Source organism: Zea mays, chromosome 7, assembly GCF_902167145.1.
Source record: "Zea mays cultivar B73 chromosome 7, Zm-B73-REFERENCE-NAM-5.0, whole genome shotgun sequence".
Taxonomy (NCBI): Eukaryota; Viridiplantae; Streptophyta; class Magnoliopsida; order Poales; family Poaceae; genus Zea; species Zea mays.
The window spans coordinates 162518161-162590249 of record NC_050102.1 but is presented as its reverse complement, the minus strand read 5'-3'; the positions used below and the strand labels follow the sequence as shown (position 1 = coordinate 162590249).

General features: G+C 50.7%; 1 protein-coding gene and 1 long non-coding RNA gene across 7 annotated transcripts; both read left to right on the top strand.

Annotated features, from left to right (window-relative positions):
* Positions 1–38638: 38638 nt before the first annotated feature.
* LOC103633238 (TORTIFOLIA1-like protein 1) lies at positions 38639–46161 on the top strand. Of its 6 annotated transcripts, none has more exons than XR_002263402.3 (7): positions 38639–39814; positions 41153–41344; positions 41472–41544; positions 41630–42258; positions 43712–44584; positions 45248–45331; positions 45737–46160. XR_002263402.3 is itself a non-coding variant. In XM_020540903.2 (6 exons), the coding sequence occupies exons 1-6, from the start codon at positions 38996–38998 to the stop codon at positions 45929–45931; spliced, it is 2781 nt and encodes a 926-aa protein (XP_020396492.1). In that variant the 5' UTR covers positions 38639–38995; the 3' UTR covers positions 45932–46160. The 6 variants fall into 6 exon arrangements, 2 of the variants coding, with proteins under 2 accessions (XP_020396492.1, XP_020396491.1); XR_002263403.3 differs by having other exon boundaries at positions 45248–45456; XR_002263400.3 differs by having other exon boundaries at positions 38661–39814; positions 41627–42258.
* A 22256-nt stretch (positions 46162–68417) lies between these two features.
* On the top strand, positions 68418–70896 carry LOC118472990 (uncharacterized). Its single transcript, XR_004851568.1, has 3 exons — positions 68418–68819; positions 68917–69026; positions 70683–70896. It is a non-coding gene; the product is annotated as an uncharacterized lncRNA (long non-coding RNA).
* The last annotated feature ends 1193 nt before the right edge of the window (positions 70897–72089 follow it).

Below are 72089 nucleotides of genomic sequence, written 5' to 3'. Positions count from 1 at the left end.
AGTATTTCTTAGGATTTCAAGTGAAGCAACTCCAAGAGGGCACCTTCATTAGCCAAACAAAGTATACTCAAGACATTCTAAACAAATTTGGGATGAAGGATGCCAAGCCCATCAAGACACCCATGGGAACCAATGGGCATCTCGACCTCGACACGGAAGGTAAATCCGTCGATCAAAAGGTATACCGGTCGATGATAGGCTCTTTACTCTATTTATGTGCATCTCGACCGGATATTATGCTTTCTGTATGCATGTGTGCAAGATTCCAAGCCGACCCTAAGGAAGCTCACCTTACGGCCATAAAACGAATCTTGAGATATTTAGTTTATACTCCTAAGTTTGGGCTTTGGTATCCTAGGGGATCCACTTTTGATTTAATTGGTTATTCGGATGCCGATTGGGCGGGGTGTAAAATTAATCGAAAGAGCACATCGGGGACTTGCCAGTTCTTGGGAAGATCCTTGGTGTCTTGGGCTTCAAAGAAGCAAAATTCCGTAGCTCTTTCTACCACCGAAGCCGAGTACATTGCCACAGGTCATTGTTGCGCGCAATTGCTTTGGATGAGGCAAACCCTTAGGGACTACGGTTACAAATTAACCAAAGTTCCTCTTCTATGTGATAATGAGAGTGCAATCTGCATGGCGGATAATCCCGTTGAGCATAGCCGCACTAAACACATAGCCATTCGGTATCATTTTCTAAGGGATCACCAACAAAAGGGAGATATCGAGATTGCATATATTAACACTAAGGATCAATTAGCCGATATCTTTACCAAGCCGCTTGATGAACAAACCTTTAACAAACTTAGGCATGAGCTAAATATTCTTGATTCTAGGAATTTCTTTTGATGTCTTGCATACATAGCTCATTAATATACCTTTGATCATATCTCTTTCATGTGCTATGACTAATGTGTTTTCAAGTGAATTTCAATACAAGTCATAAGTGCATTGAAAGGGAATTGGAGTCTTTGGCGAAGACAAAGGCTTCCACTCCACTCCATGACTCATCCTTCGCCGTCGCTCCGAGCATCTCTCCGGCTTTGGTATAATCTTCACTCATATGTTTTATTTGCCAAAGGGGAGAAAGTAGTTATCAAGGGCTCTAATGATTTCGTTTTTGGCGATTCATGCCAAAGGGGGAGAAAGTATGAGCCACCACCACCAATTTTGAAAATTTTAGTCTTTCAATTGGTTTTAAAGAAGTATTTTCAAAATCGATATCTTATGTGTGATATAATTTCAAATTAGTATACCCTCTTCAAAATTAACATCAAAACCCTCTTGAACACTAAGAGGAGGATGTCACTAAGGGGGAGTTTTGTTTGGTCAAAGGAAAAGCATTTGAAACAGGGGGAGAAAATTTCAAATCTTGTAAATGCTTCTCAAGAATCTTATTCATTTACCTTTGACTAGTTGCAAAAGAACTTTGAAAAGAATTTACAAATGAATTTGCAAAAACAAAACATGTGGTGCAAGCGTGGTCCAAAATGTTAAAAATGAAGAAACAATCCATGCATATCCTATGAGTAGTTATATTGGCTCAATTCTAAGTAACCTTTGCACTCACACTTATGCAAATTAGTTCAATTATGCACTTCTATATTTGCTTTGGTTTGTGTTGGCATCAATCACCAAAAAGGGGGAGATTGAAAGGGAATTAGGCTTACACCTATTTCCTAATTGATTTTGGTGGTTGAATTGCCCAACACAAATAATTGGACTAACTGGTTTGCTCTAGTCTATAAGTTACACAGGTGCCAAAGGTTCACAAAAGGCCAATAAAAAGACCAAGAAAAGGGTTCAACAAAAAGAGCAAGGGATAACCGAAGTGTGCCCTGGTCTGGCGCACCGGACTGTCCGGTGTGCCACCGGACAGTGTCCGGTGCACCAGGGGACTCCAAGCCAAACTCTTCACCTTCGGGAATTCTTAAAGACGCTTCGCTATAATTCACCGGACTGTCCGGTGCACCACTGAACAGTGTTCAGTGCCCCAAGAAAGAGCGGCTCTGAACTCGCCAGCTTCGGGAATCCGCTCCGCTATAATTCACCGGACATGTCCGGTGCACACCGGACTGTCCGGTGAGCCAGCGGAGCAATGGCTACTTCGCGCCAACGGTCGACTGCAACGCATTAAATGCACGCCTGCGCGCGTAGAGGAGCAGTGCATGCGCAGGTGGCACACCGGACAGTCTACAGGACTTGTCCGGTGCACCACCGGACAGCCAGGCAGCCCACAAGACAGAGCTCCAACGGTCGGAACCCAATGGCCTGGTGACGTGGCTGGCGCATCGGACAGAGTCCGGTGGCGCACCGGACTGTCCGGTGCGCCATGCGACAGCAGCCTCCACCAAACGGCTAGTTTGGTGGTTGGGGCTATAAATACCCCAACCACCCCCACATTCAAGTCATCCAAGTTTTCCACCTTCCAACTACTTACAAGAGCTCTAGCATTCATTTCTAGACACATCCAAGTGATCAAATCCTCTCCCAATTCCACACAAAGCTTTAGTGATAAGTGAGAGAGATTTGTTGTGTTCTTTTGAGCTCTTGCGCTTGGATTGCTTCTTTTCTTTCTCAATCTTTCTTGAGATCAAACTCACTTGTAATTGAGGCAAGAGACACCAATTGTGTGGTGGTCCTTGCGGGAACTTTGTGTTCCATTTGTTTGAGAATAAGAAGCTCACTCGGTCCGAGGGACCGTTTGAGAGAGGGAAAGGGTTGAAAGAGACCCAGTCTTTGTGACCACCTCAACAGGGAGTAGGTTTGCGAGAACCGAACCTCGGTAAAACAAATCCGTGTGTCACACTCTTTATTCGCTTGCGAGTTGTTTTGCACCCTCTCTCTCGGACTCGATTAAATTTCTAACGCTAACCCGGCTTGTAGTTGTGATTAAGTTTGTAAATTTCAGATTCGCCCTATTCACCCCCCTCTAGGCGACTTTCAAATTATTTGTGTGCCAAATATATGTCCATGACATTATATTTGGTAGTACTAATAATGAATTTTGTGAGGAATTTAGTAGAGTAATGACAAATAGGTTTGAGATGTCCATGTTGGGTGAGCTCAAATACTTCCTGGGATTTCAAGTGAAGTAGTTAAAGGAAGGAACTTTTAGATGTCAAACCAAGTACATCCAAGGCATGTTGAAGAAGTTTGACATGGAGAAGGCAAAACCCATCAAGACACTGATAGCATCCAACGGGCATATCGACCTTAATGAAGAAGGTAAACCTGTCGATCAAAAGCTTAATAGGTCCATAATAGGTTCATTGCTCTATCTATGTGCATCTAGACTTCATATTATGCTTAGTGTGTGCATGTGTGCTCGTTTTCAAGCTAACCCAAAAAATTGTCACTTCGTGGTCATTAAGAGGATCTTGAGATACTAATTTCACACCCAAAACCCAAGACTTTGGTTTCTCCAAGGGCTCCACTTTCGATTTGCTTGACTATTCTGACCCAGATTATTACGATTATGAAGTAGATCGAAAGATTATTACCGGGACTTGCCAATTCCTTGGCTGGTCTTTGGTGTCTTAGAGTTCTAAAAAACAAAACTATGTTGCATTATCCACCGTTGAAGCCGAGTACATAGTTGTTGGCGCTTGTTGTGCCCAAGTGTTGTGGACGAAGCTAACCTTGAGAGACTTCGGTTGTGAGTTTAACAAAATTCCACTACATTGTGACAATGAGAATGCTATAAAACTTGCTAACAATCTAGTGCAACACTCTAGAACCAAAAACATAGATATTAGACACAATTTCCCGAGAGACCATGAAGCCAAAGGAGATATCAAAATTTGTCATGTGAGCACCAAAAAATCAACTAGTTGATATCTTCACTAAACCTTTTGATGAATCTAGGTTTTGCTTTCTAAGTAGTGAACTAAATATTTTGGAATCTCGTAACTTTTTTGAAAACTTGCACACACAATTGTGTGAAAAAATTGTGTGTTTGATTGGATTGCAAAACTATCTAAAACATATTTTACTTACATATAATCTTCTATCCTTGGTTGAGAAAGGCATAAGTATAGCCATGTTTTAAATCTCAATCATCTTGAGCTCACTGGTGATCTTTTAGTTCAACATGTGATCAGTCGAGTTCTTCTTTGGTCAAAAGTAGTTGAAATCGGCTGACACGTGTTAGATCTGCTCTGAGGGCTCTGCTCTGCTGTCAATTTGTCAGTCAGGCTTTGAAAGGGAAATGGGCTTCACCATTTCTTATAATAGATTTTGGTGTTTGATGTCCATCACAAACCATATGGACTAACTAGTTTGCCTAGTTGGCTAGTTGCTAATTCTCTCAGGTGCATAAAGTTCAACATAAACATACAAAGAAAAATAATTGAGGGGATTCTACAAAGTTTGGAGCATACAAGAAACGGTGCAGCCTGTGGCGCATCGGACACTGTCCAGTGCCCAGACTGAAGCACCTCGCGAACTGGCCGCTCTCGAGTTTTCTTAGAGCCACTCCGCTAAAATTCACTGGACTGTTCGGTGAGGCACCAGACTGTCCGGTGAGCCAATGAAGTAACGATCAACTTTGCCAATGGTCGATTGCAGTATAGTCTGACCGTCAGAAGTTAGAGCCAGTCTGCAAAGTTAGAATGCACCGGACTGTCCGATGTGCCACTGGACTGTCCGGTGCCGCAAGAGGACAGAAAACTTCAACGGTCAACAACTTCAAACCCCAACGGTAGGATGACGTGGCACTCACCGAACACTGAACAATGTCATGTCCGGTGCACCACCGGACTATCCGGTGTGCCCATCGACAACAAAGTTAGCCAACAACTAGGAAGTGGATGGAGGCTATAAATACCCCCAACCACCTCCATTAAAGTCATCCAAGCTTCTCACTCTTCACATTCAATACTAGAGAAAAGACATACACTCTAAAGACACAATCAAAGCATTCAATCCTCTCCAAGCCCCAAAATCAAATCAAGTGCTTAGTGACTTGAGAGAGGGTGATTTGTGTTTCTTTTGTTGCTCTTGTTGCTTGGATTGCTTTCTTATTCTCACTCTAATTCTTCTAAGTGCTTTGTAAAGCTAGCAAGAGACACCTAATCGTGTGGTGATCCTTGCAGGTTCTTAGTGACCCGTGTGATTAAGAAGAAACACTCGACCGGTCTAAATAATCGATTGAGAGAGGGAAGGGTTGAAATAGACCTGACCTTTGCGGCCTCCTCAATGGGGAGTAGGTTCTTTGAAATTGAACCTCGAGAAACAAATCACCGTGTTCATTGCGTTGATCTTCATCACTTGATTTGCTTCTCCCTTCTCTCTCTGTAAAGTTCTCTTGCTTATATTGTTTTGAGTTGGCTCCCAAAGTTATCTGAATTGATTGAGCAACTCATAGCAAGAAGAACTATCTTCCGCACTCCGAATTCAACATTATTTATTTCTAACCCTAACCCCGGGTGAAGTGTGTTAAGTTTATAATTTTTAGGTTTCGTGTATTCACCCCTCTCTAGGCGACTTTCAATTGGTATCAGAGCCTGATGCTTCATTAGAGTTTAACAACTCGAAGTAATATCGGGAGAACACGCCAAGAGGGAGATGGTCACCAAGTTATTAACCCAAATTACCATTTCCAAACGGAAAGAATACCACTTACCATTACCATAGTCATAAACAAAATCATCATCCTCATCACCACCTGTAAACCATACATCTCTGATCAAGTATCTCTAATCAATGGAGCTCCCTTGGCCGCTCATAACCGCGAGCACGACTGATATATCAGTTTCATAACACTCTGCAGAGGTTGCGCACTTTACCCACAAGCCGTGATTCCCTCTTGCCTCGGGCCGATCAAACCCTTGAACACTACCAAGGTGAATAGGCAGGGTCTCACTATGTAGCCTTTACAAAGATTCCCTGGGGCTGTAGCCGCCCGTTAGGTTTCCTAAATGCACCGCACTCCTCCAGAAGGGGCGAACCAACCTTGGTAGAGCGAGCCGCATACACCAAGCCCCATTAACGGCATGACGGCGAAGCGAACTACACCCCAGTTCCTCTAATTACTCAGCTAAGGGCGTCCCACTCCACCCTCATGGTTGCACTGTTTTCCCGGGCGGTCATCCAACGAACAGGTCCTTACGGAGAGGCACTCGAGAAACAGCTCGAGTCCCCTTAAGGGCCACAAGTACCATCATCATAATCAAAAGGGAAAACATCGTATCATAGATAATCTTATCATGTTCATTGATTAATGTGAAGCGCTAGCATAAAGCTAAACTGAAATAACCCAACCAAAATAGGTAAACAAGGACAAGATAGACAAAATCTAGTCAATCCTTAGGTATAAACTGTGTAAATGCGGGGAATGAATTATAAGGATGAGTAGAACATAGATAGGTCAAGAGAAACTTGCCTTCACCAACCGACTGCTGCTCAGGGTCTTCACCTGCAACTCCTTCGGACTCCAACTGACCGTTATCTATACGAGTTCAAACATACATCCCACATATTTAATACAAAAGAATAGTACACCATACAATGGAATACAATAAATAAACAGACGTTCGACACAGGGCTCACACTTACAACTAAGCGAGAAAGAGAAAGTAACGGTCGAGGCTACGGTCGAAGAGCGATCATGTCACACGATTATAAATTAAATTACTCGTCTAAAGAGATGGTATTAATTTAGCCATCGCGTTTAGCATAAGATAAAGTCATGTTCCATATTTAATTATTATGAACAAATTAAGATAGATTAAAAGGATTGTCGTGCGGCGGGACGCGCGACACAACATTTAAATTGAATTAAGAAATAAACGACTCGTCGCGCGATAGAGTGCGCAACGAGACACTGGCAGTAATTATAAAAAGACGTTAAGCGTCGCGCGACGAAACGCACGACGGCATACGTCAACTGAACTGAATTTTAAACGAAACATCGCGTGACGAAGCGCGTGACACAGATCATTAACAAAGATGAATTTAAAATGAATTGTCGCGCGACGAAGCGCGCGACATAGCACATCGACTAAACTACAATTGAAAAGGGATTAAGCTGAAAGTTGAACACCGCGCAAATACAGTTGCGCGCGCGAACACGCCACGCGTGCCGGGGACACGCGAGCGCGGGGTCGCGGGGCACGTAGGTGCGCGGGGCGCGGACACGGGGCCACGGGGCCGAGCCACCGTCGGGGCACGGGGCGCGCGGGGCCACCCGCCGCGGGGCGAGCCGCCAGGACGTCGAGGCGCGGGGCCGCACGGGGGCGAGCCGCCGGGGGCGCAGGGCGCGGCGCGCGGGCACAGGTGCCGCACGGGGCGAGCCGCTGGCGGGGGCGCGCGATGGGGGCAGGGGGTGCGCAGGGAAGAAGAAAGGGGAGGGGAGGGGAAGAGAGAGAGAGGGAGAGGGGAGCTCACCTCGGGGTCCAAATTCCGACGATCACCATCTCCAAGACCTAGGGCACCATGGGGAGCGAGAGAGATGGGAGAGAGAGAGAGAGGTTGTTGCACGGGCGAATTGTAATAAGGGAAAGAGACCAGGGAGGGGGGCGCAGGGGAGGGCACGGGCGCCAGGGGCGCGCGGGCCGAGCTGGGCCGGGCTGGGCTGGGCTGGGCCGGGCCGCACCGTGGGTCAAAATCCTGTGGCACGCGCAACCACCGATTAGAATTCAATTCGCGAAGCAAAAACCGAAACGAGACTAAGCAACACATGCGATTAAACACGACATCAGACAAAAGGAATATGATTCGGCATGATGCAACACTCATGTCAACTTAGGTTTTGTTTACACACGATATGGATGCCAGTCGCTACACTGCTTTGAAATTAGGAAGAAGGAGCGAAACAGGAAAAGAAAAGAGAGTAACGCCTGAATTTGGTGAGTAAAAAGAAGAAGAAAAATTCTACCTCCAAATTCAGGGCGTTACAAACCTATCCCCCTTAAAAGAATCTCGCCCTCGAGATTCAAGGTTGGTCAGCAAAGAGTTCAGGATACTTGGCCATCAGATCATCTTCACGCTCCTAGGTTGCTTCTTCCTCAGAGTGGTGATTCCATCTGACTTTGCACATTCTGATAGTTTTCCTCCGGGTGACTCTGTCTGCAATCTCAAGAATCTGCGTTGGCTTCTCTATATAGGTCAGGTCCTCCTGAACCTCCAGACCTTCCACTGGCAACTGCTCTTCTAGCACATGTAGACACTTCTTCAACTGAGACACATGAAAGACATCATGCACTGCGGACAAACCTTCTAGCAAACTGAGCTGATAGGCCACTTCTCCACGCCTTGCGAGAATCTGGTACGGACCGACATAGCGGGGTGCTAGCTTGCCTTTGACTCCGAATCTTCTGACTCCACTGATCGGTGACACTTTCAAATAGATGAAGTCTCCGACTTCGAAACTCAGCTCTCTCCTTCTTGTGTCTGCATAGCTTCGCTGCCTTGATTGCGCTATCTTCAGGTTCTCCCAAACCATCTTAATGTTCTCTTCGGCTTCAAGCAGAATGTTTGGCCCAAACACTTGCTTTTCCCCAGGCTGATCCCATTGCAACGGAGTTCTACAACTCCTTCCATAAAGCGCCTGAAATGGTGACATCTTCAAGCTGGCCTGGTAACTGTTGTTATAGGAGAACTCTGCATAAGGTAACCTCTTGTACCATCCTGACTGATCTTGCAATGCACAAGCTCTCAACATATCTTCAAGGATTTGATTAGTTATTTCAGTCTGGCCGTCTGTCTGCGGATGATAAGCTAAACTGAAATTCAGATGTGTACCCAAAGCTTCATGCAACTGCTGCCAGAAATGAGAGGTGAATTGCGTTCCTCTGTCTGACACTATCTTCTTTGGCACACCATGAAGACAAACGATCTAGGACATGTACAACTCTGCCAATACTGCACTGTTGTAGTTGGTCTTGACAGATATGAAGTGGGCTGACTTGGTTAAGTGATCCACCACTACCCAAATGGAATCGTAGCCGACTCGAGTGCGAGGCAATCCGACTATGAAATCCATCCCGATTTCATCCCATTTCCACTGAGGAATTCGCAACGGTTGCAACAACCCAGCTGGTCTCTGATGCTCTGCCTTGATCCTTTAACAACTGTCACATATAGCCACATGCTCTGTGATCTCCCTTTTCATTCCGTACCACCAGAGCTTCTTCTTCAGATCCTGATACATCTTCTCACTTCTAGGGTGTATATAATAAGCTGACTCATGAGCTTCCTTGAGGATCAACTCCCGAATGGGCTGGACATTGGGAACACACAAGTGGTCCTTGAACCATATCACACCTTCTGCATCTTCCCGAAAATCTTTGCCTCTTCCTTCCAGAATCAGCTACCAGATTTCACTGATCTTCTCATCATTCTTCTGTGCTTCTTTGATTTCCCGCTCTAGGGTAGGCTCTAACTCAACTGTCACTCCTCGCATATTGTTCAGAAATCCGAGGCTCAACCTGTCAAACTCTTTGGCCAACTCATAAGGCATCGGATGAGCGACCATCAGGTTGACTTGACTCTTCCTGCTCAATGCATCTGCCACTACGTTCGCCTTGCCTGGATGGTAATGAATCTCCAATTCATAGTCTTTGATCAACTCTAACCATCTTCATTGCCTCATATTCAGCTCTGACTGAGTGAATATGTACTTCAGACTCTTGTGATCTATGTAAACATCACATTTCTGCCCATACAGATAGTGTCTCCATGTCTTTAGCGCGTGAACCACTGCTGCCAATTCTAGGTCATGGATTGGGTAATTCTTCTCATGAACCTTCAGCTGTTGGGACGAGTAAGCCACAACTCTTCCCTCTTGCATCAACACGCATCCCAAACCAGTGTAACAAGCATCGCAATACACCGAGAAGGGCTTGTGCACATCAGGCAAGACTAAGACAGGTGATGTAGTCAACTTCTCTTTCAGTGCTTCGAAGGCCTCTTGACATTTCTGGGTCCACTTGAACTCAACCTTGTTGCCTAGCAAAGATGTCATTGGTTTTGCAATCTTCGAAAACCCTTCAATGAATCGCCGATAATATCCAGCCATTCCAATAAAACTCTTGATTCCTCGAGCATCTGTTGGCGCTTTCCAGTTCATAATGTCTCCTACTTTCTTTGAATCCACAGCCAATCCTTCTTTGTTTATTATGTGACCCAAGAATAGGACTTCATCAATCCAGAACTCACACTTGCTCAGCTTTGCATACAACTGGTGCTCTCGCAATCTCTGCAATACCATCCTCAAATGATCTGCATGCTCCTCCTCACTTTGAGAATATATAAGAATGTCATCAATAAATACCACCACAAACTTGTCAAGATAATCCATGAATACACTGTTCATCAGATTCATGAAGAAGGCTGGTGCATTTGTTAGGCCAAAAGACATCACAGTGAACTCATACAACCTATACTTGGTAATGAATGTCGTCTTCGGAATGTCTGAGGGTCGGATCCTGAGCTGATGATAACCTGACCTCAGATCTATCTTTGAGAACACGCTGGCTCCTCTTAACTGGTCAAACAGATCTTCTATTCTGGGCAAGGGGTACTTGTTCTTGATCGTGACCTCATTCAGAGCTCGATTATCGATACACATCCTTCTGGTGCCATCTTTCTTCTCCACGAACAAGACAGGGGCGGCTCAAGGCGAGGTGCTTGGCCGGATGTAACCTTTCTCTGACAGCTCATCAATCTACTTCTTGAGTTCAACCAACTCTGGTCTAGATACTTTGTAGGCTCTTTTAGAAATGGGGGCGGTGCCAGGAAGAAGCTCTATGGCAAACTCAACTTTCTGCTCAGGTGGCAAGCCTGGTAAATCTTCCGGGAACACATCTGGAAATTCTGACACAACCTTGATAATCTCGAGTGAATCTGGCTCCTTGCTATCAACAGCCATCTGATAACAACTTCCTTTCTTTGGCTCAGGCGGGACTAACTCGGTCACCACTTCCTCTCCTCGTGGAGACATCAACTTGATTGTCCTCTTATCAGAACTGATAACTGTCTGATACTTATCTAGCCAGTTCATCCCTAGGATAACATCTATTCCCTGAGTACCCATTACTATCAGATTAGCAGGAAACGCTATCCCCCTTATTTCCGCACTTACATTTAAGCAAATGCTATTAGCTCGAATTCTACCACCGGCTGAGTCAATTTGGATGGGTATTGACATGGTAGTTATTGGAAGGTTATGTGCTTCTACCCATGATGCAGTAATAAATGAATGCGTTGCTCTAGTATCAAATAACACTTCTGCAATATGGGAGTCGACTGAAAACATACCTACTGTCATGTCGGGGGTTTCCTGAACTGCTTCAGCCTACAAGTGATTCAGTCTTCCATGGTTATAGCGTGGCTGAGAGCGGTTGCCTGCTCCAGGCTGAGGCACATTCTGCTTTACTGGGGCACTGGGGCCTGACTTCTGCTGGGCTGCCTTCTTCGGGCATTGCATCACCCAATGGCCTTGCTTTCCACAGTGGAAACATGCTCTGCTTCCGCCTTGAACTAGTGCTGCTTGACTGTTCTGGTTGGTTGCTAGGGCGGGAAGACAAGGTGCCTGCTGATTCTGCCTCTGGAACTGGCCTCCTCCTGACTGGTTGTTCTGGCAATTCTACTGCTGGTGCTGAGGATACTGCCTTTGAAACTGCTGTTGCTGAGGTGGGCGCTGGTTCTGCCTGAACTGCTGAGGTGGGTTGCCTCAGAAACGAGGGCGATTGCTGCTTCTAGGCCGAGGTCCACCAATCTTGCGCTTGCGATCCTCCATCTCTTTACGCTTCCTCTCTGTCATGATTGCTCTATCAATCAGGTGCTGGAATGTGGGAAAGGTATGATTCATCAGCTGATACTGCAGAGGGTCGACCAAGCCTCTCAAGAATCAATACTGCCTCTTAGCGTCGGTGTTGACATCTTCAGGAGCATAGCGGGACAACTGCAGAAACTTGTCTCGGTATTCACTGACAGACATAGGTCCTTGCTTGAGCGCTAGGAACTCCTCCTTCTTTACTGTCATCAGACCTGCAGGAACATGGTACTGGCGGAAATTGTTTCTGAATTCCTCCCAGGTAATAGTGTCGGGGTTGGCATGGGTGGCGAGATAGGACTCCCACCATGACTGGGTTGCTCCTCTCAACAGACGGGGACCATACAGAACTTTCTCTCTGTCATCGCATTGAGCGGTGTGCAACTCTCGCTCCACAGTGCGCAGCCAATCTTCAGCATCCATGGGGTCAGAAGAATGAGCGAACGTTGGGGGATGACCTCTCATGAATTCAGCACGCTTGTCCCTGGGCATCTCTGAGGCATCTGAGGCTGAGGTGGTGGTGGCTACTGCTGCTGCTGAATGGCGGCCAGAGTCTGACCGATGGCTTGAACTGCCTGAGTCTGCATTAGAAACATCTGCTCGATGGTCATCGGGGGCGGTGGTGGCAGTTGTTGTTGCTGGGGTGCCTCATCCTGCTGAGCTGGCCGCTCCTGCTGAGCACGCCTTCCTCCTCTGCGCCTCTTTTCTGACATCTGCATAATGCAATCACACATCAGAACTGATCTTGCAAATCTTACAGCATAAGAAAAGAGTACAGAATTCTTCTACAATACTGAACAGATGAATATCTTGCATGGCGGCCTCAGCTGAGTCCCGCTCAAAGATGGAATAGTGCTCTGAGCAGATCTCTGCACCCCGGAGACTGTTCTCCGGACGGCGCACCAAGCAGGTCGCCTCCCAACGGTCCGGGTAAACCCCGCGACTGTGCTGGAAGACCACACAGCGATACTCGATGGACCAAGTACGCCGGTCGAGTGCTTGGTGTAGCAGGGTGTCGAGCGCGTCCTGGAAGTGACACCCGCGAGCGGCGTCACGGGTGATGGGTCGGGCAACCCATCCTTCCAACTCCTGCTCCTCTGAAAGGTCGGTGTTGTGGCTCGAGCTGCTGTCACCACCTCCGTCATCTGGGTCTCCTCCAGCGGCTACTCCAGTGGCTGGGGCGCTCAGTGGTGGTGCAGGGGGCGCCTCCAGCAGGAGCACAGGGGAACAGCTCCTCACAGACTCTATCTCCTGCTGAAGCGAGAAAGAAGAGTCCTGCTGCTCCAGCTCCTGTCGTCAACGCTCCTGCTCCTCGTGCAGGCGGTGGTGCAGCCTCTCCAAGTGGCTAGACTGACCAGTCACTGGACAGCGAAGCGGATGCTCCGCGAGACGAGAGGGTAAGAAGGGGATGACAGACTTCCATGCAGTGTGTCTAAGATGAGCCATCTACAAAAGACACCGTAAGCATAAGAGTGAGAACAGAACTAATATGACCAGCAAGTAGACCATAAATAAATAAATAAGGAATGAGGATAAACAAAAACTTTAGCAAGGTATAATATATATAGTAAAACATAGGTTTGGTCGATATGACCAACTTTTGAAGGGATACCAAAGTCAAGGTGAGAATAGGGGTCTATAATCCTTAGAATGACCATTCTACTCTAGGTTAGCGGTCCTATAGTCAACACGACTTTGATACCACCTATGTCACACCCGGTTTTAGAAGGCAAACTGAATGCAAACCATGTACGTGCCAGGATCAGCAATTCATGTACACAGCAGTTACATAACTGGACATCATCACATAGTGCTCAAATAATGACATAAAAGAAGGTATAATAGTCGATTACATCATGATGTCCGAAACATCCACATAGTCTTTAACAATAATCAAAGTGCGAAAAAGAAACGTAGATACACACGGCCTACACAGGCAGCCGACTGGGGGGTTGCCGCTAACCCACGCCTAGAACTCATCGTACTCTTGAAACTCCTGGAAGTCCTCCTCCACGACTTCATCTTCACCTGAGCAGTGGTTGCAACGCGGACAACCTGGGGGGGTTGGTGTGTAAAGCAAGGGTGAGTACACATCAACATACTCAACAAATGTCCTGCTTTGGCTGCAGTGGACTAGCTTTATGTGGAGTTAAGTCAAGCAATTGCTTTTAGTTGGTGAGGTTATTATTTACTAGTAGAAAGCCAGGTTTTAGCATTAACCCAAGTTATTAACCCAAAGTACCCTGTCCAAATGGAAAGAATACCACTTACCATTATCATAGTCATAAACAAAATCATCATCCTCATCACCACCTGTAAACCATACATCTCTGATCAAGTATCTCTAATCAATGGAGCTCCCTGGCCACTCATAACCGCGAGCACGGCTGATATATCAGTTTCATAACACTCTGCAGAGGTTGCACACTTTACCCACAAGCCGTGATTCCCTCTTGCCTCGGGCCGATCAAACCCTTGAACACTACCAAGGTGAATAGGCAGGGTCTCACTATGTAGCCTTTACAAAGATTCTCTGGGGCTGTAGCCGCCCGTTAGGTTTCCTAAATGCACCGCACTCCTCCCCAAGGGGCGAACCAACCTTGGCAAAGCGAGCCGCATACACCGAGCCCCATTAGCGGCACGACAGCGAAGCGAACTACACCCCAGTTCCTCTAATTACTCAGCTAAGGGCGTCCCACTCCACCCTCATGGTTGCACTGTTTTCCCGAGCGGTCATCCAACGAACAGGTCCTTACGGAGAGGCACTCGAGAAACAGCTCGAGTCCCCTTAAGGGCCACAAGTACCATCATCATAATAAAAAGGGAAAACATCGTATCATAGATAATCTTATCATGTTCATTGATTAATGTGAAGCGCTAGCATAAAGCTAAACTGAAATAACCCAACCAAAATAGGTAAACAAGGACAAGATAGACAAAAGCTAGTCAATCCTTAGGTATAAACTGTGTAAATGCGGGGAACGAATTATAAGGATGAGTAGGACATAGATAGGTCAAGGGACACTTGCCTTCAATAACCGACTGCTGCTCAGGGTCTTCACCTGCAACTCCTTAGGACTCCACCATCTGACCGTTATCTATACGAGTTCAAACATACATCCCACACATTTAATACAAAAGAACAGTACACCATATAATGGAATGCAATAAATAAACAGACGTTCGACGCAGGGCTCACACTTACGACTAGGCGAGAAAGAGAAAGTAACGGTCGAGGCTACGGTCAATGCAATGCAGTCTGACCGTCAGAAGTCAGAGCCAGTCTGCAAAGTCAAAACGCACCGGACTGTCCAGTGCCGCAAGAGGACAGAAGACTTCAACGGTCAACAGCTCCAAACCCCAACGGTAGGCTGACGTGGCACTCACCGGACACTAAACAATGCCATGTCCGGTGCACCACCGGACTGTCCGGTGTGTCCATCGACAAGAAAGTCAGCCAACAGCTAGTAAGTGGTTGGAGGCTATAAATACCCCCAACCACCTCTATTCAAGCCATCCAAGCTTCTCACTCTTCACATTCAATACTAGAGCAAAGACATACACTCCAAAGACACAACTAAAGCATTCAATCCTATCCAAGCCCCAAAATCAAATCAAGTGCTTAGTGACTTGAGAGAGGGTGATTTGTGTTTATTTTGTTGCTTGGATTGCTTTCTTCTTATCACTCTAATTCTTCTAAGTGCTTTATAAAGCTAGCAAGAGACACCTAATTGTGTGGTGATCCTTGCAGGGTCTTAGTGACCCGTGTGATTAAGAAGAAGCACTCGACCGATCTAAGTGACCGATTGAGAGAGGGAAAGGTTGGAATAGACCCAGCATTTGTGGCCTCCTCAACGGGGAGTGGGTTCGAACCTTAGGAAACAAATCACCGTGTTCATTTGTGTTGATCTTAATCACTCGATTTGTTTCTCCCTTCTCCTCTCTCTCTAAAGTTCTCTTCCTTATATTGTTTTGAGTTGGCTCCCAAAGTTATCTGAATTGCTTGAGCAACTCATAGCAAGAAGAACTATCTTCCGCGCTCTGAATTCAACATTATTTATTTCTAACCATAACTCTGGGTGAAGTGCGTGTTCAAAGTTTATAATTTTCAGGTTTCGCCTATTCACTCCCCCTCTAGGCGAATTTCAAGCTTTCTGACCTACACGCGGTTGAACCAGCCCTAGCCCCCAGTTCAACCCATTTTGACCAGATGTGTCAGGGTTAAGTACCTCTTAGGCTTATTTTCTCTTCCCCTCTTCAGAGTTCAACCTCTTCTCTCCTATCTCCAGCCACCGCCACTTCCTCTCTCTTCCTATTATTTCCCCACTTCAAATCCACCCAAAAACTTATTGAAATCTATATAAAGTTGGAGGATTTCATCCCTTTGAGTTCCTCCATGCATTCCATCCTTTGGTTCCAAGTTTCATTGGTTGAGTCTCTAGATCGAGGTAATTTCTTATTTTTCATTCTTTTGCCCCGATCTACGATTCTATCAATATCTTGCAAATCCCTTTGAAGAGAAGGATTGTGTGTATGTATGGATCACTCTCTTGAAGTGATTTCATCTAGTCTGTAGGTATTTGTGAAGAAAAGATAGAGTGAACCGTTCATGTACGGTTGAACATTTCATATGAATGGTTGAACTGCACACATTACATTCATTCCCTCTTCTTCCCATTTCTTGTATCATTCCTTGTTTATCTATTTAATCTCATTACTTGTATTATTTTTTTCAAGATGGTCGCCACCGGAACCTCTCCATTATTGAAAGCAGTGATAGTGATGAACCAGAAATCCAAGAATAAGAAGAATCTCTAGTCCTTTCTCCTCCCCCTCGTCGATATCTCTCTAAGAGAGGTCGTGGGTCGGTGTCACGCCCAGTTTTGGAAGGTAAACCGAATGCGAACCATGTGTATGCTAGGATAAGAAATTCACGTACACAACGATTACATAATTGGACATCATCACACAATGCTCAAATAAATGCGAAAAGAAGTATTACTTTATTACATCATGATGTCCGAAACATCGACAGAGTCATTAACTTAAACATATATCAAAGTACTGCATGAAACACAGTAAGATAAGGCCTTCATAGGCAGCTGACTAAGGGTTTGCCGCTAATCTAGTTTAGAACTCCTCAAAGTCATGAAACTCCTGAAAATCCTCTGCGTTGCCTTCATCTTATCCTGAGCAATGGTTGCAATAGGGACAAACTAGTGTTTGGTGTTTAAGCAAGGGTGAGTACACATCAACATACTTAATAAATGTCCCGTTTGGCTGTAGTGGACTAGTTGTATACTTGTATGTGAGGTTAAGCTCAAAGCAGTTGCTTTTAGTTGGTCTGATATTTATCATTAGTATAAGCCAAGTTTTATCATAGAACCTTAGTTGATATTCCTAAAATAAAGCACCTCCTCAAAGAGGAAAGTACCAGATATCATAAGTATAGCCATCATCATTAAACCATCAACATAAATGTATCTAGAGTATCTCTAATCAAAGAGGATCCCAAGGCTACTCTTAACCGTGAGCACGACTGATATACCAGTTTCTAACCCTCTACAGAGGTTGCACACTTTACCCACGAGTCATGATTCCTGTTCTGCCCGGGGATCATGTCTCCCCATTGATCACTTCCCAGGTAATCCGGTAGGGTATCACTATGTAGCCTTTACAAAGATTCTCCTAGTGTGTAGCCGCCTGTTAGGTTTTGCCAGTCGTACAAACACAATACTCCTCCCTAAGGTGGGTGACTAATAAAACCAAATCAAATGAACATCGGCACCCACCCTTAGCAGAGCAAGCACTATGCACTATCCTCCATTGATGGCACAACGACGAAGTAAACTACACCCCAGGTTCCTCCAATTAATCAGCTAAGAGCATCCCCTACCACCCTCATGGTTGTACTGTTGTTTCGGGTGGTCTCTCAACGAACAGGTCCTTACGGAGAGGTACTCGGGAAACAGTCCGAGCCCCCTAAAATGCCATAAGCTCGTAATCATAATCAGAATGAATCATCGTATCATAAAGTATTTCTCATCATGTTCGTTGATTAGGGTAAAGCACTAGCATATAGCTGATCACAATAACCCAACCCAAAAAGGTAATCAAGGACATGATAAACAGAAAGCTAGTTGATCTTTAGGTTAACCATATTATGCAGGACAGTGAATTATAAAGTAAATATGACATAATAGGTCAGATGACACTTGCCTTCACCAAATTGCTGCTGCTCAGGGGCTTCTCCCGCAACTTCCTCGGACTCCACGGATGGAACGTTATCTAAGTGAGTGCGAACATAAATTCAACATTTTTGGAATAGAAAGGAACAGTACACCATACAAGGGAAAACATTATAAACATGTGCAATACAAAATAAAGCTCGCTTCTACGATCACACGAGAAAAAGAAATGCTGAGATCGAAGCTACGATTGAGAAGTTATTGTGTTTACGTTATACAAATATGAAGTAGAACATTTAATTCGACATACTTGCATTAATCGATATTTATTAAATATAACTAGAGTTATTACCTAGTTTTAATTAATTTGTTACACTAACAACTCTTAGTTAAATAAGTAATTTAAATAATAGTAGCGACTCTAAGCGAGACGAATTAACGGTGAAAGACGAAGTGCGCAATATGCGAAACAGCACGACGACACGCGAACAGCACGCGCACGCCGCGCAGACTATTATATAGTTAACATGTTTATACTAAACAATTATTAATAAAAATATTTCAGTTAATATCAACCACGTTGATGTTTATTTATAAACGTGCAAATCGAAACCCTAAATTAGATTTAATTAGAATGCTACTTTAATTATCATCGATCAAACAAATATTTAAATAATTAAATGAAATATGTAATAGCAGAGAACAATACTTCTAACATGTAGCCAATTTTAATACGAATCTAACACGACTTGAACGAAGTGAATCAGATTTAAAATGCAAAAGATGTTGGAATTTTAAATTAGAACACATCTTCGTGCATAGTTTTAAAATACTCCAGAGGCCTTTTCGCAAAAACACCATCTCCTTCCTCCCTCCATCTCCTTCCTCTCACCATGGCAAGGCAGGAGGAGGGGGAAGGGGAGGTCGCCGCCGTAGCTAGCCGAGCGCGGGGGGGGGGGGGGGTGGAGGACGACTGCGCGGGGGAAGAGCGCTGCCGTCGTGGGGGAAGAGGCTGCCAGGGAGGGAGAGGAAGGGGCTACACGTATTGGAAAAAAATGGAGAAACTCCATGGACAACGATGGAAGGAAGCTCACCAGAGAAGAGGACCCTCGCTGGAACCGAGGAGAATTCCATCGATTGATGCGAAACGGAGGTCGGATTGATGAATCGAAAGCACCGACACGAAGCTCTCGACGAGACGAACGCAACGGTACTCTCGGATTTTTGCCAACGACACACAGATTGAAAGTAATTGCTCACTGGAGTTGGGACCACCCCCGAACTTCGCTGGAGTTGTCGTCGGATTGAAAGTAATTGCCCCTAACTTTTGAGAATGTTTTTAAGTACCTCAAATAAATATATTTTGAATTTCAGAAAATAGAAAATATGAAAATTTACCGGAAACTTCTATAAGGCATATTAACATGTTTCAAACATTTATTGCACTTAGAAACACTATGTAACAGCGTGAATGCAACAACCAAGGCACTTCTAGGGCTCACGCCAACATAGAACAAAATAACTCTATTGTTTTAATAAAGAGAAAATAAAAGTGAAGAAAGGAAACAGTAACACTTGAATTTTGAGTATAGAGCAAAGAAAGTTTTATACCCTGAAAATCAGGGTGTTACAGTCGGAATAATAGAGGGTGAGGGTCTTTCTCAACCCTCCCCTAGTGAAATACGGAAGGTGTCATCATCGTAGTCGCGTCGAGGTCAGCCTCTTGCTGCCACTCGATCGATCCAAGAAGAGGACGAGTCGCTTGATGACATAGTCGACCTCCCACCTCCGCATGCTCCAATCATTAGAGGACTCCATCTCCATCGAGTTGAAGTTTCAAGGGTTCCTTATGAAGAAGTAACTGATTTCAGTGCTAAGTCGGTTTCAATGCTTTAAGAGGTCATATTCTTAGATCCCACCACTGTTCCTAAGCACCCAGGCATCCAGGATACCATGTTATAGAATCTATTTCAGTTGGATTTCTACAACCCTGTGATTTCGTCCAAGAAACATCAACCTGTTTTGAAGCATATGGTGATTGACTGGGAAATATGTGAACAAATGAATGACTAAGACATGACTCGGGCATTCAGAGCATGCGAGGCCCAAGGTATGAAAAACATCATGACTATGAAGTACAATTGGAAGAATGAAGTTATTGGACATTTTTAAGCAACCTTGTTGATCACGCGTGCTGATGAGGAAGAAGATGGATATGGTTTTCTAGTCATGTACTTTTATCTTTAGGGGATCTGGCACAAAGTGAGCTACATGAGGTCTGCTCACATTGTGTGCTTTTGTAATGAGGACATCAGGGACAGGCATGTTCAGATTCATGATATTCGCTTGCCTAGAAGAGAGGAGCAAGAATAGATTCACATCTCTAGAGAGCAGGAGTTCTAGGTTACCTACAACATGCACATGTACTACATGTACTTGAACTCTCTTTCCAGGATGATTGTTCTTCCTAAGGGCGGGAATCAAATGAACATCCTAGCGGAGAGTAAAATCTTTTTGTTGTGCATGATTCTAAGAAGCAGAGGGAAGGTCAATGTCTTTGATATGATTTGGGAAGAAATTGTGCATGCATCCTTGTCTCCATTGAAGGCTTCTCTCCATGCACCCTACATAATGAAGATGATCGAAGTTGTCACTCAAGTCAGATGTGAGAAGGATGTCAAGCATACACGCTATACCCCCCTACTGGATTGAACCTAATAATCCAGCAGACCAATCAAAGCGATCTCCTTCTGGGTTTGGTGGTCCACCATCCTCTGATAAGCCACCTCTTCATGAGACCTCCTCCCGTGCAGCTGGCGCCTCTCGTCCGATGGACCACGACAGTCGAGGATATGGTCGTGGAAGGAGGCACAATCCCTTTATGCTCCTGGCTCAAGGTATTGCTGGTATGTTAGCCATTTGCCGCAAACACTTCTGAGCAGAGTCATGAAGCTCGCAGGCATGATGACAACATGAGACAATTTGCAGCTCATATGGGATTTAACATGCCTCCTCGGAGCACAATGCGTTCTTGCCTGCATATTCAGAGAACTTGAATGAATGGCACCAGCAAGAGTGTGGAGTGCCTTTTATCACTTTAGAGGATGAAGAAGAGTTTGTCGATGATGGTTCTTTGTAGTCTGCTCCTGCCCCTAGTGTTGTACCAGGTGATTTTCCCCTCTTCTTCACCTCCTCCTCCTCCTTCTCAGGATCCTTCTTCCTTTACCCAATCGCCTGCAGAAGATCCTCCACGTGAGTCTTCTTTTGTAAAAGAATGGGTTAAGTCTTTGTTTCCATCTTATCCTCCTCCTCCTAGTTCTTATGGCGGTCCTAGCAACTAGTGAGTTGGTTCTCGTCCCCTTTTGGTGTTTGGCGCCAAAAAGGGGGAAAGTGTGTTGAAGAAATATGATGGAAAATGATGTTTGCTTGAAGTCCCTAGAGTTGAAGCTTTGTAAGATGGTATTTCTGTGGCGCTTGAGAGTGGCCTCTCTATTATATATGCTATCTATTTATCTATTTGAACTATGGCATGTAATAATTACACTATGTGATGTTGCTAATGATGTATGTTGGTCGTGGGTCGTGAACAATTCATCATGATCTATCTATTGTAATAGTTGTTAGAACCTTTATGATACCTTACTATGTCATTTGCTATTTCAGTTGATGATATGTATGAGCTGTGGATGTATTATCATTTGCATCACAATTCTTTATATGACACTATGTTTGCACACCTCGAATAATTGTGTATTATGTGGATTATTCACCTTCTCCAAATGTGTTGCAATGTTGACATATTAAGTCAATATTGAAGTTCAAATCATATTGTCGGGGACCATAATTAGGGGTACCCTCAAGACTCCTAATTCTCAGCTGGTAACCCCCATCAGCATAAAGCTGCAAAGGCCTGATGGGTGCGACTAAGTCAGGGATCAGTCCATTCGAGCGACTCGATCACGCCTCGCCCGAGCCTAGCCTCGGACAAGGGCGGCCGACCCCGGAGGATTTCCGTCTCGCCCAAGGCCCCCCTCCAAAGGCGAACATATTTCCGACTCGCCCGAGGCCCTGCCTTCGCTAAGAAGCAACCCTGACTAAATCGCCACACTGACCGACCAAGTCGCAGGAGCATTTAATGCAAAGGTGGCCTGACACCTTTATCCTGACGCGCGCCCCCCGGCAGAGCCGAAGTGACCGCCGTCACTTCGCCGCTCCACTGACCGGCCTGACAGAAGGACAGCGCCGCCTGCGCCACTCCGACTGCGGTGCCATTTGACAGAGTGAGGCTGACAGGCAGTCAGGCCCCGTCGGAGGCACCATAGGAAGCTCCGCTTCGCCCGATCCAGGGCTCGGACTCGGGCTAAGTCCCGGAAGACGGCGAACTCCGCTCCGCCCGACCCAGGGCTTGGACTCGGGCTAAGTCCCGGAAGACGACGAACTCCGCTCCGCCCGACCCAGGGCTCGGACTCGGGCTAAGTCCCGGAAGACGGCGAACTCCGCTCCGCCCGACCCAGGGCTCGGACTCGGGCTAAGTCCTGGAAGACGGCGAACTCCGCTCCGCCCGACCCCGGGCTCGGACTCGGGCTAAGTCCCAGAAGACGACGAACTCCGCTTCGCCCGACCCCAGGGCTCGGACTCCGCCCTGGCCTCAGCCGACGACCTCCGCCTCGCCCGACCCAGGGGCTCGGACTCGGCCTCGGCCACGGAAGACAGACTCGACCTCGGCTTCGGAGGAGCCTCCGCATCGCCCAACCTAGGGCGCAGGCCAGCCACGTCAACATGAGGCGCCATCATCACCCTACCCCGAGCTAACTCGGGCCACAGGGAACCAGACCGGCGTCCCATCTGGCTAGCTCCGCCAGATAGGCAATGATGGCGCCCCGCATGCTCTGTGACGACGGTGGCTCTCAGCCCCCTTACGGAAGCAAGAAGACGTCAGCAAGGACCCAACCGCTCCGACAGCTGTCCCTCCGCCAGGCTCCATCGCTCCTCCGACGGCCACGACATCACACCAGCTGAGTGCCAAAATCTCTCCGGCTGCCACGACGGCATGTACTTAGGGCGCTAGCTCTCCCCCGCTAGACACGTAGCACTCTGCTACACCCCCCATTGTACACCTGGATCCTCTCCTTACGCCTATAAAAGGAAGGACCAGGGCCCTCTTAGAGAGGGTTGGCTGCGCGGGGACGAGGACGAGAACAGGCGCTCGCTTGGGGCCACTCGCTCCCTCTCCCGCGTGGACGCTTGTAACCCCCTACTGCAAGCGCACCCGACCTGGGCGCGGGACGAACATGAAGGCCGCGGGATTCCCACCTCTCTCACGCCGGTCTCCGGCCGCCTCGCTCTTCCCCCCTTCGTGCTCGCCCTCGCGCTCGACCCATCTGGGCTGGGGCACGCGGCGACATTCACTCGTCGGCCCAGGGACCCCCCGGTCTCGAAACGCCGACAGTTGGCGCGCCAGGTAGGGGCCTGCTGCGTGTTGACGAATAGCTTCCCGTCAAGCTCCAGATGGGCAGTCTCCAGCAACCTCTCTAACCCGGGATGGTGCTCCGTTTCGGGAGTCTTGAGTTCATGTCCCTCGACGGCAGCTACGACATGATACTCCTTCCACCGCCGCGCGACGACGACAATGGCGGCTGGCAGCCCGCCCGCCGGCGGCGGAATCGGCGACGTCTTCCCCGCATGGTGGGAGAGCAACCTTCGAGCTCACCCCGTCCCCTCCCTCGCCGACGGAGGAGGAGGCGGGGCAACCAAGGCCAAGTAGGAGACAGCGCCTCGTCGGCTGTCGAGCGAGCCGACGGCCCCGGCACCCCAACGGGGGGCGCACCGGGCGTCGACCTCGCGTTTGAGACGAAGGCGAGCGCCGTCTCCCCGCGACACGCCAATCCCGAGCAAGCGGACGACGCCAGCGCGCTCGTGGAGAGCTTGCTGGACGTCACCCTCGCACCTGAGATGACGGTGCAGTCAGTCCCCGACGTGACTTCATCGCCGCTCGTCGACCAAAAGGTACCGACCGATTCCCATCCTACGTCATTTGGATTCAGCCTCAACTCGCCTAGCGACCTCGCTTTGGCGGACGCTCTCGTAAAGGCGAGTCCAAACCCTCTGGGGTTTCGCATGCGGTCGCCTTGGGACCGGCTGACGGACGTCTCGACCTACGGGCCCTCTGGGTCCGAGGAAGACGACGGGCCCATCATCTGTTGGGATTTCTCTGGACTTGGCAACCCCAGTGCCATGCGGGACTTCATGACCGCATGTGACTACTGCCTTTCCGGCTGTTCCGACGGTAGCCGCAGCCTCGGCGACGAGGACTGCGGCCCAAGCCGCGAATGTTTCCACGTCGATCTAGGGGGTCCCTCCGAAGGCAATCATCTCGACATGCCGGAGGACGGTGATCTCCCTAGGCCAGTGCCCCGCGTCGACATCCCACGGGAGCTAGCTGTGGTCCCCGTTCAGGCGGGGGGCCATGACCCACAGCTCGAGCAAATCCGCGGGGCGTAGGCCAGGTTCGACGAGGAAGCAGGGGCGCTTGAGCCGATCCGCCGGGACGTCGGGCAGGCATGGGCGGGCCAACCCCCGGCCGGAGAAATACGTCATCTGCCCCAGGGTTTCCAGCACCGCATCGCCGACGACGCCAGGGTCAGGCCGCCACCCGCATCTAGTGGCGTCCGCCAGAACCTGGCTGCCGTAGCGATGCTTCTCCGCGTGATGCCGGAGCCATCAACCACCGAGGGCCGGCGAATCCAGGGGGAGCTCAAGAATCTCCTGGAAGGCGCCACGGTCCGACGGGCCGAGAGCTCTGCCTCCCGAAGGCAGGGATACCCCTCGGAACCTCATGTCGCGACTTCCCGATTCATGCGGGAAGCCTCGGTCTACACCGGACGCACGCGCAACACCGCGCCTGTGGCCCCGGGCTGCCTCGGCAACGAGCACCATCACCGCGACCGTCGAGCCCACCTCGACGAGAGGATGCGCCAGGCTACCACCCTAGGCGTGGGGGACGCTACGACAGCGGGGAGGATCAGAGTCCCTCGCCCGAACCGCCCGGTCCGCAGGCCTTCAGCCGGGCCATCCGACGGGCGCCGTTCCCGACCCGGTTCCGACCCTCGACTACTATCACAAAGTACTCGGGGGAGACGAGACCGGAACTGTGGCTCGTGGACTACCGTCTGGCCTGCCAACTGGGTGGAACGGACGATGACAACCTCATCATCCGCAACCTCCCCCTGTTCCTCTCCGACTCCGCTCGCGCCTGGTTGGAGCACCTGCCCCCGGGGCAGATCTCCAACTGGGACGACCTAGTCCAAGCTTTCGCCGACAATTTCCAGGGCACGTACGTGCGCCCCGAGAATTCCTGGGATCTCCGAAGCTGCCGACAGCTGCCGGGAGAGTCCCTCCGGGACTACATCCGGCGATTCTCGAAGCAGCGCACCGAGCTGCCCAACATCACCGACTCGGATGTCATTGGCGCGTTCCTCGCCGGCACCACCTGCCGTGACCTGGTGAGCAAGTTGGGTCGCAAGACCCCCACCAGGGCGAGCGAGCTGATGGACATCGCCACCAAGTTCGCCTCCGGCCAGGAGGCGGTCGAGGCCATCTTCCGAAATGACAAGCAGCCCCAGGGCCGCCCGTCAGAAGATGCTCCCGAGGCGTCAACTCAGCGCGGCGCCAAGAAGAAAGGCAAGAAGAAGTCGCAAGCGAAACGCGATGCCGCCGACGCGGACCTTGTCGCCGCCGCCGAGTACAAGAACCCTCGGAAACCCCCCGGAGGTGCCAACCTCTTCGACAAGATGCTCAAGGAGCCGTGCCCCTATCACCAGGGGCCCGTCAAGCACACCCTTGAGGAGTGCGTCATGCTTCGGCGCCACTTCCACAGGGCCGGGCCACCCGCGGAGGGTGGCAGGGCCCGCGACGATGACAAGAAGGAAGATCACCAAGCAGGAGAGTTCCCCGAGGTCCGCGACTGCTTTATGATCTACGGTGGACAAGCGGCGAATGCCTCGGCTCGGCACCGCAAGCAAGAGCGCCGGGAGGTCTGCTCGGTGAAGGTGGCGGCGCCAGTCTACCTAGACTGGTCCGACAAGCCCATCACCTTCGACCAAGCTGACCACCCCGACCACATGCCGAGCCCGGGGAAATACTCGCTCGTCGTCGACCCCGTCATCGGTGACGTCAGGCTCACCAAGGTCCTCATGGACGGAGGCAGCAGCCTCAACATCATCTATGCCGAGACCCTCGGGCTCCTGCGTGTTGATCTATCCTCTGTCCGGGCAGGCGCTGCGCCCTTCCATGGGATCATCCCCGGGAAGCGCGTCCAACCCCTCGGATAGCTCGACCTTCCCGTCTGCTTCGGAACACCCTCCAACTTCCGAAGAGAGACCCTTACGTTCGAGGTGGTCGGGTTCCGAGGAACCTACCACGCGGTACTGGGGAGGCCATGCTACGCGAAGTTCATGGTCGTCCCCAACTACACCTACCTGAAGCTCAAGATGCCGGGCCCCAACGGGGTCATCACCGTCGGCCCTACGTACAAGCACGCGTTCGAATGCGACGTGGAGTGCGTGGAGTACGCCGAGGCCCTCACCGAGTCCGAGGCCCTCATCGCCGACCTGGAGAGCCTCTCCAAGGAGGTGCCAGACGTGAAACGTCATGCCGGCAACTTCGAGCCAGTGGAGACGGTTAAGGCCGTCCCCCTCGACCCCAGCGGCGACGCCTCCAAGCAGATCCGGATCGGCTCCGGGCTCGATCCCAAATAGGAAGCAGTGCTTGTCGACTTCCTCCGCGCGAACGCCAACGTCTTCGCGTGGAGTCCCTCGGACATGCCCGGCATACCGAGGGATGCCGCCGAGCACTCGCTGGATATTCGGGCCGGAGCCCGACCCGTCAAGCAGCCTCTGCGCCGATTCGACGAGGAGAAGCGCAGAGCGATAGGCGAGGAGATCCACAAGCTAATGGCGGCAGGGTTCATCAAAGAGGTATTCCATCCCGAATGGCTGGCCAACCCTGTGCTTGTGAGAAAGAAAGGGGGGAAATGGCGGATGTGTGTAGACTACACTGGTCTCAACAAAGCATGTCCGAAGGTTCCCTACCCTCTGCCTCACATCGACCAAATTGTGGATTCCACTGCTGGGTGCGAAACCCTGTCTTTCCTCGATGCCTACTCAGGGTATCATCAAATCAAGATGAAAGAGTCCGACCAGCTCGCGACTTCTTTCATCACACCCTTCGGCATGTACTGCTATGTCACCATGTCGTTCGGTTTGAGGAATGCGGGCGCGACGTACCAGCGGTGCATGAACCATGTGTTCGGCGAACACATTGGCCGCACGGTCGAGGCCTACGTCGATGACATCGTGGTCAAGACGAGGAAGGCCTCTGACCTCCTTTCTGACCTTAAAACGACATTCCAATGTCTCAAGGCGAAAGGCGTCAAGCTCAATCCCGAAAAGTGTGTCTTCGGGGTGCCCCGAGGCATGCTCTTGGGGTTCATCGTCTCCGAGCGGGGCATCGAAGCCAACCCGGAGAAGATCGCAGCCATCACCAGCATGGGGCCCATCAAGGACTTGAAAGGCGTACAAAGGGTCATGGGATGCCTCGCGGCTCTGAGCCGTTTCATCTCACGCCTCGGTGAAAGAGGTCTACCTCTGTACCGCCTCTTAAGGAAGGCCGAGTGCTTCACTTGGACCCTTGAGGCCGAGGAAGCCCTCAGGAACCAGAAGGCGCTCCTCACAAAGGCACCTATCTTGGTGCCCCCAGCTGCCGGAGAAGCCCTCCTGGTCTACGTCGCCGCGACCACTCAGGTGGTTAGCGCCGCGATTGTGGTCGAGAGGCAAGAAGAGGGGCATGCATTGCCCGTTCAGAGGCCGGTTTACTTCGTCAGCGAGGTACCGTCCGAAACCAAGATCCGCTACCCACAAGTTCAGAAGCTGCTATATGCAGTGATCCTGACCCGGCGGAAGTTGCGACACTACTTCGAGTCTCATCCGGTAACTGTGGTGTCATCCTTCCCCCTGGGAGAGATCATCCAGTGCCGAGAGGCCTCGGGTAGGATTGCAAAGTGGGCAGTGGAGATCATGGGCGAGACGATCTCGTTCGCTCCCCGGAAAGCCATTAAGTCCCAGGTCTTGGCGGACTTCGTGGCCGAATGGGTCGACACCTAGCTGCCGACGGCTCCGATCCAACCGGAGCTCTGGACCATGTTTTTCGACGGGTCGTTGATGCAGACAGGAGCCGGCGTAGGCCTACTCTTCATCTTGCCCCTCGGGAAACACCTACGCTATGTGCTACGCCTCCACTTCCCGGCGTCCAACAATGTGGCTGAGTACGAGGCTCTGATCAACGGGTTGCGGATCGCCATCGAGCTAGGGGTCCGGCGCCTGGACGCCCGCGGTGACTCGCGGCTCGTCATCGACCAAGTCATGAAGAACTCCCACTGCCGCGACCCGAAGATGGAGGCCTACTGCGATGAGGTTCGGCGCCTGGAAGACAAGTTCTACGGGCTCAAGCTTAACCACGTCGCTCGGCGCTACAACGAGACTGTGGACGAGCTGGCTAAAATAGCCTCGGAGCGAACAACGGTTCCCCCGGACGTCTTCTCCCGGGATCTGCATCAACCCTCCGTCAAGATCAACGACACGTCCGAGCCCGAGGCGCCCTCGGCTCAGTCCGAGGCACCCTCGGCTCATCCCGAGGCACCCTCAGCTTGGCCCGAGGCGCCCTCGGTTCAGTCCGAGGTACCCTCGGCCCCCGAGGGTGAGGCACTGCGCGTCGAGGAGGAGCAAAGCGGGGTCGCGCCCGATCGAAACTGGCAGACCCCGTACCTGCAATATCTCCATTGAGGAGAGCTACCCCTCGACCGAGCCAAGGCTCGGCGGGTGGCGCGGCGCGCCAAGTTGTTCGTCTTGCTGGGCGATGAGAAGGAGCTCTACCACCGCAGCCCCTCAGGCATCCTCCAGCGATGCATCTCCATCGCCGAGGGCCAGGAACTCCTGCGAGAGATACACTCGGGGGCTTGCGGCCATCACGCAGCACCTCGAGCCCTTGTCGGGAATGCCTTCCGACAGGGCTTCTACTGGCCGACGGCGGTGGCCGACGCCACAAGAATTGTCCGCACCTGCGAAGGGTGTCAATTCTACGCGAGGCAGACCCACCTGCCCGCTCAGGCTCTGCAGACGATACCCATCACCTGGCCTTTTGCGGTGTGGGGTCTGGACCTCGTCGGCCCCTTGCAGAAGGCACCCGGGGGCTACACGCACCTGCTGGTCGCCATCGACAAATTCTCCAAGTGGATCGAGGTCCGACCCCTGAACAGCATCAGGTCTGAGCAGGCGGTGGCGTTCTTCACCAACATCATCCATCGCTTCGGGGTCCCGAACTCCATCATCACCGACAACGGCACCCAGTTCACCGGCAGAAAGTTCCTGGGCTTCTGCGAGGATCACCACATCCGGGTGGACTAGGCCGCCGTGGCTCACCCCATGATGAATGGGCAGGTGGAGCGTGCCAATGACATGATTCTACAAGGGCTCAAGCCTCGGATCTACAACGACCTCAACAAGTTCGGCAAGCGATGGATGAAGGAACTCCCCTCGATGGTCTGGAGCCTGAGGACGACGCCGAGCCGAGCCACGGGTTTCACGCCGTTCTTCCTAGTCTACGGGGCCGAGGCTGTCTTGCCCACAGACCTGGAATACGGCTCCCCGAGGACGAGGGCCTACACCGACCAAAGCAACCAAGCTAGCCGAGAAGACTCGCTGGACCAGCTGGAAGAGGCTCGGGACAAGGCCTTACTACACTCAGCGCGGTACCAGCAGTCCCTGCGATGCTACCATGCCCGAGGGGTCCGATCCCGAGACCTCCAGATGGGCGACCTGGTGCTTCGGCTGCGACAAGACGCCCGAGGGAGGCATAAGCTCACGCCCCCCTGGGAGGGGCCTTTCGTCATTGCCAAAGTTCTGAAGCCCGGAACGTACAAGCTGGCCAACAGTCAAGGCGAAGTCTACGGCAACGCTTGGAACATCCAACAGCTACGTCGCTTCTACCCTTAAGATGTTTTCAAGTTGTTCATATACCTCGCACCCACGCAAAGTTTAGTCATAAAGGAAGGGTCGGCCTCGCCTCGGCAAAACCCGACCCTCCCTCGGGGGCTAAAAGGGGGGGGGAACCCCCTCTGCGTCGAATTTTTTCCTCGAAAAAAAATCCCTTCTGCCAGAATGTCTTTCGTGCTTTTTGACTACTTCGAAAAGTGGGTCCTGAAAACGACGGAGTACACGTAAGCAGCCAAGGCTGACCGAGCCGAGGGACTCCTACGCCTCCGGGATACGGATACCTCACTCATCACCTTCTGTGATAAGTAACTCACGTTCGGATAAGTGGGTCCGCGGACCGAACAAGTCTTCACGTTCGGAAGTTCTTCGGCCAAAGTGATCCTTCGAGCCTTCTCGACTGAGTCGGTAACAGAGCCTCATGGACGGGTAAAAGTGCGCGTAAGCGGCAAGGCCAACCGAGCCAAGGGACTCCTACGCCTCCGGGATACGGATACCTCACTCATCACCTTCCGCGAGAAGCAACTCTCGCTCGCACAAACATCCCTGTTGCCGACAAAAAAGTCCAGATACTCGAAACAAGAAGAAAAGAGACGCAGCTTTACAATGCAGCGAGGGTGTGTGTTCTGGCCTCGGCGGCCGCAGGAGACACACGCTACAAGACGATCTGATCCTGTAGGCTCGGGTCTTGACGCTGGAAGGGGATAGCAGCACCCTCGGCATCGACGACACTTTCAGCGAGGTCCGACCTAGCCTCGGACGGCGACGCGGTCCAAGGATCTCCGCTCTAAAGGATGACGTCATCGCCACACCCGGGCAATCGCTGCCAGGGTCTTCTCCGGAAATCTGGCCCGAGCAGGCGGCTCGGCCGGTCACTCTGGGGCCTCGGCCAACCATCTTCCAAGGGCGCCAGCCCGACCCGAGGCTTCGGCTGGTCAACTCCGGCGTCGGTCCCGCTAACGGACGACCCGGCTGGGCTCCGGCCAACCAGGTTTCATTTTCGAGCCAACTCCGCCCCTGTTCATGCTGATATCGCTACCCCTGGCCTCGGCTCATCGAAGAGCGGCCCAGGGGGTCCCTTTAACTAAGCTAGAAAAGCCTCAGACAACAAGGCCGACCGAGCCGAGGGACTCCTACGCCTCCGGGATACGGATACCTCACTTGTCACCTTGACACGGGGCGACTCACGCTTGGTGAAGCGGTTCAGACAACCAACAGGCGAGTCCTAGTGCTCGAAAATGAGGAAAAAACACGGCTCCACTACATACATGTTCAGGCCCCGACAGCCACAATGAACAAAAACACCGGCACTCAAGGTGCCATTACAAACGGAACTCCGGTTCCGCCTCCGCAGGTACGAACAACCCCACTCGATGGGGGAGGGCCTGCGGAGCAACAGAAGACCGACGAACGGCGCGCCGTCGCCCGCTCCAGCAGCAGCGATGACGACGACTTCTGCTCCAGGGGGCCGAACAGCGGCAGCACCGACCTCAGGGCGGATGCTGCTGCCAAGAGGCCCCCGCCCATGCCCAAACTCGTGAGGCAAGGACGGGTAGAAGGCCGTAGAGTTGGAGGTCGGTCCGTGGCCGGCCCTGGCTATCTCGTCGGCGGAAGAACCTCTTCCAGCTGCCGTGGTAGACGCCGGCGCCGCGAGCGGCTCCGAAGCCACTCGCGTCCGAAAGCCAGGCACGGTGCAGCTGCCGGTGCCACGGACGACGACCGCCCTTCCCTCCGATCACTGAGTGAAGGAGTGGGCCACCGCCCACGCAGGGGCCGACCCCAACTCGGCCCTCTCCCCTCCCCAGCCCTGGTGATGAAAATCCTTGAGGCTGAGGGAGGGGCAGAGGCCGCAGCCCGGCTCGCTTTCCCCCACCATCAAGCTGGAGGTCACCATCTTGGGTGACCGCCGGCGGAGGGGTGCAACCGGGCTGCATGATGAAAATCCTTGAAGCCGAACGATGGCTGAAAGGTACCAACTCCCACGGAGTTGCGTTCCTCCAACGACGAGGCGGAAAGACGGCGGATCTCCCCCATCCGGGGGCTTGGGAGGTGGAAAGACACGATGCATAAGGGAGCGCGAAGACATGGTCGCCTTCCAAGGGGGTCACCCTCCTTTTAAGGGCGGTTCTCCCTACTCGCGTCCCCAGCCGTCACGGGCTGAGTCTTCTCCAACACACTCCAAGGTCCTCCCCTGCGGCGCGGGGGCTGGGTCCCACACGTCATGCAAGCCGACTCAGGGCAGAAGAAGCCAAACCGCCGCGCGCGGTGCATACAACCGCCCAGCGGTTACAAGCGACCCTCCACTTTTGCCCAGACCAGCGGGCGAAAGGGTGGGCGGCCATGCAGGCGGCATGCAACCGCGCCAAGTGGGCGCGCTTCTCTGACTCCCAACACGCCCAGCCTGGAGGCCCAGGCCCACGCGTCATACAACCGGTGCGCCGACTGCTTCGTGCATGCAACTGCACCGCCACTTGCGCCACCACCGCGCCTCCTCGACTGCGGAACCAATACCGCGACTCGAGGCGATCCAGCACACGACCCAGCAGCGCCAGCCTGGCGCGGCGGTCAGTGCGGCCAAAAATGGGCCGGCAGTAATGGCGGTGGCAGGCGGGCGGGAGCAGCGGTCACATCATCGGCCAAGCTCACGCGGGCAGCGAGAGAACCCTCTCTCACGGCGTAAAGACAACGCGCCCGTGTTCCGTTCCTCGAACGGCTCACGCACGCACAACGGCCGCCTCGCCAACCACTCGCCCCATCGCATTAACTCCGCGGCGGGACAGGCGGCGCCTCTGGCAGGAGGAGCGGGCGACGCTTCGCCTTCGCCATAATGACCGCGCCAGTAAAGGTACGCCGCGTCGTTCGATTTCGTATCCTTTTCCTTTTTTCCTCTTTCTCTCTCTCTTGCAACAGGGACCGGGAAAGGGGGATACCCCAAAAAGGGTCCTTCCCCGTGAAGGAACCAGGCTCCGAGCCTCCCTACTGATCAGAGGTTCGAAGGCTGGCCCCCTAAGGGTTCAACAGCAGCCTCAGATCGCGTGGGCCCTACACCCACTACTGGTCAGAGGTTCGAAGGTCGGCCCCCCGAAGGGTTCCACGGCCGCCTCAGGCTACTCGGGCTCCGTGCCCATTACTGATCAGGGGTTCGAAGGCTGGCCCCCGAAGGGTTCACAGCCGCCTCAGACGCCGAGCGAGGGATGACCATGGGTACGTTCGATACATAACCAAGGCTCGGGCTGCGCTCCCGAGGTACCCTAGGACATTTCCGAGACCAGCGGGAGCGATCTTGTAACGGAATCCCATCAGAGGGAGGCATCGAGCCCTCGGACCCCGTCGCCAGGGGACCGGGTCCGGCAGATCACCCGTAGGTACTTTTGGGCGTGCCTTTGGGCCCCTAGCCGACCCCTAACGAACGGGGCACAGACGACCACTCGGATTACCCGCTTGCAGCTCACCGGAGACACCATGTTCGGCGCCCATCGAGGGCAACATGGCGCTTTCCCCCCTCCTCCTTGCGGAAAGGCGACGCAGGGGCATATGTAAAAGAGCCGAGTCTGTCCCTGATCGCCCTCTCGCCCTGTGCAGAGGCTCGGGGGCTGCTCTCGCAAACCCGGCTCCGGCCGAACCGTTGACAGCGTCAACATACCAGCCCGAGAACTTGGGACCCGACCGTACACCCGGGCTACGGCCAGCTCGCATGAGGGAACAACCAGACCAGCCGAAGCATTACACGAGGCATTAAGACCTCGAAGGAGTGAAACCACTCCTCTAAGGCCTCGGGGGCTACACCCGGCGGGTGCGCTCGCGCGCACCCACCGGAACAAAACGCAACCGAGAAAGGCTGGTCCCCTTGCAAAAAAGTGCGACGAAAGCCTCCAAGCGAGTGCTAACACTCCCTTCGAGGCTCGAGGGCTACTGTCGGGGACCATAATTAGGGGTACCCTCAAGACTCCTAATTCTCAGCTGGTAACCCCCATCAGCATAAAGCTGCAAAGGCCTGATGGGTGCGACTAAGTCAAGGATCAGTCCATTCGAGCGACTCGATCACGCCTCACTCGAGCCTAGCCTCGGACAAGGGCGGCCGACCCCGGAGGATTTCCGTCTCGCCCAAGGCCCCCCTCCAACGGCGAACATATTTCCGACTCGCTCGAGGCCCTGCCTTCGCTAAGAAGCAACCCTGACTAAATCGCCACACCGACCGACCAAGTCGCAGGAGCATTTAATGCAAAGGTGGCCTGACACCTTTATCCTGACGCGCGCCCCCCGGCAGAGCCGAAGTGACCGCCGTCACTTCGCCGCTCCACTGACCAGCCTGACAGAAGGACAGCGCCGCCTGCGCCACTCCGACTGCGGTGCCATTTGACAGAGTGAGGCTGATAGGCAGTCAGGCCCCGCCGGAGGCACCATAGGAAGCTCCGCTTCGCCCGACCCAGGGCTCGGACTTGGGCTAAGTCCCAGAAGACGGCGAATTCTGCTCCGCCCGACCCAGGGCTCGGACTCGGGCTAAGTCCCGGAAGACGGCGAACTTCGCTCCGCCCGACCCAGGGCTCGGACTCGGGCTAAGTCCCGGAAGACGGCGAACTCCGCTCCGCCCGACCCAGGGCTCGGACTCGGGCTAAGTCCCGGAAGACGGCGAACTCCGCTCCGCCCGACCCCGGGCTCAGACTCGGGCTAAGTCCCAGAAGACGACGAACTCTGCTTCGCCCGACCCAGGGCTCGGACTCCGCCCTGGCCTCAGCCGACGACCTCCGCCTCGCCCGACCCAGGGGCTCGGACTCGGCCTCGGCCACGGAAGACAGACTCGACCTCGGCTTCGGAGGAGCCTCCGCATCACCCAACCTAGGGCGCAGGCCAGCCACGTCAACAGGAGGCGCCATCATCACCCTACCCCGAGCTGACTCGGGCCATAGGGAACCAGACCGGCGTCCCATCTGGCTAGCTCCGCCAGATAGGCAATGATGGCGCCCCGCATGCTCTGTGACGACGGCGGCTCTCAGCCCTCTTACGGAAGCAAGAAGACGTCAGCAAGGACCCAACCGCTCCGACAGCTGTCCCTCCGCCAGGCTCCATCGCTCCTCCGACGGCCACGACATCACACCAGCTGGGTGCCAAAATCTCTCCGGCTGCCACGACGACATGTACTTAGGGAGCTAGCTCTCCCCCGCTAGACACGTAGCACTCTGCTACACCCCCCATTGTACACCTGGATCCTCTCCTTACGCCTATAAAAGGAAGGACCAGGGCCCTCTTAGAGAGGGTTGGCCGCGCGGGGACGAGGACGAGAACAGGCGCTCGCTTGGGGCCGCTCGCTCCCTCTCCCGCGTGGACGCTTATAACCCCCTACTGCAAGCGCACCCGACCTGGGCGCGGGACGAACACGAAGGCCGCGGGATTCCCACCTCTCTCACGCCGGTCTCCGACCGCCTCGCTCTTCCCCCCTTCGCGCTCGCCCTCGCGCTCGACCCATCTGGGCTGGGGCACGCAGCGACATTCACTCGTCGGCCCAGGGACCCCCCGGTCTCGAAACACCGACACATATGTACACATTTAGGAGAGCCACACATACACAAGTATTCATAAGCTTATGAGATTGTAAAAGCTTTATCTTTTTCAACTTTATTTGTTTTGTCATCAATCATCAAAAAGGGGGAGATTGTAAGTGCAATCAAACTCAATTGAGGGGTTTGGTGATTAAATGACAAAATCAATAAAGTTTCTAATAAGTTTGCTCCTAGTGTATGTTCAGTTATTGTAAAGAAAGATGGAGTATCAACTCTAAGAATTTTATATTTCTTGAGTCGTAGGATTCACCATTCTTTTAAGAGAAATTTTCCAAGGTAAATGTGTTTGGAAAGCTCAAGTATCTCACTTTCAAAAGCTATTTCGAAAATCAAACTCTTTGGGCACTCTGTGAGTTCAACTGGAGTGGGGTTTTGGGGGTTAGAGAACCTCCATGCTCAAAAGCAGTTGAACATACCCTCACAGGCAGCTCAACCTGTTTTGAGCAGAGGAGCTCTCTGCTCAAAATCGGTTGAACCAGCCCCGGGGCGGTTCAACCAGTGTCAGGGTCAGACTAGCTATTATGACCTCTCTCTACTAGTCAGATTGGCAGACTGACAAGCTAGGCAGTTGAACCAGTTCTAGGGGGTTGTTCAATCGGTTTTGCTGGTTGACTTCCAGTCAAACTAAACTTTTTGAACTTGGTTTGGCTTTGGTCAAAACTAGTTCAACTGGTTTTGGGGACGGTTCAACTGCTTCCCACGTAATAAGTTCAAACTGTCAGCACCTTTTGAGGGACCTCTATAAATACCCCTACCTCTCTCCTCATTTACTCTAGTTGTTCCTCGATTTAAGGGCCCTTGGTGTGAGGTTTGAGTTCGTGACTCACGGATTTGGTTTTCCTCTCTTCCTCCATTTCTCATATCTTGAGCTTGTTGAAACACCTCTTGTGCGAATTTGTTGCTCTTGGAACCATCGAGTTACTTGACGGTTTGAGGTCGCTTGTGAGTATCCAAATTTGAGAAGTCTGTATCACCCGCTCTTTGAGCCGACTTGAGAAAAGAGTTTGCCGACATTTGTGGTCGGCTTGTGGAGGATTAGGGTTGGAAAAAGACCCAGACCTTTGTGGGCTCTACAACAGGGAGTATGACACCTTTGTGGTATGGCCGAACCTCTGGATAAATATCATGTCTTGTGTTTTTGCCTATATTCAATTGTTGTGTTTTATCTTTGGCAAGGAATGCATCGAGTGTTGTTCTAGGTGTGTGGATCTTATGGAGGTGCTCCTCCCATATTTCTCACCTTCTAAGCTTAGTCTATCCCCTGCATTCTTATCTTGAGAGATTCTCTCACTATGTCTTCACGTTGTTCTTAGCCTAGATCTATTCTCGCAGTTGGACTGGTTTTAGAGTGGTTCAACCGGCCTTAATAGCGGTTGAACTAGCTTGCACTAGCTATTTATATGACATTATTTTCGAAGTTTGTGGTGAAAATTTCAGGTTTAGCCCAATTCAGGTTTAGGCTATTCATCCCTTGTAAGCTACTTTCAATTAGGCTAAACCTGAAAATTCCAGTTAAGTTTGTGTGAGATTTGTTATGTGTATTTAGTGGAGTTTAGGAGTATGGGTGATTTGGTAGGATGAGTTTTGTAAAGTTTAAATTGATGGATTATATAGTGGTATAAAAATTAGACCTGCTCATATATTTTAATACTACAAATCGGTTAACTTAACACTACGAATTCCGAATGAACCGAGTCTATGTTAATTTTACATGTGTACACTATATGCTGGAGGAGATAATAAAAAAAGAAAAATGTGTGCATCAAGCCATTGACCACCGTTAACACCGCCAGCTAAACTTATATAGCAAATGCGTGTTACCGGTAATCAAAATGGTATATGTTGGAAAATTCTGCATTTTAATGATTTAATTAATTTCTAAAGCAACTTTTAAATGAATTAGGTATAAAGCACACATGGTAAAAAGTATCACATCTTATAACAAATTAAATCAACATCATATGCTAGAGAAAAACACATGGTTTATTATAATGGGCATCGTTCCAGTGTAGTCGGTAATGAGACCGAGTATGAAGGCTTGATGATGATAGTAGAATGTTAACCCATCGAGTAGTCAATGTGATCACTGTTCAAAAACCCAATTCACCTTAATTCATATAGGTTCTTCAGTAGGGTGAGGTTTCTAAGACATTGATCTTACCGTCAACGTCGCCACGCTGACATCAGGGATGTAAAGAGCCTAAGGTCACTCAACATAGAAGAACATATCACTCTTTTTTTTAAGTTTACAAGGCTTGTCTCATTTACTCTATAATAAAATTTAGAATCTCAAAGGCTCATTCATGCATGGTGATGGTGAAAGTGTTGAATTTTAGTCCCACATGGGTAAAGGAGGGGGGCGAAGCCAATTTAAATAGCGTGTCTCTTAGCATTTATTGAAAAGAAACATGGTGAAAAGTTGGGTGGTTGCTATGCAAAAACTTTGATTTGTTGCAACCTATATATGCATAACGAGGTTTTAGAGACATTACTCTCCTTTCGAACCGTCGTCATACCGATTCAGAGAAACACAATAATTTATCCACATATGCCATTGGCTAATTCATATTACAGAAGGTTTTTCAAAAGCTACCAGGAACATTGGCTTCCACAAGACAGATTAAATATTTTGTTATTTAATTGAGATTGGCCCAATCGAACCATGCAAAGATAGCTAGTTTAGGTTCTAACATGTTTGACTAGTCTCAGATCCTGTTTAAAACATCTAGAGCTAATAGTTAGCCAACTAATAAATTATTAACTGGATTGAACCAACTAATAAACTAATTGTTGATTGTGAGATAGCTACTAATTAGCTGCGGTATTAGTTGATATGTTTGGAATCTAATAACTAATTTTTAGTAGCTAATTATTAGTTTTTAATGTTAATATATATATACACACACTAGCTTTCCATTTAAAATTACAAGACGTTTTACTTTTCTAGTCAATCTATTTATATAATAAAGCAACATATTAAAAAATAAAAAATATACTTAGAAAAATAAAAAAGTATCTTATAGATTAAAAAGGAAGAAATATAATTTAGAATTACGTATAAATACGTAATTGAGAAAATGGACAGAGTCCTGCCATGCCAGGCCGGTCCACCATTGTAGTTCTCCTGCTTTCTCTCGTCCCCCACTACCCTCAGCAAACAAAAGAATCCTGAACCCCTTCTTCGCCGATTCCTCTAACCCAACTCATCTCATCTCCGCTCCCAAGGCGAGATCTCACCACCCCATTCCCAAATCAACCCAAACACCGAATTCCAAACCTGGTGATCGATCCAAAAACGCCATAAATCCCACCGAATCCAACTCAAATTCGCAATCAAATGCCCCAGATTGGCACCCAAACCCCGCACCCAGCAATTCAAATCTGACCTCGCCATTCCCGCTCCTCCCCCTCTACCCTCCGCTGCATGCTCCAGACTCCCATAGCAATGGCGACCGCGCTCTCCAAATCTGCCGTCAAATCCCACCCTAGGTCGCCTACCACAGCGCAGCCGCCGCCGAACCCCGGCTCAAACGCCGCGTCGGCTGGCGTAGGGGCGGCTCCTCCGCCTCCGCCGCCGTTGTCGGCCGCCGCCGGTGCCACGCCGTCGAAGAACGCCGCGATGGTGGAGCTCAAGTCGCGCGTGCTCGCCGCGCTGGCCAAGCTCTCGGACCGCGACACGCACCACATCGCCGTCGAGGAGCTGGAACGCATCATCCGCGCGCCGCCGTTGACCGACGCCGTGCCCATGCTGCTCAACGCACTGGCATCTGACTCCCCGGGGTTCGCCTCCCCGGCCAGGCGCGAGTCTCTGCGCCTCCTCGCCACGCTCTGCGCGTCGCACCCGGACGCTGCCGCGCCGCACCTCCACAAGGTGCTTGCCCACCTAGCGCGGCGGCTCAAGGACCCGGCGTCCGACACCTCCGTTCGCGACGCGTGCCGAGACGTCGCGGGCCAGCTCGCGGCAGTGTACCTCCGCCCTCTGTCTGCTTCCGGCGTTGCCGAGGCGGGCAATGCCACCGTGATGCTGTTCGTGAAGCCGCTGTTCGAGGTGATGGGGGAGCAGAGTAAAGCGGTGCAGGGTGGAGCGGCCGCATGCTTGGCCAAGGCAGTGGAAGGGGCCGGGCCTGGGCCCGGTGCCATCGGGATGTTTGGGAAGCTCGGTCCTAGGATCTGCAAGTTGCTCGGTGGGCACGGCGTGCAAGCCAAGGCGGCATTGCTCGGCGTCATGGGAAGTTTGGCGCAGGTGGGTGCTCTCTTTCTAAATTTTGTTGTGAGTGCCTTGCGTTCCATGATCTTACTCAAGGAGTACCAGATATTAGAAGGCCTTGCTAATTATTGATCATGTAAGGGACATGTCGTATTTTAGACAGGATTTTATTCTAGAGTGGGGTCAGGGGTTATTTTGAGGTCTCATGTTCTTAGTTTGAATCATAATGTTGTTTTGGTTGTGGCTTGTGCATTTCCTGATAACTTCATTAGACATGGAAAATACAGGTAAGGTTTTGTTCTGCAGGTTACAGGCCAAGAATTTGCTATGAATGTTATTCTCTACTCTGGCTAGGGCTTCCAGCGGGTCCACTCCTGCTTTGTGGTACTGTAGCTTGTGTATCTCACAGAGAAATGTGGGCTTGAACGCTTGACACTTGCAAATTTCAAACTGCTGGTGAAACATTACTGAGAATGGCAAATGGAGATAGGATTTTAAAGCATAAGCACTGTGATCACAATGTGATTCCTGATAAAGTGATTAGTGAATGTGGAAGTTCAACCTTCAACGCTTGATGTCTTCCTGGAGAACAAAGAGTCTGGGTTTACTTGTTTCTGTTTGACTTGATGGACAATGGAAAATATCACATTGTTGTGTTTTTTTGAGGTCCATAAATAGGAGCTTAATTGGCCTTGTTATGACATCTCTCTCTCTCTCTCTCTCTCTCTCTCTCTCTCTCTCTCTCTCTCTCTCTCTCCCTCCCTCCCTCCCTCCCTCCCTCTCTCGTTTGACCATGGATAATGAGACACAGATATGGCGGGTATATACTAGAGTTTCAATTAAAATGTTTTCCCTGATTTATTTTATGCATTATCTGAGACAGTTGAAGACAGTCCTTTTATCTATCATATTACTTGTTGGCTGTATGAGCATGCTGTATGGTGGTCATGCATTAGTCTTTTGATTGACAGTATTGTAGCATGTTTGGGTGTTTCAGATATATTCTATATCTTTTTTAGATTTCTGATTTATAGTAGCATGTAGATGTAGCTTGCTGGGTTGTACTATACTTGTGACTTTTGTTTTATTATTACTTTTACTTATCATTAGTGTAAGGTTAAGGTTCCAGCTCACCTCTTTGAGTTTTGTTGGTTATATTCATATAAGATTTCAGTGCTAAACCTACAGGAGCCTTATGTAGTTTTACTTGATTCAGGAGCGTTATGTAGTTTTATCATGACAATATTTCCATCAATGCTAGTATTGTTTTGTTGTGCGTATGCGGTTATGCCATTCTACAATGGTATTATGTGAACTATCACCATGGCTATTTGGCTTCATAATTTGAGTGTCTGTTCATATCTCACCTTTCAGGTGGGAGCAATCAGTTCCCATAATATGCCGCAGACACTCCAAAGTATCCGTGACTGCCTTGAGAATAGCGATTGGGCTACTAGAAAAGCAGCTGCTGATACATTATGTGTCTTTGCTACACATTCTGGTCACTTGATAGGTGACGGAATAGCTCCAACCATTTCTGCTCTTGAAGCTTGCCGTTTTGATAAGGTAACATAGAATTCTTTGTGCTCTATCTACATTTGAGGCCCTCTTGCTGCTCATGAAACCTTTTCAGACAACCACAATATACATACTTTTGTATTCATATGTCATTGACATCATATTCTTCTTACAGGTAAGGCCTGTCAGAGATAGCATGATTGATGCAGTACAGTTGTGGAAAAAACTGACTGGAGAAGATGCAACTGGTAATGTTTGTTTGTCTACCAATTGTACTATATCGTTGAGGGTTTTACTATAACGTACTTAATGTAAATAATTTACATGTAGCAGACGGTAGAAATAAGGATCTAGGTGATGGTGAAGGGAAACTGGACTCAAGACGGTCAATGCAAAGTGGTGGAAAATCAGAATGCTTTGATGATTGCTCTCCAGATTCACCTAGTAACATGAAGGGAAGTAGCATAGCTGAAAAGGCAGCAGTTCTTTTGAAGAAAAGACCAACATTAACTGACAGGGAACTGAACCCTGAGTTCTTCCAAAAGCTTGAGACAAGGAAAACAGATGACTTGGCAGTTGAGGTTGTAGTCCCCCGCAAGACTCTACAATCTCACTTACGAAGTGAAGATGACACAGAAGAAGATGATGATCCTGTTGGTCCAGTTGACAGCAATGGATCAGCTGAAGATGAAGCAAATCTAACCCAAATGCGTGCTAGCTCTAATTTTCAAAATATTCGGGATAGATGGGCTAGCCAAAGGGGAAATAGCAACAAAGATGCAAAATCTAGGACAGCTGATGTTGAAGATAGGGGTGAACCCAGTACAAAAGATTCCACAGCTGCAACCATGAACATTCCTGGAGAAGGCCCTTCCGTAAATAATAAAACAAATTGGTTAGCAATACAGAGGCAATTGTCACACTTGGAGAGACAGCAAACTAGTCTCATGAACATGTTGCAGGTCAGTTTGCTGTTATTTTTGGAATGCTTGCAGTTTCATTTCCTGTTTAATGCTAAGGGAAAAAGAACCTGATTGGTGGCAAAGAACTAATCCAGGAGTGCTAACTATTAAGACTGCAAATAAGACTTTTCTCAACTCAGTGAACTATGTAGGTGAAATTATCAGCCTGATTGGTTGCCCTACATCCAGTGGCTGCAGCAGCTGTGGAACATTAAACCAACTAACCAAAGCAGCAGCAGCCTGCAGCTGCAACCAAGAAAAAGGGCAGTTGATCAGGCCATTAACTCTTGTCATGCAGCTATGTGCCTATGTTGTTGTCAGCATTGACCACCTTTTGATATCATTTTTCCCCTTTAGCCATACAGAGGCAAGAGTTGTCTCACTACACAACAGCACAAATGAACAAGATTTACATGTTTGCCGTACTGAAACTTTAGGCCCAACAAGCATTTATCTAGGCTTGAGTCTGCCCAATTAAGCTGAGACTTTAAGTGCTTCTTGGGATCAAATACTTACTGATATTGGGCTTGAGCTTTGTTGGGCTCTCTTGAGGTTGGCCGAATCAGGCCTGAAGATATACATAGGGCATATTAATGTTAATAATGTATGCCTATCCTAGTAAGCAATATTTTAAACTATGGTCAAAAACAAGTTTCATTACCATCAAGCAATGAAATTACAAGAGTTCGATTATTCTAGTGAGCATTGAGCTTATAAGATATATTTGTATGTGCATCCATAGAGTTCTGGAGCCTTATTGAGTTCAAGAATACTCTAATGTGTAATCAACGGAAAACATGGAATAATACAAGATTTTGTCCTTGTTGAGCTGAGCTTGAGCTTATTCATGCTTCTATAGAGCTGACCTAAGACCATCTTCAGCAGCTTACCTATACCCATACCCATATTTAAACTACACTATATAAATAGTGCAATCTACAATGCAAAACGATGCAAAACGGTGTTTTTAGTGACCATATAGGTGCAATGTACAGTAGTTCACCTATATGGTCACCAAAAACACCTTTTGCACCGTTTTGCACTGTAGATTGTATTGTTTGTAGAGTGTAGTTTAAATATGGGTATGTGTATGGGTAAGCTGTTGGAGATGGTCTAAGACTCTCAAACTTGAACTTGAGGTTGCCCAAACCTTAGGCTTACTCATACTCAGCTTGTTGAGCTCTACCTAGTTTATTTGTTATTTTAAAATAACTTTATACATATTGACTGCTTTGTGGCCATCTGATGTGGTACTTCACTTGAATTTTAGGTATACTCAATCTTTTATATAGCTTGCTGCTTCCTTTATGTATACTCAATTTTTTATGTACATTGCAAATGAGACTGAAGCAGCTGGGAGGTGTATGGTTGCATGCTGATTTTGTGGTCAAATTTAAACTTGCAAGACATTGTTGGGCTAACTACCGAACGTTGCTTGATTTTCAACTTTCAGGATTTCATGGGAGGATCTCATGACAGCATGGTAACTTTGGAGAACAGAGTACATGGTCTTGAGAGAGTTGTTGAGGAAATGGCTAGGGAAATATCACTCTCGTCAGGCAGGAGAGGTGGTGGTCCAGCGCTACGCTTTGATTCGTCTCCTGGCAGATCATCTAACAATGGTTTCCATGAATATTCTAATTCAAAATTTGGAAGGAGTGGTGATGGACGGATGGGATTTGCAGAAAGGTTTTTCTCTACAGATGGTATGGCTTCTGGTATGAAAAACCCATCTTGGAGACCAGATTCTGAATCATGGGACTCATATGCTTATTCTGGTTCGAGAAGCGGTATGAATGTGAGGAGAGGATTAGATTCTGTTTCATCAGACAATAGGATGGCAAGAAATGAACGGAGTAATGATCAAGCGGGTCCTCGGAGAGGTTGGGACAAAGGGCAGGGACCCTTTAGGTTCGGTGAGGGTCCTTCTGCCCGAAGTGCATGGCGAGCATCAAAAGATGAAGCAACACTGGAGGCTATTAGAGTGGCTGGTGAAGATAATGGAAATTCGAGGGCCGCTGCAAGAGTTGCTATTCCTGAACTGGATGGAGAAGCTTTGAATGATGGCAACCAAGGGGACGAAAGAGGCCCACTTTGGGAGGCCTGGACTCGTGCGATGGATGCTGTTCATCTTGATGATATGGACTCTGCTTATGCTGAGGTTCTTTCAACTGGTGATGCTGAATTACTTGTAAAGTTGATGGAACAAACGGGACCGATTATTGATCAACTTTCAAATGAGGTTGCAAATGAAGTCCTACATGCAGTGGGACAGTTTCTCGTGGAAGAAAGCTTCTATGATGTAGCATTAAACTGGCTTCAGCAGGTAATCCAATATATTCCTTTGCAGGAACATATTGATGTTATCATTAATGAATTACATCATGAAAATTTGAATTTTTAAGTTTCAACCATTTTCTCCCTCTGATTAATTTATGATTCACTTTCATCGTAAGACTGGTGCAACATTCTAAAATGCAATGTAGTGTGCATTTACTGAAGTACTTTTTGTCACTGATGTTTTGATAATAAACCCAATTTGGTATTAGGATAATGGCATGTCTAACAAGCTAATTTTGGGAATTCCAGTGATTGTCTCCAGTCCATTAACATTATTGTTAGGACAAAAAAATTCAGCATCTTTCTTCCAAAGCACCCGTCCATGCATATTACATTAGTTCACACATGAGAATGCAGAAACAGCTGCAAACATATTATTGTTGTGTTAAATACTCAAAACAGTAGAATTCAACGACATGGCTGACTAACAAGCTATGAAGAGAAATCATTTGATAGTTATGTTTTGAAGTAAGGGCCCTTTTTTGAGAGAATGAGAGCCAAGCAATTGCAGATAGAGCTAATTAATTTGTTGATTTTAGCTGGTGAATTGAAGTATTGAAGCATTAGAGACATATATTGATAATAATTCATTTGGATAGAGAGCATTGAACTGTTATTGATTGACTTTGGTCCTTCTGCCCTTAAACAGAATCCTGGCTTTTCATTTGGTCTAGAATGATGGTCCATCAGTTTTACTGGATTGCTCAAGGTTGAAGGGGGAAACTGTAGTGAAGTATGTGATAAATATTGATACTTTCTTTGTCGAACACATGGGTTCTTATTTGGTGAAACTTGTTTTTACGTTCTCCTTTGTTTGCCCAATGATAATTATGGTTTCCACCTGGAGCTGGACAGCAGGTATGCGCTTGCATGCTAGTATAGGTTGAACTAATCCAGCTGTTTCAATTCACAGGTGAAATCAATGCATTACTATAATATATGTATGCCCTGACATGGTTGATTAAGCTGGATATATGGTTGTATCTAATGTATAAACATGAAACATTAGACAAATAACAGTTCGCAAATATAAGCCTTGGCACATATTATTTCCTCATTTGTACTCAAATGTCTGGCATTGTCTGGTTTTCATTTCTGAGCTAGACATCTTACCAAAATATATCTCAATGTGTTGCAGTTGACTGACCTGGTAATGGAAAACGGCTCTGGTTATCTCGGAATACCTCTGGATGCAAAGCGGGACCTCTTACTGGGACTTCATGAGGCTACCGTGATTGAGCTTTCTGATGATTGGGAGGGAGCAACACCCGTACAGATAATGAAGCAGCTAGCTTCATCCTGGCGCATCGACCTGCAGCAACTTATCAATTAGGGTTACATTGATTGTCGATATATGGGTTAATTTGAATATTTGAATTGTTCGTTTCCCTCTGGTTCTTGTCTGGTCTTTAGCTATTAGTATTAGGAATATTATATTGGGTGGGGTGGAAGTGGCACTGTGTTGAAATGGATTGGTTGTATTGGAAAATATGGTATTGATGTTGTCTCACCTTCATTGAGGCTAGGGAGCAACGAAGAAAAATTCTAGGTTGGGTTTTAGATCTCCATCCTCGTCCTGGTCCTGGTGACGGAAAAAGTTTCCTGCGGGGATCCCATAAACTCTTGCCCGTATTTCTTTCCCATTTCCGCTCCACGCGGGGATAAATATCTGTCGGGATCCTGGTCTCCGCTTAAATTATAATCGTGACATACTTTCTTTGTTATTAAGACAAAATATTGTCATTTATATACATTGTTAGATTTATATATATATTGTTAGATGTAAGAAATCATTATGTGCACATCAAAATGAACACATTTGTTCAACGAGTGATCTTTTGATAAGGTAATTAATTATTTTTATAATTAAATATTAAATAAAAATATTATCATATGTAAGTTTAACGGGTCCATGGGCAACAGGGACAGGAATGCTTCCCGCATGTTTTTGTTTACCCGTTCCTCGTTTATATCCTCGCTGGGGGATCTTCTCCATCCCCTAATACAGGAATTCTCCACTGGGAATTGGGAATCGAGACTCCATTGCCATCTCTAATTGAGGCTTATTGCAACTCGCTCTGATACTCATTGGTGACGTGACCAGACGTTGTTTGGTACCCGACCGGTCCGGCTTTAGTGTCGGTTTGGTCGGATGGTTGATATTGACCGGTGTTTTGAACGATGGGTTGGTATGGACTGGCTAGCTTGACATGTCCGGCTCTAATTAGTCTGTTCGATCGATATTGTCCTGAACCAGTTAATATGGCTGACTTTTTTTGAGGCGACGTGTTCTGATTGGTTCACATGTGTGCTATGTGAGCTAGCTACTATTGCATATATGTGTTTTGAACAGTTTGAAGACCACAAAATTTGTTTTTAAAAATATTTTTGGAATTTGGCCTATAAATAGAGGGTATTTGGGTACATTTACACCCCCGCTCTCCATTTCACTTATCCTTCTTTATATTGTAGACTCTCGGTCTCGATTTTAATATAGATCCCAAATGAAGTTTGAACTTTCAAATATTCATTGCCTTGCTCAACAACCAATCTTCGTAACTTTTAAACAACCTTGTCGGTGTTGGTGATGTTTTCTTCGACGACCTTTTTTCCCGTATGTCATTGTTGGAAGGATGTTTTTGCATATCCCTTCACTCCACATTTTGTTTTCATACATATATCCTCCTACGTATCCCTACCAACCTTCCATAGATGTTTATTCTTCTTCCAATGATGATCCTATCATTGGCGCTCTTTTTCCTCCCACTAAAGCTTGAAAGGAACGTGGTTAACTAAGAGAGAGGGGTTGAAATATAACTTCTATTTTTTTGCACAAACCTAGGCCTTTAATTTAACCTTTTAAACAAAACTTATATGGATAACCAAGGAAGCTAGTGCAACTATGGTTTTGTCTAAGTGTTGCTATCTCCTACCAACTAGCCTATAATCTAAGTAGGAATGGTAAAGCACACAACCAAGGAAACAATGTAACTGTGGAAACTTAAGTGTGATAGAGACACAAACTGTCGTTGAGATTCCGATATTTTATCGAGGTATCAAGAACCACACAATGTTCTTACGAATCCTTATTGGTGCTCCTACACAAAGAGAAGCCCACGTGAGGACCATTCACCTGATTGAGTAACTTCATTAATAGCCACATGTCTTCACGCACTGTAAGGAAAATGGACCCCGGGCCACTTGGCTAAATGAGTTTTGATGTTTGATTATTAACACAATCTGTGGACTAATATGTTTGCCAGTGTTTATAATTATAGTTCATAGGATGCAAAGAGGATTGGACTTAGGAAATGAGGATGCAACACCTCAAAAGAAGATATTAAAAGATGCATAGAAGTCCAAGACTAAAGAACACAAGAAGCCAGAAAGGAATCTGCGAAGAAACCATAGAAGAGGGATATCAGCCAGCGCCTGGTGGCGCACCGGACAGTGAACAATACCTGTTCGGTGGGCACCGAACAGTCTGCGCAGAGGGGTCGCAGACAGGCGCCCTCGGGCTGTAGCACCGGACTGTCCGGTGTGCACCAGACAGTCGGTAATGGTCGGATCCAACAGTCGACTGCTACAGACGCCAACGGTCGGCTGACGTGGCATGCACCGGACACTGCACAGTGCCTGTCCGGTGCGCCCGATGACACAAAGCTGCTGCTTTCTATCCAACGGCTAGTTTGGGGGTTGGGGGCTATAAATACCACCCCAACCAGACATTCTCTAGTGTGAGAGCCCAAGCAACATACCAAGACATATAGTGCATATTTCCAAGAGCTCAAACACCCAAGTGCTTAATAGAATCACTCGGTGATTAGCGTAGGTGCTTTGCGAAGTGCTTAGGTTAGTTAGACCGCTTTAGCGCTTGCTCTAGGTGAATCCTAGTTAGTTGATTGAGTTTAGATAAACCACCAACCTCTCGGCTCTTGCGCGAGCCATTATTGTACCGTGTTGGGCGAGAGTCTTGCGAGACCGTAACAACCGTGTTTGTGTCATGGCCACCACCGTGTACCGTAGGGAACGAGGCTCGTGGCATTTCGGTCGGAAGCTCGATAGTGGAGACGGCAGGGAGCGTCCGAGAGGAGCCGAAAGCGGAGCACCACTTGCGCGTGGAGAAGGCCCGCGACTCTCTACAGAGTTACTCGACAGAGGTGCTTGGCCCTCGCGTGGGCTTCCCTTTGCATAGGGGCACCAAAGAGGATTAGTCGGGACCTTGCGCGGTTCCGGATACCTCGGTAAAAATACCGGCGTCATCCACGAGAGTTTGCATCTCTACCTTGCCCCTTAAGTTTCCGCATTTATATTAAGCATTTAAATTTCAATCTTGTATTCATACTTATATAGTGTAGATTGAAACTTAGGTATTGCGGTAGAGATAGCAACACTTAGACAAAACCTAGTTTGCATATTCTAGTTTGATTATTTGCATAGGTTTTGTTCTAGGGATTTATTTGTGGCCTAGTTTAGTGAAAGTTTTAGAAGTCCTAATTCACCCCCCTTAGGCGTCACCTGTTTCCTACAAGTGGTATCAGAGCCTGGTTTGGCTCATTTGAAACGTTTTAGCTTCACCGCTAAAAGAGTCGTCGCTTTTTAGAGGAAGGGATGGATACCCACAGGCCACCACACTTCGACGACACTAACTTCCCATATTATAGTGCTAGAATGACTTTTTACCTAGAGGTCGTTGATCTAGGTGTTTGGAGAGTCACTCGTGACGGGATAAAACCCCCCAAGAATCCCGAGAAACCCACCACGAGTGAGGAAAAAGAAATTCACTTAAATGCTAGAGCCAAAAATTGCTTGTATGAATCTCTTAGAATGGATATTTTTAATCAAGTATTTACCTTGAAAACTACTAATGAGATTTGGCTAAAATTGCATGAGCTCCATGACGGCACATCCAATGTCCGTGAGCAAAAACATTGCCTAGTCTTAAATGAGTATAATACGTTTGCTATGAAAGATGATGAGCTTGTTAGAGACATGTATTCTCGTTTAAATCTAATTATCAATGAGCTGGCATTAATAAGCTAGGTGATGCAGATATTGTGAGGAAGATTATCTTCCTGCTACCACAACAAAGATATGTGAGCATTATCACCATCCTTCACAACATGGAGGACTTGAGTACCATGACCCCGACCATTGTGATTGGAAAAAATCGTGGCTTTCGAGATGTCGCGAAAAATGTGTCAGGGAGAAGAGCCAACTTCCTCAAGGCCATATGCTTTTGCATGTGATGAAAGGAAGGGTAAAAAGAAGGCTCCCACTCCAAGTTCCTCAAGTGAAGAAGATAAAGAAGAAGAAAGTGATGATGAAGAAGATAATCAACCATGCACATCATCCTCCAAGGACGAAGAAACAATCCGACGCGTCAGAAAGGTAATGAGGATGATCCGCAAGATTAATCTAATGGGTGTGCCCCTGCAGGTAGAGGATCTTCTCTTTAACATTGACAGGAAAAAGCAAAGAAAGAGAGGATGCTTCACATGCGGGGAGAAGGGTCACTTCAGGGACAACTGTCCAACTATGGCCGAACCCAAAAAGAAGAGAAGCAAAGGCAAGGCGCTAACAAGCATCAGAACTTGGGACGACTCTTCAAGTGAAGATGAACTTCCAAGGACGCGCAACCATCGATCCTCATCACGCTCATCACGCATTCCATCCTCTAGTGATGATAGAAGTAGTGATGATGAAGGTGAGGTAAAGCCCTCCGTAGATGAGCTTGCGGAAGCCGTTAAATTTTTTCAGGATGTTTGCACTAAGCAAAAAGCTCAACTTAAAACTTTGAAAAATAAGTTGATTAGCTCCCAAAATGATTATAAAGGCTTGCTAGAAAAATTTGAAAATTTTGCAAACTTAAATAGTGAGTTGTCACCTAAAATTGAGCTATTAGAATCTAGTGCTCCATCCACTGCTACCGATGATGGCCTTATTAAAAAGAATGAAAAACTTAAGGCTAAGTTAGCTAGCTCCCAAGAAGCTATTGAAAATTTGCTAGAGAAAACGGAAATTCTTAGCATTCATAATAATGAGCTAACTACTAAGTTAGAAAACATTGGTAGTACCCTAGAAGTATCTTTGGTTGAAATACCTGAAATTATTAAGAAAGATGCTTCTACTTCCTGCCTTGATTTAATTGATGATCCTAACCCCTGCAACCAAGTTCTTGTTGAGAATATTGTTGTAGAAATATGTTTGGATAAGGTTGCAAAGGAAATTGAGGAATTAAGGCAAGAGGTGGCTCGCCTTGGCAAGGCTTTATATGTGTCGGGGACCATAATTAGGGGTACCCTCAAGACGCCTAATTCCCAGCTGGTAACCCCCATCAGCATAAAGCTGCAGAGGCCTGATGGGTGCGATTAAGTCAGGGATCAGTCCATACGAGTGACTCGATCACGCTTCGCCCGAGCCTAGCGTCGGCCAAGGGCAGCCGACCTCGAGGGACTTCCGTCTCGCCCGAGGCCCCCCTTTTAACGGCGGACGCATCTCCGGCTCGCCCGAGGCCTTGGCTTCGCTGAGAAGCAACCCTGACCAAATCGCCGCACCGACTGACCGAGTTGCAGGAGCATTTAACGCAAAGGTGGCCTGGCACCTTTATCCTAACGCGCGCCCCCCGGCAGAGCCGAAGTGACCGCCGTCACTTCGCCGCACCACTGACCGGTCTGACAGAAGGACAGCGCCGCCCGCGCCACTCCGACTGCAGTGCCACTCAACAGAGTGAGTCTGACAGGCAGTCAGGCCTTGCCAAAGGCGCCATAGGAAGCTCCGCTCCGCCCGACCCCAGGGCTCGGACTCGGGCTAAGACCCGGAAGACGACGAACTCCGCTCCGCCCGACCCCAGGGCTCGGACTCGGGCTAAGACCCGGAAGACGGCGAACTCCGCTCCGCCCGACCCCAGGGCTCGGACTCGGGCTAAGACCCGGAAGACGGCGAACTCCGCTCCGCCCGACCCCAGGGCTCGGACTCGGGCTAAGACCCGGAAGACGGCGAACTCCGCTCCACCCGACCCCAGGGCTCGGACTCGGGCTAAGACCCGGAAGACGACGAACTCCGCTTCGCCCGACCCCAGGGCTCGGACTCGGGCTCAGACCCGGAAGACGGCGAACTCCGCTCCGCCCGACCCCAGGGCTCGGACTCGGGCTAAGACCCGGAAGACGACGAACTCCGCTTCGCCCGACCCCAGGGCTCGGACTCCGCCCGGGCCTCTGCCGAACGATCTCCGCCTCGCCCGACCCGAGGGCTCGGGCTCGGCCTCGGCCACGGAAGACAGACTCAACCTCGGCTTTGGAGGAGCCCCCACGTCGCCCGACCTAGGGCACAGGCCCGCCACGTCAACAGGAAGCGCCATCATCATCCTACCCCGAGCCGACTCGGGTCATGGAGAACAAGACCGGTGTCCCATCTGGCTACCTCCGCCAGATGGGCAATGATGGCGCCCCACAAGCTCTGTGACGACAACGGCTCTCAGCTCTCTTACGGAAGCAGGTGAACGTCAGCAAGGACTCGACCGCTCCGACAGCTGTCCCTCCGCCAGGCTCCGTTGCTCCTCCGACAGCCACGACATCACGCCAGCAGGGTGCCAAGATCTCTCCGGCTGCCACATTGGCATGTACTTAGGGCGCTAGCTCTCCCTCCGCTAGACACGTAGCACTCTGCTACACCCCCATTGTACACCTGGATCCTCTCCTTACGCCTATAAAAGGGAGGACTAGGGCCTTCTTAGAGAAGGTTGGCCGCGCGGGACGAGGACGGGACAGGCGCTCTCTTAGGGCCGCTCGCTTCCCTCACCCGCGTGGACGCTTGTAACCCCCCTACTGCAAGCGCACCCGACCTGGGCGCGGGACGAACACGAAGGCCGCGGGATCTCCACCTCTCTCACGCCCGTCTCCGGCCACCTCGCTTCTCCCCCCTTCGCGCTCGCCCACGCGCTCGACCCATCTGGGCTGGGGCACGCGGCACACTCACTCGTCGGCTCGGGGACCCCCCGGTCTCGAAACGCCGACAGTTGGCGCGCCAGGTAGGGGCCTGCTGCGTGCTGACGAACAGCTTCCCGTCAAGCTCCAGATGGGCAGTCTCCAGCAACCTCTCCGGCCCGGGACGGTGCTCCGTTTCGGGAGTCTCGAGTTCATGTCGTTCGACGGCAGCTACGACATGATACTCCTTCCACCGCCGCGCGACAACGACAATGGCGGCCGACAACCCGCCCACCGGCGGCGGAACCGACGACATCTTCCCCGCGTGGTGGAAGAACAACGTTCGAGCTCGCCCCGTCCTCTCCCCCGCCAACAGAGGAGGAGGCGGGGCAACCAAGGCCAAGCGGGAGGCCGCGCTTCGTCGGCCGTCGAGCGAATCGACGTTCCCAGCGCCCCAACGGAGGGCACGCCGGGCGTCGACCTCGCGTTCGAGACGAAGGCAGGCGCCGTCCCCCCGCGACACGCTGATCCCGAGCAAGAAGACGACGCCGGCGCACTCGCAGAGAGCTTGCAGGACGTCGCCCTCGTACCTGAGACGACGGTGCAACCAGTCCCCGACATGACTACGTCGCTCCTCGTCGACCAAAAGGAACTGACTAACTCCCATCTTACGTCATTTCGACTCGGCCTCAACCCGCCAAGCGACCTCGCTTTGGCGGGCGCTCTCATTGAGGCAAGTGCAACCCCACTGGGGTTTCGTATGCGGTCGCCTTGGGACCGATTGACGGACGTCTCGACCTACGGGCCCTCTGGGTCCGAGGAAGATGACGATCCCAGCATCTGTTGGGATTTCTCTGGATTTGGCAACCCCAGTGCCATGCGGGACTTCATGACCGCATGTGACTACTGCCTCTCCGACTGTTCCGACGGAAGCCGCAGCCTTGACGACGAGGACTGTGGCCCAAGCCGCGAATGTTTCCACGTCGAGCTAGGGGATCCCTCCGAAGGCAACCATCTTGGCATGCCGGAGGACGGTGATTTTCCTAGGCCGGCGCCTCGAGCCGACATCCCGCGGGAGCTAGCTGTGGTCCCTGTTCCGGTGGGGGGTCACGACCCACAGCTCGAGCAAGTCCGCGGGGCGCAGGCCAGGCTCGACGAGGGAACAGGGGCGCTTGAGACGATCCGCCGGGACGTCGGGCAGGCATGGGCGGGCCAACCCCCGGCCGGAGAAATACGTCACCTGCCCCAAGGTCTCCAGCACCGCGTCGCCAACGATGTCAGGCTCAGGCCGCCGCCCGCATCCAGCGGGGTTGGTCAGAACCTGGCAGCCGCAGCGATGCTCTTCCGCACGATGCCGGAGCCATCGACCACCGAGGGTCGGCGAATCCAGGGAGAGCTCAAGAATCTCCTGGAAGGCGCTGCGGCCCGACGGGCCGAGAGCACTGCCTCCCGAAGGCAGGGATACCCCTCGGAGCCTCACGCCGCGACTTCCCGATTTATGCGGGAAGCCTCGGTCTACACCGGGCGCACGCGCAACACCGCGCCTGCGGCCCCGGGCCACCTCGGCAACGAGCACCATCGACGCGACCGTCGAGCCCACCTCGACGAAAGGGTGCGCCGAGGCTACCACCCCAGCCGTGGGGGGCGCTACGACAGCGGGGAGGATCGGAGTCCCTCGCCCGAACCACCCGGTCCGCAGGCCTTCAGTCGGGCCATCCGACGGGCGCCGTTCCTGACCCGGTTCCGACCCCCGACTACTATCACAAAGTACTCGGGGGAAACGAGGCCGGAACTATGGCTCGCGGACTACCACCTGGCCTGCCAACTGGGTGGAACGGACGACGACAACCTCATCATCCGCAACCTTCCCCTGTTCCTCTCCGACACTGCTCGCGCCTGGTTGGAGCACCTGCCTCCGGGGCAGATCTCCAACTGGGACGACTTGGTCCAAGCCTTCGCCGGCAATTTCCAGGGCACGTACGTGCGCCCCGGAAATTCCTGGGACCTTCGGAGCTGCCGGCAACAGCCGGGAGAGTCGCTCCGGGACTACATCCGGCGATTCTCGAAGCAGCGCACCGAGCTGCCCAACATCACCGACTCGGATGTCATCGGCGCGTTCCTTGCCGGCACCACCTGCCGCGACCTGGTGAGTAAGTTGGGTCGCAAGACCCCCACCAGGGCGAGCGAGCTGATGGACATCGCCACCAAGTTCGCCTCTGGCCAGGAGGCGGTTGAGGCTATCTTCCGAAAGGACAAGCAGCCCCAGGGCCGCCCATCGGAAGAGGCCCCCGAGGCGTCTACTCCGCGCGGCGCCAAGAAGAAGGGCAAGAAGAAGTCGCAATCGAAACGCGACGCCGCTGACGCGGACCTTGTCGCCGCCGTCGAGTACAAGAACCCTCGGAAGCCCCCCGGAGGTGCTAACCTCTTCGACAAGATGCTCAAGGAGCCATGCCCCTACCATCAGGGGCCCGTTAAGCACACTCTCGAGGAGTGCGTCATGCTTCGGCGCCACTTCCACAGGGCCGGGCCACCCGCGGAGGGTGGCAGGGCCCACAACGACGACAAGAAAGAAGATCACCAAGCAGGAGAGTTCCCCGAGGTCCGCGACTGCTTCATGATCTACGGTGGGCATGCGGCGAATACCTCGGCTCGGCATCGCAAGCAAGAGCGCCGGGAGGTCTGCTCGGTGAAGGTGGCGGCGCCAGTCTACCTAGACTGGTCCGACAAGCCCATCACCTTCGACCAGGCTGACCACCCCGACCATGTGCCGAGCCCGGGGAAATACCCGCTCGTCGTCGACCCCGTCGTCGGCAACGTCAGGCTCACCAAGGTCCTGATGGATGGGGGCAGCTGCCTCAACATCATCTACGCCGAGACCCTCAAGCTCCTGCGCGTCGATCTGTCCTCCGTCCGAGCAGGCGCTGCGCCCTTCCACGGGATCATCCCTGGGAAGCGCGTCCAGCCCCTCGGACGACTCGACCTCCCCGTCTGCTTCGGAACACCCTCCAACTTCCGAAGGGAGACCTTGACGTTCGAGGTGGTCGGGTTCCGAGGAACCTACCACGCGGTACTGGGAAGGCCATGCTATGCGAAGTTCATGGTCGTCCCCAACTACACCTACCTGAAGCTCAAGATGCCGGGCCCCAACGGGGTCATCACCGTCGGCCCCACGTACAAACACGCGTTCGAATGCGACGTGGAGTGCATGGAGTACGCCGAGGCCCTCGCCGAGTCCGAGGCCCTCATCACCGACCTGGAGAACCTCTCCAAAGAGGTGCCAGACGTGAAGCGTCATGCCGGCAACTTCGAGCCAGCGGAGACGGTTAAGGCCGTCCCACTCGACCCCAGTGGCGACACCTCCAGGCAGATCCAGATCGGTTCCGGGCTCGACCCCAAAAAAGGAAGCAGCACTCGTCGACTTTCTCCACGCAAGCGCCGACATCTTTGCGTGGAGTCCCTCGGACATGCCTGACATACCGAGGGATGTCGCCGAGCACCCGCTGGATATTCGGGCCTGAGTCCGACCCGTCAGGCAGCCTCTGCGCCTCGGCCGTCAAGGTAGGGTCGGCCTCGCCTCGGCGGAGCCCGACCCTCCCTCGGGGGCTAGAAAGGGGGAACCCCTCTGCGTCGAAGATCGGGTGTACTTCTCCGCATCAAAAATTTTCAATCAAAAAAGGGCGTTTGCGTTCTCCCGGCTATGTCGGAAGCAGAGTCCCGAGGAGCGAACGTGGGTACATGTAAGTGGCAAGGCCGACTGAGCCGAGGAACTCCTACGCCTCCGGGCTAGGGACGCCTCACTCATCACCTGCCACGAAAAAAATGACCCAACTTGGGAAGCCACCCCATTATCGACAAGCCGGGCCAGACACGCAGGCTGAAAGAAAGAAGAGTGCGACTTCATGCAAGAAAAACAAAGTGTTCAGGCCTCAGCGGCCGCAGCAAGGCACACATTCAACAGAAGCTGTTCCAACAAGAGTTAGGCGCCGCTTTGGGAAGGAGTCGCGCCCTCGGTTCCGTCCCCGCCGTCGGTAAGGTCCATCTCGGCTTCCGGCGACGGCGCAGGGGGAAGGATCTCCGCCTCGAAGGTGGTCGCCAACACCGCGCTCGGACCCGCGGCGATCGCGTCGAGCCGCTGAACTTCCGCCAGGGCAGCTTCATCCTCATCAGGAAGACAATACCCCTCACTAACCCGCTCCAGGTCCACAACGTAGTGGGAAGCGAGCACAGCGAAGGCCCGCCTGACGCCGTGGTGCAGGGCCTCGCGGACTCTGCCGCGCGCGTGATCACCCAAGGCTTGAAGGCGGCTTTGGGGGGAGCTTCCTGAAGGGACGTTGCCGGAGCCGAGGATCCGATAAGCATCCGAGACGGCCTCGGACATGGCCGCGAGGTCAGCCTCCCTCTGCTCGGCAGCTCCGGCAAGCGCCTCGGCGAGCGCCTTGGCGGACTCGTCAAGGGCGGACTCGAGCTCTGCGAATAACCAGAAGAAAGACCTCAAGCACAAGCAGAGGAAACCGACAAGAACAAGAATCAGGGACGACCATGGCGTACCTTCGGCTCGGGCACGCTGTTCCGAGGCCGCGACCTGGGCTGCGGCTAGGTCGGCCGCGAGGGTCTCGGCCCGGCCTTCGGCCTCGGCAGCTCGGCCCCGAGATTGGTCCCGCTCCTCGACGACCTGGGCGAACTCCGACCGCTGCCGTTGCGCCTCCGTGCGCGCTGCTGCCGCCTCGGCCCTCAGGTCAGCGCAAAGCAACTGGAGGTCCGCTACCTTGGCATCCTGCTGAGAAAGGCGCGCAGTAGCCCTGGCAAGCGAGGTCCTCAGGGATCGCAGCGAGCCCCAGACATTGGCCTCGCGACGGATGAATGACGACTTGGCGGCGCTCCGATCCGTCAGGTCCTGGAGGAAGGAGACAGGGCGTCACGACGAACGCCTTGCTCGCAGAAAGGAAAAGGTATGCCTGAAACCGTTACCTGGAGGATTTTGGGGACATCCCTGCAGAAAACCTCCAACGACGACTGGAGCGATCCCACCGTTGCTTCAGCGCGCTCGCGGAGCTCATCCCAGGACTGGTCCTCCTGTTCATCGTCGAGGACGAAGACAGGGTCCGAGGCCTCGCGGGTCCGGAATCGGAGCAGTTGACGCCGGGCCTTGGGGCTCCGCCGCACGGCGACGAGGCCGCGATCGCGCGCCCACGCCCACCTCTTCCGAGGCACTGGGCGCCGACGCGTCGGCCATCCTGACGCAGGCAGCAACCGGTCGCTCTCCGACTGGGACGGCGGCGACTTCGGTAGCGACGGGCGCCTGCGTGGCCGACACGACAGGCGGGCTCGGGGCCACGTCGGCGTCGGCCGCCTCCCCTGTCACAATGGCCGCCTCGGCAGAAGAGCCAGCCTTGGGAGCCCGCTCCCCAGAGACGGGCGACACCCGAGCCCCCTGCGGCGGAACACCCTGCGAAAGGGTCGGCTGAACGACAAGACCCGAGGCGGCGCTGGCCGCGCAGTCCGGTGCCGTCTTAAGGGCCTTCCGGGGTGCCAGGTCGGTCTGGCCATGGCTTCACTTGCTGGATAAAAAAAAGGGGGAAAGGGAAAATCACAGCCGAGACATACGAATGGGAAGCCAAGACGAAGACATTCCGAGATACTCACCCACTTCGGGCCATGATCCACCGCGCCTGGGGGGAGCCTTCTTGGGTCCCGGCTCCCGAAACAGCCGCCGAGGTCCGCTTCGCCGGCAACTTCGGCGCCACCCTCGTTTTGGACGCCCGGGGAGCAGATTGCCCGGGCACGGCCGCGATGACTTGAGGGTCACCCCCATGCGCCACCGGCACGAGCGGCGGCCCCTAGGGAGCAGACGCCCTGACCTGGCCCTCCGGAGCCACCTCAGCTCCTCCGGCTGAGGGGTCAGGTGACCTCTCGGATCGCCCCTGCGCCTCGGGCCGGGACCCCGACACCCCAACTCCGGGGGCTGACGGCGTCGGCCCGCTCGGGGGCTGGCTCGGCGGCTCCTGGCCACACCCCAAGCCAGGGCTGAGGCCGAGACGGGCGGCCATGTCATCCTCCTCTTCATCATCGTCGTCATCGTCGTCGTCGGGCGTCTCTGGCGATGGCTCCCTTGGGAGCCCTTCCCTCTCCTGCTGGCGACGGCGCTTCTCCAAGGCATCCCGAGCCTGCCTCCGCTCGCGGGCCCGGGCCTTCTCCGCGTCCTTCTTCTTCTTTTTCTCCTCTGCGGCGACCCTCCACGCTGCTCGATCCACCGCGTCCTCCGGGACCCGTGGCAGGGAGGGCTTGTGCCATCCCACCTCCTAAAAGAAGGGGAGAAAGAAACCCAATCATAAGAACCCGGAGCAACCCAATGTATGAAGAAGGAGGGAGTGAATACTCACCAGAGTTACGCACCCCTGGTCGGGGCGCATCCGAAGCTGGGAGTAGGCATGAGGGTCCGGCTTCCCCATCGCAGCCGACACTCGCCATTGGAGGGCGTCGAAGGGAAGAGGATCAGGGGACATCCGCGAGCCCTCCCAGTCAGCCTCCGGAGTCATCTCCTAGAGCGGCAGCCGCCGCTCCGCCAAAGGAAGCACCCTCCGACGGTGGATGGCGGCGACCACTCCCGCAGCGGTGAGTCCCCCCTCCCGCAGCTCCTTCAGGGCCTGGAGAAGGGGTTCGAGATTCTTCTGTCTCTCGTGCGGGGTCCCATGGCGCCAGGCGTCGGTGGCGGCGGTGACTACCCGCTGGGAGAATGGTGGGAGCAACTCACCGTCATTCCGGAGGTAGAACCACCGGCGCTGCCACCCCTTGTTCGAGGACGCGAGGATGGCAGGAATGTACTGCGACGCCCGCGACTGCCTCAGCAAAAGAGTGCAGCCTCTGGCCCGCACCGCTGCACGGATCCTCCTCTCCCCCGTCGACAAGGCGAAAGGCTCGGCGAGGAAGAGATGAGTCCACAAATCCCAATGGGGAGCGATCCCCAAGTACCCTTCGCACACCGCTACGAAGATAGCGGCCTGCGAGATGGAGTTGGGGGTGAGGTTATGCAACTCCACCCCATAGTGGAACAGGATTGCCCGCATAAAGCGGCCCGTCGGCACACCGAATCCCCGCTCGTGGAAGGAGACGAAGCTCACGACGTACCCCAGCGGTGGGGACGGAGCGGCTCCGCCCACGGGAGGAATCCATTCTGGTCGCTGCTTATCGGTGAGGGGGCGAAGCAAACCCTCGCCGACCAGCTCCTCCAGGTCGCTCGCCGTCACCGTGGAAAAGGGCCATGGATCGCGTGGGGGAATTATGGTCACCCGATCAGCCATCACCAAGATGGAAGGGATGGCGGCGCAAAGGGCAGGAAGGGTGATTTTTCTCTTCTCCGACTAAAGTTCCTTGGGTTGCAAAGACCTAAAGGAAGAAGCGGGGAGCAGAGCGAAGAGCCGTCACCGGACCCCCTCTCGAGGATATAAAGGCCAGGGCGGAACCGTTTCCAGCGCTCCGCTCGGACCGGACGCGGGATTCAAAAAACGCGAAGCGAAACAGCCGTCCCTCGAACGGCTCGCGCACGCGCAACAGCCGCCCCGCCAACCACTCGTCCCGTCGCATTAACTCCGCGGCGGGACAGGCGGCGCCTCTGGCAGGAGCGGCGGGCGACGCTTCGCCTTCGCCGTAATTACCGCGCCAAAAAAGGTACGCCACGTCGTTCGATTTTGTATCCTTGTCCTTTTTTCCTCTTTCTCTATCTCTTGCAACAGGGACCGGGAAAGGGGGATACCCCGAAAAGGATCCTTCTCTGCGAAGGAACCGGGCTCCGAGCCCCCCCTACTGATCAGAGGTTCGAAGGCTGGCCCTCCGAAGGGTTCAACAGTCGCCTCAGATCGCGTGGGCCCGACACCCACTACTGGTCAGGGGTTCGAAGGCCGGCCCCCCGAAGGGCTCCATGGCCGCCTCAGGCTACTCGGGCTCCGCGCCCATTACTGATCAGGGGTTCGAAGGCTGGCCCCCGAAGGGTTCACAGTCGCCTCAGACACCGAGCGAGGGATGACCAGGGGTACGTTCGATACATAACCGAGGCTCGGGCTGTGCTCCCGAGGTACCCTAGGACATTTCCGAGACCAGCGGGAACGATCTTGTAACGGAATCCCATCGGAGGGAGGCATCGAGCCCTCGGACCCCGTCGCCAGGGGACCGGGTCCGGCAGATCACCCGCAGGTACTTTTGGGCGTGCCTCTGGGCCCCTAGCCGACCCCTAACGAACGGGGCACGGACGTCCACTCGGATCACCCGCTTGCAGCTCACCGGAGACACCATGTTCGGTGCCCATCGAGGGTAACATGGCGCTCTCCCCCCCTCCTCCTTGCGGAAAGGCGACGCAGGGGCGTATGTAAAAAAGCCGAGTCTGTCCCTGATCGTCCTCTCGCCCTGTGCGGAGGCTCGGGGGCTGCTCTCGCAAACCCGGCTCTGGCCAGACCGTTGACAGCGTCAACATACCAGCCCGAGAGCTTGGGCCCCGACCGTGCACCCGGGCTACGGCCAGTTCGCATGAGGGAACAACCAGACCAGCCGAAGCATTACGCAAGGCATTAAGACCTCGAAGGAGTGAAACCACTCCTCCGAGGCCTCGGGGGCTACACCCGGCGGGTGCGCTCGCGCGCACCCACCGGAACAAAATGCAACCGAGAAAGGCTGGTCCCCTTGCAAAAAAAGTGCGACGAAAGCCTCCAAGCGAGTGCTAACACTCCCTTCGAGGCTCGGGGGCTACTGTCGGGGACCATAATTAGGGGTACCCTCAAGACGCCTAATTCTCAGCTGGTAACCCCCATCAGCATAAAGCTGCAGAGGCCTGATGGGTGCGATTAAGTCAGGGATCAGTCCATACGAGTGACTCGATCACGCTTCGCCCGAGCCTAGCCTCGGCCAAGGGCAGCCGACCTCGAGGGACTTCCGTCTCGCCCGAGGCCCCCCTTTTAACGGCGGACGCATCTCCGGCTCGCCCGAGGCCTTGGCTTCGCTGAGAAGCAACCCTGACCAAATCGCCGCACCGACTGACCGAGTTGCAGGAGCATTTAACGCAAAGGTGGCCTGACACCTTTATCCTGACGCGCGCCCCCCGGCAGAGCCGAAGTGACCGCCGTCACTTCGCCGCACCACTGACCGGTCTGACAGAAGGACAGCGCCGCCCGCGCCACTCCGACTGCAGTGCCACTCAACAGAGTGAGTCTGACAGGCAGTCAGGCCTTGCCAAAGGCGCCATAGGAAGCTCCGCTCCGCCTGACCCCAGGGCTCGGACTCGGGCTAAGACCCGGAAGACGACGAACTCCGCTCCGCCCGACCCCAGGGCTCGGACTCGGGCTAAGACCCGGAAGACGGCGAACTCCGCTCCGCCTGACCCCAGGGCTCGGACTCGGGCTAAGACCCGGAAGACGGCGAACTCCGCTCCGCCCGACCCCAGGGCTCGGACTCGGGCTAAGACCCGGAAGACGGCGAACTCCGCTCCGCCCGACCCCAGGGCTCGGACTCGGGCTAAGACCCGGAAGACGACGAACTCCGCTTCGCCCGACCCCAGGGCTCGGACTCGGGCTCAGACCCGGAAGACGGCGAACTCCGCTCCGCCCGACCCCAGGGCTCGGACTCGGGCTAAGACCCGGAAGACGACGAACTCCGCTTCGCCCGACCCCAGGGCTCGGACTCCGCCCGGGCCTCTGCCGAACGATCTCCGCCTCGCCCGACCCGGGGGCTCGGGCTCGGCCTCGGCCACGGAAGACAGACTCAACCTCGGCTTCGGAGGAGCCCCCACATCGCCCGACCTAGGGCACATGCCCGCCACGTCAACAGGAAGCGCCATCATCATCCTACCCCGAGCCGACTCGGGTCATGGAGAACAAGACCGGTGTCCCATCTGGCTAGCTCCGCCAGATGGGCAATGATGGCGCCCCACAAGCTCTGTGACGACGGCGGCTCTCAGCTCTCTTACGGAAGCAGGTGAACGTCAGCAAGGACTCGACCGCTCCGACAGCTGTCCCTCCGCCAGGCTCCGTTGCTCCTCCGACAGCCACGACATCACGCCAGCAGGGTGCCAAGATCTCTCCGGCTGCCACATTGGCATGTACTTAGGGCGCTAGCTCTCCCTCCGCTAGACACGTAGCACTCTGCTACACCCCCATTGTACACCTGGATCCTCTCCTTACATCTATAAAAGGGAGGACTAGGGCCTTCTTAGAGAAGGTTGGCCGCGCGGGACGAGGACGGGACATGCGCTCTCTTAGGGCCGCTCGCTTCCCTCACCCGCGTGGACGCTTGTAACCCCCCTACTGCAAGCGCACTCGACCTGGGCGCGGGACGAACATGAAGGCCGCGGGATCTCCACCTCTCTCACGCCCGTCTCCGGCCACCTCGCTTCTCCCCCCTTCGCGCTCGCCCATGCGCTCGACCCATCTGGGCTGGGGCACGCGGCACACTCACTCGTCGGCTCGGGGACCCCCCGGTCTCGAAACGCCGACAATATGACAAGAAAGACAAAGCCAAACAAATCCGACCTCCACAGAATAACACCACTGCGGGAGTGAACAAGCCTATGGAGGGTGAAACTGTGATTTGTAGGTTATGCCACAAGGAAGGCCACAAGTCTTTCCAATGCAAGGCGATGACCGGGGATAAGCAAAGGCAAAAGCTCAAGCAAAAGCCATCAAGCAAAATCTCCAACACCTAAATCAACAAGGTGGACAAAAAGGCTGCTACATCATATTTGATCAAGAAAAAGAATGGAAAGGTGATAGCAATCAAGGCCAACAAACAAGCCAATAAAGGAAAGGAGGCCAAACGCATCTGGGTGCCAAAGGAAATAATTTCAACCATGAAAAACACCAAGAAAGTTTGGATCCCGAAAGGGAAGTGAGTGGACCGAAGGTCGTCGGGAAATTTGGAGACTTAGCAAAGTTGGGATGTATATCATGGGATACATCATATTGGATCAAGTTTATTGCCAAGTGAATTAGTAAAAATTTTGGACCCAAATTTCCCACCCATGACTAAGGTATTAGATTTACTGTATTTCTTAATTTTAGATATGTGTATCTATTTATTGTGTATCTAGTTTACCCTTCATGCCTAGTATTATAATTTGTATTTACTTTTGTTTAAAATGCATGCATACTAGGTAAATCACAAGGTAGGATTGCTTACTTTCAATTCATACACTTAAGAAAACCTACATGGTTTAAAATGTTTATTTAAGCACGACACATAGCTTCTTTATCACTCCATAATAAATGATACATCAATTGATATGTCTAATGCTACAAGTGGTAAAACGCTCATATTCTACAATTTGTATCATTTAACTTATATGTGCCAACGTTCGGATTATAGATAATTTGCCCCTCTTGATATCAAATCAAAGTGCATGTCCCCTACAAGTATTCAAAACTTGTATGCACACTTTCAGGGGAGGTTACTCTATAATCTAAGACTTTGAGACTAATATCTTTTTCAAGTCTAATTCATGTGATAGCCTCATTGTAAGGAAAATGAAGTCCCCGGAGAAAGAGAACAATCTTCCACTGCAAATCTACAAGAACTCTGCATTTTACATCATTTACATGTCTTCTCCAACATTTGATTAGACTATATTTCATATCCTATACTTCCTTGTTGCTATACATGCATAAGTGGTTAAATCTTATTCTGTTACCTATGCATAGGGAGGTTGGTCTAATCAAATCATGTCTTGCACCTCTAATTTTCACATGCTTTTTCCTAAGTAGAAGATCTTTGTCAGGGGGAGTATTTCTTCGTCTCTAAAAAAGGAAGAAATCTCTTTCTAAAGTGAACACTCATTTAGGTGGAGTAACTAATTGGTTCAACTGGTACCCTACGTGTGGTTTAATTTAGTATCCTACAATTGGTATCATTTGACAAAAAATTATGAGGGCAAGCCTTATTTACTTTCTACATGCTTTTAATGTCTTCCTTTTCGGTGGTTGATGCCAAAGGGGGAGAAGTTTAGGGACCAAAGCAATGAAAAACGTATCAAACACCAAACACCACTAATTTAACATTTTAATTCTTCAAGTGGCTTTGCAAGTGGTTTTGATTCTTTGGTCCAAAATTTGAAGTAAGTGAATTATGGAGTTAGGGGGAGGCTTAAGTCCATAATATCACGTTTTGGGGACAAACATGCATCCTAGCAAGTAGATTGCTTATTTTCATTCAAATGTTTGTATTATTTGCTTGCTTTGGTTGTGTTGTCATCAATCACCAAAAAGGGAGAGTTTGTAAGGAAAATAGACCCTGGGCCACTTGGCTAAATGAGTTTTGGTGTTTGATGATTAACACAATTTGTGGACTAATATGTTTGCCAGTGTTTATAATTATAATTCAAAGGATGCGAAGAGGATTGGACTTAGGAAATGAGGATGCAACACCTCAAAAGAAGATATTAAAAGATGCATAGAAGTCCAAGACTCAAGAACAAAAGAAGCCCGAAAGGAATCAGCGAAGAAACCCTAGAAGAGGGCTGTCAGCCAGCGCCTGGTGGCGCACCTGGCAGTGAACAGTACCTGTCCGGTGCGCACCGGACTGTCCTGTGGGACAACCGGACAGTCTGCGCAGAGGGGCCACAGACAGGCGCCCTCAGGCTGTAGCACCGGACTGTTCGGTGTGCATTGGACGGTAATGGTCGGATCCAACGGTCGCCTGCTACAGACGCCAACAGTCGGCTGACGTGGCATGCACCGGATACTGCATAGTGCCTATCCGGTGCGCCCGACAATAGAAAACTGCTGCTTTCTGTCCAACGGCTAGTTTGGGGGTTGGGGGCTATAAATACCACCCCAACCGGCCATTCTCTAGTGTGAGAGCCCAAGCAACATACCAAGACATATAGTGCATATTTCTAAGAGCTCAAACACCCAAGTGCTTAATAGAATCACTCGGTGATTAGCGTAGGTGCTTTGCGAAGTGCTTAGGTTAGTTAGACCGCTTTAGCGCTTACTCTAGGTGAATCCTAGTTAGTTGAGTGAGTTTAGATAAACCACCAACCTCTCGGCTCTTGCGCGAGCCATTATTGTACCGAGTGGAGCGAGAGTCTTGCGAGACCGTGACAACCGCGTTTGTGTCAGGGCCGCCACCGTGTACCGGAGGGAACGAGGCCCGCGGCGTTTCGGCCGGAAGCTCGATAGTGGAGACGGCGGGGAGCGTCCGAGAGGAGCCAAAAGCGGAGCACCACTTGCGCGTGGAGAAGGCCCGCGGCTCTCTACGGAGTTACTCGACCGAGGTGCTTGGCCCTCGCGTGGGCTTCCCTTTGCGTAGGGGCACCAACGAGGATTAGTCGGGACCTTGCGGGGTTCCGGATACCTCGGTAAAAATACCGGCGTCATCCACGAGAGTTTGCATCTCTAACTTGCCCCTTAAGTTTCCACATTTATATTAAGCATTTAAGTTTCAATCTTGTATTCATACTTATATAGTGTAGATTGAAACTTAGGTATTGCGGTATAGATAGCAACACTTAGATAAAACCTAGTTTGCATATTCTAGTTTGATTATTTGCATAGGTTTTGTTCTAGGGATTTATTTGTGGCCTAGTTTAGTGGAAGTTTTAGAAGTCCTAATTCACCCCCCTCTTAGGCATCACCCGTTTCCTACACGCACAATTGGTGCTCTGATTCTGGTCTCTCTCGTATGCTCCCTACCATCTTTACTATCGAGCTTTCGACCAAAATGTTGCGGACCTTCTTCCCCCCTCATACAAGATGGCGACAAAACCACAAACACGGTTGATATAGTCTCGCAAGACTTCATGTCCCTCCGAGTTCAACAATGGTGCACACTAACAATCATAAGAGGTATGCAAACCTCTTTGAACACTAGGCCTAAACCTAGAGCAAGCACATGAGCAGGGGTCTAACTCGTCTAAGCATTTCACAAAGCACCTACACTAATCACCATGTGTACCACTAAGCTCTATACAAGTGAAGAGCACTAGAATGGAGCACCAACTCCTTTGGTATGTTTATCAACTCCTACACACTTCAAATAGTAGCTTGGGATGGTATCTATAGGATCCAAGTCCAAAAATAATCATTGCCAAAAAGTTGTTGCAGTTTGTGTGTTCATTAGACATGTCCTATGTAGCACCAGACTTCTAACAATTCAGCAGTTCAAAAATGGCAGTTACACTGATTTTCTAGGCACATCGAATACATGCATCGAACATGTCCGATGTAGCATCGAATATGTCTGGTGTAACACCGGATGTCTCGGTGCCTAGCACGATCTATTTTTATATTTTTTCATAACTTTTAGCTTCGAACTTCGATGTTAACAGTCTTGGATTTTTTTTGGAAAGATAATGAAAAGCTATATATCCTAGAGTTGAAGCCATGTCAATTCAAGCATATTTGCACACCAGATTTTCCACCACACAGGTCAGGTGTTATTTCCAGCACCACCCATTTTTGTATTGCATGTATAACTTTTAACTTTGAACTCTGATTTTGATGACCTTGGACTTTTCGGAAAGTTAATGGAAAAAGCCTATAGTTTAGAGTCGAATCCATGTCAATTTGAGTAGATCCAAAATCGTGAGACACTTATAATTTAGTCACCTCTTTATCTCAACTTTGATGAGTTCACTTTTGTTTGTGTCTTTGCATTTGAACTTCTACTTCTTGGTGTATTTGACGCTTGGTGTAGCTTGAAGATCTTCAATATGACTTATAATATCTTACTGGAGGCGTTGATAATTCAAACCACCACTTTCAAGTCAAGTTCACCTTGCATTCATTTGAACTATACCTTGTATACTAGCAAACAACATTAGTCCAAATGATCATGTTGTTCATCAAACACCAAAATCCTTTAGTAAAATTGTACATGGTTCATTTTCCTTACAAAGCTTCTACCTTGATACTCCACCATTCACTTATTCATTCATACCCATAGGGATATTCTTATGATGCTCCTCCATACGGATCATATGGAGATCTTCCTCTAGTTTCTCTCTTAGTTGGTGAGCCTCCCCCATATGGTGCTCCTCCTTCATTTATCCTCCTCAATCACGATGGTGCCTCTAAGCAGCAATATTTCTGCTGCTTCGAACCAGACTGCTTACTTCGGTGCTCTATAATTCCAATGACGAAGGACTACATGAAGGGAGTACACATTTTTAGCTCTACAGTAGTTTTAAGTTCATATTTATTTAGGTACACATATGGATACTGCACTCGGTGAACCCCATTAATGACAATAATAAGAAGGCACTGACATTCCGGAGGAAAATAGCCAAGACGTACAAGTGCCCCACAAAAGTGTAATACCAAAATGAAAAGAGTTGTTCTCAGTACATGTTTTGCTCTCTACCTATTATAACTTGGGAGTGACCATATTTAAAGTAAACAATTAACTAATAATCTATGCATCATGTTGGTTTTTTTTGTTGTGCATTCAATACTTGAAATATTAATAGAAAATGCTAATGTACAAATAGGGATTTAACCTAAACTACAATTTAGAGAATTGGAAAACAACTTAAAAAAAGGGAAGGAGAAAATACTACATCGTATAAAATAAATATATAAATAAATTCCTCCCAAATTAGTATGTTCAAATTATACATTCAATCTGAGTACAAAATTTCGCACAAAATTAGAATTCAAATTTAAGATTTCAAAATAAAAGGAAAAGAAAACCAGAAAAGAAATGAAAAAGAAAAGAGATCTAACCTAGTTGGGTCGACTAACCTCACTTTCGGCCCAGGAACCAGTTGCCCTTGTGCTCGGCCCAACTCAGGGGCGCGGCACCGACGCGTGGGTTCCGCCGTCGCTCGTACGCTCTTGTGCCACCTGCGTAATCCATGCCCTGATTTGTGGGACCGGGACGTCAGCCTACTCGTCGTGTGCCACTAATGCGTGGGTCGGCCTCGTCAGATCCTTCCCTAGCCAAGCCTTAACCGCCTCCATGAGCTCGCGCGCGAAGTTTGGATCCGGCGCCCTCGGCGCTCCCTGGATAAATAGATGTCAGCCCTGTTTCTTCCCCTTTTGCGCACCCATCTGCCAACGTCCAGGAACCTCGATCAAAGGAAACCCTGAGAGCTAGTCAATCGGAGGGAGAAGAGAGGGACTCCGCGACGCCACCAGGGGTGAACTCATGGCTGCGTGCCCGCTCGGGGAAACTGAGGGGGTCAGGAAGTGTCATCGGGGTCCGCTGGTCACGTCTGCGGTCAAACGGCGGTTGGAGAAGCGCGATGTCACTAGGAATTCCTCGATGGAGACCCTCTCCGTTGCAACGTCGCGGGCAGCCTTGCGCAACCTACCGCGCTTGGTAAATTTCTCACCATTAGCTCCGCCTTGATCTTTGCATGATGAATTGCTAGATGGTCAAGGCGCAGTGGTGATGGCTCGGGTGGGTGTCGCCGCAGGTAATGGCCGCCGCCACGGACCGGGGCGCCACCGCGAGCACCGTGGTGTCCGGTGATAGCGATGGGGGTCAGGCGTCGTCTGATCGTTGATCAACGGGTGGGATTAAAAAGTGCGTATCCATTCGCCTGTATGACTACCAACCGTCGATTCTGTATCAGGTGGCTGTGGATAGATCTTGGTCACTTAACAATCCATGCCATTGGTTTGAGATCTGAGGGTTCTCGTGACGTTACCGGTACAGAAAAGCAGACGATCTAATCCAGACCGTCCAAACCCGATCTGACGGCTCATATGTGGAGATACCTCTTCGGCCTCTGTAAATTTATAAAAAAACTCGTATCCTTTATCTATATCAACCCGCAGTCCAGGTTAGGGTTAATATCATCACAGAAAAGCCCTGTTTTTAACACTATGACCCCTGGCTTCTTAAGAAATCAGAATTTACAGACAGAGAGCTCGGTTATTTATGAACTAATTACAGAAAATGAATTGTTATTATAAAAATAATTGCAAAAACTCATTTAATTCATAGAAAATTCATCTTAGCTCCTTTTTAATCCATTTCAGTCGCATTAATTTTGTTTTAATATTGTTTATCACTTGGTAACTATGTTTAGACATGAACATAGATTAAAATTGTTTACTTAATTTATCCGAGACCAAGCACTTAATAACTTCAGAAAATCATAACTCGATAACCATAACTCCGAATTAAGTGATTCTTGTTCCTACGAACTCGTTACGACACATAGAATATTATCATGCATTCTGTTCTGTTGTTTGGTGTGATGTTAATTTCTACTATACTATGCTTGTTTATATGGTTGCGAGTAGACAAGCAAGCCACTGAGGACCTAGGTGTTCAACAGGTGGAGACTGCTGAGCAGGAGCTCGTTGTGCCCTTGATCACTTCTATTTATCCAATAATGTTCTTATTAATCATTATGATCTGCATAGGTTAATTTTGATGGGACCCAATAAGATACCCTAGTTTGACTATCTGTATGCCTTGTTTACCACTGAACTTTTGGGTAGTACCTGCTATTGGTTTATGTGGTTTTGGGTATTGAGATACACATTATTTATTATCATGATTTTATTATCAGTTTGTTATTTACTGTTCATGATAAGATCATTATATTAATTGGAACATGGAGCGACCACATGGGAAAACAGTGCTAACACAAGGGTGGTATGGGACGCCCTTGGCTGACTAATTAGGAAAGCTAGTGGATGACTACCTTACCCGAAAGGGGCAAGGGTGGTAGGGGAGTAGTCGGTGTAGGGAGGTCCTTGGGTTGATTTTGCTGCGATGGCGGTCAGGCGAGGGATCCTTGCATTGGGGCTTCCTAGAAACTGTAGCGGGTTTTCTGAAGCTAGTGGAACTTTGTAAAGGCCTCGTAGTGTTACCCTACTTCTCTTCCTTGGTAGAGGTGTATGGGAAGTCGTGATCCCTTGGCAAATGGGTAACATGACTTGTGGGTAAAGATGCACAACCTCTGCAGAGTGTAAAACTGGTATATCAGTCGTGCTCACGGTCATGAGCGGCTCGGACCCTCACATGAAATTAAATTCAATTTAGTAACTGCTAATAAAACTTGACCACTTATTAAAAGCAATGCTCAGCTTTAACCATTATTTATTGATCAGCCTTACACTTCACATAAGCTCCCACCTTTGGTGAGTTCATGCACATTATTCCCCACAACTTGTTGAACTATGATCTTTTGTGAGCTCACTCTTGTGATATATAAACCCCCCACAGGTGAAGAGCAGGTGGTCCAAAGGAGCGCTGCAATGAGGAATATGATTATCTAGGTGGCGTCTTCCAGTCAGCTTGATGGCACCAAGGAAGAATATTTAGTTCGTTTTATTGTTATCATTTATTTTTGTAAGACTTCCGCTATGTAATAATAATACTTGTGACATTTATCTCTATACACTTTGTCATTATATGTGATGTTCTTCTTTGGCGCGCATATGAGACGCACCCGGCTTTATCCCTTAAATCCGAGTGTGACAAAAATCTCTTTGCCACTTTACCTAAAGCAACTAAGAATTGGTGGTCGACGAACAACCAAAATATCACCCTCTTTAATGACATCTATAATCGCTTGTATGTGGCTTGACTGAGTGGAGTAGATGATTCTATGTTGATTGAAGCGGCTAAGGAGAGCTTTCGTAATGAGCCCAAAAACCAAGTTTAGAGCACATATGACACACTCTTCGCCATCAGTCCAAGTGATGCGTGAAGCAAGGTGACAATGACTCTAATGACGAGAGCAAAAGATCATGTCTTAACTTGAACATCGATCATAGCTCAGTGTCACAAGAAAGTATAGATGCATCACACTCTAATGGCCATGTGTCGGTATTTTGTATCTCACTCCGACAAGTAAATTTATTTTGCGTGTTCTGGCTCCGGAGGGTGTGCTTGGAGGGTGCGAGATTTATACTAGTTTGAGTAGAACGTCCCTGCATCTAGTCATCAGTGACTTGCACTACCGGCACCATTGATGATCAAACTTGTAGTAGGGGTTACAAGCAGTCGAGAGAGGGAGGAGAGGCTCCTAGATATCTTATCGGGGTGGAAGTGGAGCTTAGAAGCTGAGAGGTGGAGTCCTAGCTAAGTCTTGGCTTGACGGGGTTTTGGCCTCCTCGTCCTCGTCGACGCTCTTTCTCATGTTCGTCCTTATGGGCTCGTCTCTGTCTGTTGATCCATCATCAATCTCCAAGTGTCCTTCTATTCTTCTTTTTCCAATACTGTTGCCTAGGGGCCAGCCTCTCCCTTTTATAGGTTGGTGTAGGAAACGGGTGACGCCTAAGAGGGGGGGTGAATTAGGACTTCTAAAACTTTAACTAAACTAGGCCACAATTAAATCCCTAGAGCAAAACCTATGCAAATAATCAAACTAGAAAGTGCAAACTAGGTTTTGTCTAAGTGTTGCTATCTCTACCGCAATGGCTAAGTTTCAATCTACACTAAATAAGTATGTATACAAGATTGAAACTTAAATGCTTAATATAAATGCGGAAACTTAAAGAGAAAAGTAGAGAAGCAAACTCTCGTGGATGACGCCGGTATTTTTACCGAGGTATCCGGAACCACGCAAGGTCCCGACTAATCCTCGTTGGTGCCCCTACGCAAAGGGAAGCCCACACGAGGGCCAAG

Coding starts and splice junctions, on each gene's coding strand:
- LOC103633238 (XM_020540902.2), top strand. CDS start 38,996: ATGCTCCAGACTCCCATAGCAATGGCGACCGCGCTCTCCAAATCTGCC. Junction 39,815..41,152: donor TCATGGGAAGTTTGGCGCAG/GTGGGTGCTCTC, acceptor CTCACCTTTCAG/GTGGGAGCAATCAGTTCCCA. Junction 41,345..41,471: donor AAGCTTGCCGTTTTGATAAG/GTAACATAGAAT, acceptor TTCTTCTTACAG/GTAAGGCCTGTCAGAGATAG.